Source organism: Myodes glareolus, chromosome 19, assembly GCF_982192425.1.
Source record: "Myodes glareolus chromosome 19, mMyoGla1.1, whole genome shotgun sequence".
Classification (NCBI taxonomy): domain Eukaryota; kingdom Metazoa; phylum Chordata; class Mammalia; order Rodentia; family Cricetidae; genus Myodes; species Myodes glareolus.
Window position 1 is genome coordinate 15,941,606 of NC_142044.1, and position 72,089 is coordinate 16,013,694.

The window sequence follows — 72,089 nt, forward strand, 5'->3', positions numbered from 1 at the left end:
CGTTAGTTCTTCCTTCTACCACATAGGTCTCAGAGTTCAGCTCAGGTGAGCAGGATTGGTGGCAATTCCTTTACTTACGGAGCTATCTTACCAGTCCACAGATAATGTTTCTTAACAGACAGTGAGAGTCAGTTGGGATTGTGGATCCCTGGAACACATCCTAAACTCATTAAGCCTCAGCAGAAAGTGCTTATGCATTTTATCAAGAGGTGTGAACTCTCACCAGAGGGAGAGCTTGGGTAATGTTAGAAAATAGGCATCGGGGCCACACTAGCTTCTGGAAAACTTTTCTTGCAGAGGTAATGAAGTCTTAGAGCTGTAAGTAGCCCAGATTTAAAAAATGTGTTCTAGTCCAGTCCTGTTAAAGAACTTAAGTACATCTCCCTGCTCTTGATCATCACGTTTGTGCGAGCGTGTGCCCATGAGTGATGTGTATGTGTGTGTGGACAAGCACTCCACCCTGTTAATCTCTGGATACAGGATGTGAATAACTGCACCCTCCAGCAAAGCCATGTGATTGTTCATGATAAGGCAGTGTTGCAAAAGCATGTTGAGACAAAACAAGGCACAGCGCAAGTGTTAACAAGGTTCTATTTCAGGCCAGTAAGAGCAAGTCCAAACCCCTGATGATGTGACAGACGTGCTGAAATCAGGATTGCATTAACCAAATAATACCGCAGAAAGGTGCCCCGAACAAAAGAGATTAGTGAGGGGGCAGTTACATAATACAATCATGTTTTGATTATGCACATCTGGTTTGCTTTGGAAACAGTTTCCTTCTTTACTTTTTGGAATTTTTATTCTGTTGAAATACATTTAATGTAATTTAAATAATTTTAATACCTTATTTTATGGGAGGCCTTGATTTGTGGCCAAGACTTCAGGAGTGCAGATTGTAGATGCTGACGAGAATTTATAATCTAAACCCATAAGAATTTGTTGACAGTATTTGTTGTTAGTATAACACTCAAAAGTAGAAGAGATGGGTGCTCCCGACAGGTTTCTGGACGCCCTCCCACAATGTCTGCTGTGGATCAGATGTTGATAGAGTCGTTTGGTTTCCTATCTGGATTATTTTCTTCTTAGATGACATGTTAGCTGATAAGAACATTTTGATTGGCTTGATAGTTATGTCTTTCTGCTACAATTACTTTGTGGCTTTTTTAGTTAATCCAAACAGGAAACGCGAGCCATGGCTTATTACATTGCACCATTAGCTAGTGGCTGAGAGCACATCTCTGTGCATTTGATATAGAAGCTGATCGTTGAAACATGGTCTTTCTTCGGATCCCAGGACCACGGGCAGGCTTTACCTCCGAGTTTTAAAGTTATCTCCCGGATTTGGAACATTTCTACTTGAAGAGAAAAGCTGTAGCCAAGGATATTTTCACATATTATTTTCGTTATTAAGGACCTCTTAACAGATATTTATGATTCTTCAAATATAAAATGAGACTTTGTCTTTGTAACAATGCCTAAAATTGTAAATCCAGGGGCAATGATTTTTTTAAATTAAGAGACATTGTGGTGACAAGCTTAATAGTAACAAGGTTCTGGCAGTATTATTAAGGATCAAGCTAATATATAAAATAATGCTGTCCATGATTAAAATTTTTCTTGATTCATTTTCTAAAAATGACTCTTGGTATATTTCATTTTTCTGCTAGTTTTATTATAATATTCCATGAATATAATTTAGCTAGGTAGGCTATTTCATTAATTAAGAATAAATTCTACTAACTCAGGGCAGGAAATAATAAAGCCACGTGTAAATTTTAACATATCTGGGAATAAATGGTAAAAATTAATCTAAAAAGGTGCCAATCATAAAATTAAATTACACGGGCTGAAGAAAAATGTGAATATCAAATTAAAAAGAATTCCATCTTAAATCTGAGACAAGGTGGATGAGCAGAATTGAGTTTCATACGAGGAGAGCTTTGAGGTCAAAACCATAACTAAAGTTTATTGGGGAGCCAACAAATCTTCATTTAGATTCGTCCTAGCTCTAAGCTGCAGCTAATCTGCCTGTATTTTATGACGAATACTTTCCACCATAATAGGAGGTCTGGAGAACTCGTGTAAAGCAGTGGGATGGGTCCTATGTGAACGAAAGAAGACAAGTTAGGTGGACAAGATGGTGACGGTTGCTTTTAAGCTGTACTGTAACTTATTAATAAAGGCCTGCGGATGAAATATGAGGACCTAAGACGGGGACACAGCACTAGAGAGTGGTGATGAAGAGGCAAATCACAGTAGGAGGGACTTTGAGGGAAAAGATTCTTTGGTTGCCAAAGAAATGATGTAGAAGTAAGCAAGGACCAGCCGGAGAGACGGCTCAGGGGGCAGAGTGCCCAACTGTTCCGCCTGAGGACCCGAGTTCGATCCCGGCCTGGCACTGCATGTAGTTCCGTGACCGGCGCCGCCTGGCGGCCTGCAGAACGACCCGCACACACTAGAGTAGTAGGCAAAAACAAAACAAAACAAAACAAAACCAACTCTCCCCCCCCCAAAAAAAAGAAGTAAGCAAGGATTAAGACTGTTGCAGCCTATGGTCCTAGTTCATGCTCCCACTTCAACCTTTGCCAGTTATTTAACCATTACAAAATTCATTTTTTTTCCTTTGCACTGGAATGAACATAATAGCTCTTCTTAGAGCGCTGAAGGCAAATGACCTGTAATGCTTTTGGAGAACTTAGCACAAGGCTTGGCGTATAACAGAAGTTTGGAACATGATAGCGATCTTGTTGACGAGTGGTTTGAGAAAGAATGGCGAGGTGTGGGTGGACTCTTGAATCAAGGCGATTTGGACCATGATGGCACCTCTGGGATCCAGAAGGAGAACTTGGTTGATTTAGGCTGATAAATAGTGGATTAAAGCAATCTGGTGCTAGAAATGGTAAAAATAAGATTTTAAAGGTTACTTGTTGAATGTTGAACCCCGCCCTGCCAGCCTGGGCAGAAATGAAAAGTGCTGTGTTTCTTTGAACAGCAGGGGGCTCCCAGGCGCTGGAAAGCAGCAAGCAAGGGTCTATTATTCTCTGTCTTGTGCCCTGTTAACTGTTACTGCTTGTGATAGTGAGCTAGCGCTCACAGGGTGCCATGGTTAAAGAGAAGCTGTGTATTTCTGTAATCTTAATTGTGTGAGTTTTGCCATTAGAGATGAGGTCCATTGTGTTTTATAGAGTGTTTCGCAGTCTTAACTGTCCATCTGTCCATTCCGTGACAGAGTACAGACGCATTCCTGAAGCATATACAGAATGCCGGATTAGCCCCCCATAGAAGAAGGAAGAAGCTTGCGTCAGAATGGCAGAGATGAAAGGGAATAGACTAACATCCGAAGGGGGCTGTGCTGGAATTGAGGACGGAAAGGAAGGAGCATGTCATTTAGGAATGCTCCCCTGCCTGTGGACTTCCAGTTCTCACCAGAAGTGGGCAAGGCACAAGGGTGCATTCACCTTACAGGGTCACCACGAACTATGAGTGGAGAAGCAAAATGCCCAAGAAAGGCTCCGGGTGAGACAGATGCCATTTGTAGAAAGGTTACAGTGAAGGGCAAGTGTCTTGCACAGACTCAAAGTCCAAGTGAGGAAGAAGACTGCTTTCTTCTACTTCTTGCGGCTCACCTCCCTGCAGGGCCCCGGGAGCCACAGGTCACTAACTTATTGATTCTTTAGTTGATACACCTGGTGTTTCTACCAGCCTAGTTTAATGTTATTATCCCTTTCAAAGAATCACTTCTCAGAAATCGCATTTTGCGCCCCCTCCACCCCTGCGGATTTTCGTTTGCTGTTGTCTGGGTTCTTTCTGTAGTTCTAAAGTAGAGTTCTTTGGCAGCAGAGTTTTGGTGTCTTCCCTGTAAGTAGAACGCACACTGAGATCTCATTTTCATCATCTCTCTTCACATCTACCCACTTACTTGCCCTAAGGAATGCGACCAGACCTGTAGCCAAAGAAAGTTAATCATCAGCCATGAAGCCAAACTCTAGAGCAGTCGGACTCAGTCTTCCTAATGCTGGGACCCTTTAAGGCAGTTGTGGGGACCCTAACCATAAAATTATGCCACTGCTACTTCAGAAATAATTTTACTACTGTTATGAATTATAATATAAATATCTGTTTGCTGCTGGTCTTAGTCTACACCTGTGAAAAGGTCGCTAGACCCTCCATGGAGCCATAAGCCACATGTCGAGAATGACTTGCTTTAATCCTTAGACTCATTAGACTGATTGAAAGTTGTCTTATTAATGACCTAGTTTCATATACATGTGCTAATTTCCGGGATTAGTATCTTTGAGGGCTGAGAAATTCATTGTTTTTCAACGAATATGGGTTTTAAAAGGTTGAGGGAAATGAAGACTCGTGGGGGGGAAAATCATCTGAATGCAAAAACAAACAAACAAACAAACAAAACCCCACAGTAACAAAACGTAAGTTGAAGGTGACAGGAAGCCCTGCACTTGACAGTCCAGAATAGTTCTTAATTGACCGTGTGTTGCTCTGTTCCTAACTTCCAGCTATGCGTAAGACACCAGGAGCTGCAGTGTGTGATGTTAGATGTCAAGCTATTTCTGCATTATACAGAAACCCGGCATTTTCTGAAACCCAGAGTCAAAGTGCAGCTTGTTTCTTTTTAACCCCAAGACCTGTTTAAATGCCCTGCTCTTTTTCCGTGTTAAACGCACTGTCATTTTTTTCCTATTCATTTTCAGAGGTTGTCTGGATTGCTTAATTATTTTTCTGTATAGAACGATCTCAGAAAAAACAATGCTGGTAGTTGGCTATGGTGGCACATGCCTGTAATTCTTAGGGAGGCAGTATGAATTCAAGGGCTGGGCTTGTCTCCAAAGCATGGCATGATCGATGAGGGCTATAGATAACTGAGATGCAGGATGAGTAATACAGTTCTCCTAGGGATTATGATGCTTTTCTGATAAAGTTGATGATGCAGGTCAGGTAGAAGTGGTATCCTGATGGAAGAAACAACTCTTCCAATCTTTCCCAACAGAGATCAGGAGATGGCTCAGTGCACATGTGCATTCAAGTATGAAGACCTAAGTTCAAATCCCCAGCACCCACATCAAAATTTGAGTAAATGGTGCCCCAAACCCCAGTGCTATGGGAGGGGGAGACAGGCAGATTGTCAAGCCTTGACCTGGCCAGCACACCAGTTCCAGGGTTAGTGAGGGAATATGTCTCAAGAGGTGAAGGTGGCCAGACAGTGGTGGCGCACGCCTTTAATCCTAGCACTCGGGAGGCAGAGGCAGGTTGATCTTTGTGAGTTCGAGGCTAGCCTGGTTTACAGAGTGAGTTCCAGTACAGGCTCCAAAGCTACACAGAGAAACCCTGTCTCGATTAAAAGAGAAAGAGAGAGAGAGAGAGAGAGAGAAAGAGAGAGAGAGAGAGAGAAAGAGAAAGATATTAAGATGGAGAAGATAGAACATCATACTTGACATTGTCCTCTGGCCTCTCATGCCCTTGTATACATGTGTGCATATACCACATATACATATACTTAGCCATACTCCACAAGTAAAAATATAAATTAAATCTTCCCAAACACACAAAGCCTATATATTGCTAATAAACCTTGGCTCTGTTTATTTTCCTGGACATTGCAGGTTAGCTGTAGTTAAATGTAACCAGAATTTTTCCTTATTAGAAACTTAATGCTATATTTTAAAAATTAATGTTAATTTTATTTTACGAGGAAGGAATGACATCTTTTCAGTCTATAGTCATATATTCATATATACCTTGAATTCACTTCTTCATCAAGATAGGTTCTATAATGAATATATTAAGGTATGCTTTCGCATCTATTCGGAATTTTAAGACCTCAGTTCCTGGTTTTGTCCAGCTCCTCATGAGGTAACCAGTTAAAAGCGTGTTGAAAACATCCCTGCACAGACTTGAGAGTGCAGTTGGATTTTCTATTTAAAATCAACTCACAGAAACATGGTAGTGTCAGGATTTTGTTCAAACAGCAGAACCATTCTATTTCTGTCATTAATACAAGCGAAGGCTCACACAGCTTTCCATATTTACCAAGAACCGCAAGGGATATCTGAGGTGTCTTTTCTAACAAGCCCATAGCGTTTTGGGTGAGTTTTCCAAACCAGGTGAACCTCTTCTATTGTTTGGTTTGTCCTTGCAGGAGGGACGCGGGAGTGAATGGGACGCAGCTGCGCAGCACACCCCCCTTTGCTGGGTCACACCTCTTTAAAAGATGTAACTTTGGGATCCAGTCAAGAGGCAAGAAAAGAAATGCAGGTTAATGAGTTGAGCAAACATTTATAGTTTATACATTTGTATATAATATTTATTCATGTATAATACCTAACTAAGCTACAAAAAAACTTGAGAGAAAGTTGAAATAAAATAACCAGTGCCTGTAGGTTATGTTTTAACTGGGAATACTGATGTGTTTAGGTCACTACATACCATTCTTGGCAAATTGTCCTGTGTGCCACTGAAGCAGAACACTGTCCAGAGAAGTCCCATGTAGTTTAAGTAGATGGGTTCTGGTTGATTTCACTGCTATTTATTTATTTATCCATTTATTTATTTATTATTTTTGTGGTCCTTGGACTCAAATCCAGTACTCTGTTTATGCAAGATAGGAATTTTACCCTAGAGCTATGTGACACTAGTTCCTACTTCTATCTTTTTTTTTAATTCATTTTTTTTAAAATTAAAAAGTTAAATCGCATTGTATTTATTTGTGCGTTGGCGTGTACGTATGTGGGAATGTGCACGCCGCAGCCTATATGGAGGTCAGAGAGAGGACAACTTTGGAGAGTCAGCTCTCTCCTGCCACCACACAGGTCCTGCAGAGTGAACTAAAGTTGGGAGGCTTGGCAACAATTTTCTGTAATCATCAGTGAGCCATCTTGCTGGGCCTATTTTCTTTATTTGAGTAACACAAGGAACACAGAACACATTTGGTGTTGCACAAGGACACATAATAAAGAGAGGTACAGATTACAGATAAAAGATTCCAGCCTGCCGGCGCAGTAGTGGCTGACAGTTGTGGCTGTAACCAACCACTTTTTGATTGACCGCTAGAGCTGCTCCCCAGGAGGGATTTCAGGTCTAATCCTGCAAAGCTGGTCAAAAGCTCATAACTTAGGGGATCATAGGCACTAGGGGGTGGGAAGTCTACTATTTCTGTTCTGCTAAATTGCCCTTTTGTCAGATGGCTTTTCAAAATAGTTACGTTGATACCCATGTATTTGTACTGCTCTCAACCTTGGTCAGAGACGCTTCCCTTGGCAGTGAGTATTAGTGGAGAGATCCATAACCCCTCAAAATTCTGAGAATAAGTGACTCTGAGTGCTTACAGATGGGGAATCTATACCAATCTTCTCCCATCTAAGCCTTAGGGAACAAGGGGGCAGAAAGAATACAAGAACTGAGGGTGAGGAGCAGAGATGCTATCTTTTGAACATGACATACTGATGCACATGTCAACTCACGGCAGCTGTGCTTGCCTGGAGTAAGACTTACAAAAGATCGTAATCAGTCTGCATTCCAGCACTGATGATGGAAGGTCTCCTGACGCCCCGCCTACCAGAAGAGCTATTGGTCACTGATGACTCTCCATTGTTCTAGGAATAAATTGGATGTTACTATCAGACACTAAGGAAAAAGTTTCTCCTACACTATTAGAAGTTTTATTTTTCTCATATGTTAAGAATTGAGCAATTCTAGGAAGATATAATATTTCTTTAATTCTTATCACAGATAGAGTGATTATAGTGTTCTGATGCTGTGTGTGGTACCCGTTCTCAGGGTGACATCATGGTTCCCAAGTGACTGTTGGGGAACCAGTAATTAATCTTCAATCCATGCAGGGAGAAGTGGGTAGCATATAATAAGAATCATTGGTGAGTGAAGTCAACGCCTTTAAAAAGACTTTTTAAACAGTAAGACTTTTACATGACAAAATTTCTACTTATAACTCATTAATTGTATATTAATATATAGGTATTCCTGTCTGTGAGTAATTAAGGGGAATGTGTTATCTTAGCAAATCATATGAACAGCACACTTAATAAGATTAGTCAATGGGAGAGGAGCAAGTTTTATCAAATTTATGGCTATATATTGTAATTGTTTATAATTTCACTCTACTAAATAGTGTTGTAAGAATACACACAATCATTTTTTTTTTAACTTCTGCAATCCCTGTCTTTTGGATTTTGCTTTGTACTTTGGTTGATTTTATTTGACTTCTACTACACTGTATTCTTTTGTGACAACTTCATCTATTTTCTTCTGCTCTTGGCTCAAAGCCAAGCTAATAAATATATTACTCATTTTGCTGTACCTCACTCCTTTGAACCTGGTGACAAAAACATAATAGCAGGTTATTATAACACTGAATTTTGTACATAAAAGAAAGATGAACTGAGGCTAATCAGGAAGGCTAAATCAGATTATTGTATTAAGAGGCCAGATTAGTTTGGTAATGTGAACAGGGATGCAGTGGAATTCCTGACTCCATGACTTTCAGAAGCTACATAACTACCCATTGTCTCAACTGTCTCTTAGAAAAACATTAATTTTGTTCTTTATCTGATGAGGTTTGTGTGTGACTTTAAAGGAAAGCACTGGGGACAAAAGTGTGTGTGTAGCTGAGCCTCACAGAAGAGAAAGTGGGGGGTACATGTGAACGCATTGGCGCAGGAGACCACTTCCTCAATACAACCTCAGCAGCACAGACACTGAGAGAAACAATTAATAAATGGGACTTTCTGAAACCAAGAGGCTTCTGTAAAGCAAAGGACACAGTCAACAAGACAAAACAACAGCCTACAGAATGGGAAAAGATCTTCACCACTGTCAAATGGACAGAGGGCCGATCTCCAAAATATATAAAGAATTCAAGAAACTGGTCATCAAAAGAAGAAATAACCCAATAAAAAATGGGGTACAGACCTAAACAGAGAACTCTCAAAAGAGGAATCTAAGACGCCTGAAAGATACTTAAGGAAATGCTCAACGTCCTTAGTCATCAGAGAAATGCAAATTAAAACAACCCTGAGATTCCACCTTAAACTTGTCAGAATGGCCAAGATCAAAACACTGATAACAACTTATGCTGGAGAGGATGTGGGGTAAAGGGAACACTCTTCCATTGCTGATGGGAGTGCAAACTGGTACAGCTGCTTTGGAAATCTGTATGGCAATTTCTCAGAAACTTAGGAAACAACCTATCTCAAGACCCAGCAGTACCTCTTTTTGGTATGTACACAAAGGATACTCAATCATACCACATGGCATGTGCTCAAATATGTTCATAGCAGCATTATTTACATATAGTCAGAATCTTGAAACAACCTACATGCCCCTTGACTGAAGAATGGATAAAGAAAGTGTGGTACATTTAAACAATGGAATATTACACAGCAGAAAAAAATAATGGCATCTTGCCATTTGCAGGCAAATGAATAGATCTAGAAAACATCATAACAAGTGAGGTAATCCAGACACAGAAAGACAAATACAATATGTACTCACTCATAAGTGACTTTTAGACGTAAAAGGAAATCAGCCTACAATTCACAACCCTAGAGAACTTAGACAACAAAGATGACCCTAAGAGAGACATACATGAATCTAGTCTTCATGTGAAGTAGAAAATGACAAGACCTTTAGAGTAAATTGGCAGCATGGGGACCATGGGAGAGGGATGAAGGGCAGGGGAGAGAAAGGGAGGGGAACAGAGAAAAATATATAGCTCAAAAAAAAACAATAAAAAAGTTTGTGTGTAGTAGGTGCAGAATATGTGTTGACAGTTGTTAGCTATTGTGTCAGGGAAATTAAAAAGAAGAGATCCCACGGAGTGAGAACAGGAGTATAAAGGGAGAGGGAAGGTTCCGTTTCGAGTCACGTCAAGATCAGCTTATTTGAGAGATCAGAAGAGTCCAATGAATAATGAGTTTAAGGATCATTGAGCAAGACCAGAGGAAGGTTAGAATTAAGAGTACATGCTTCTGAGGAACATGGACCCAGGGCAGTGGCAAGACAGCTTAATAATGGGGCTGAAGACAACGGGCGCAGTAGCTTTGTGTCACCATGACCACAATCCCTGACATAAACAGCCTAAGGGAGGAAACACTGATTGGCCTCAGAAGGTTCAGCCCACAGACACTTGGCCCCATACAGTTGGGCAGAATGTTGTGCTGACAGGTGTGTGTGCCTGGGAAGTTTCATTTTCTCCTGGCAAACAGGAAGACGAGAGCCAAACGGGAGGGATGGGAAGGGACAGAGAACAAGATAGCCTCAAGGACTCACTTGTAGTGACCTGTTTTCCTCAGCGAGGCCCCACCTCCCCAAGTTTCTACAAGCTTCTTAAATAACACCACCGTTTGACACAGGAGGCCTTTGGGGGACATTTTCTATTCAAACAATAACAACGAACACGTAGACTAAGTAAGTGGGGTGCCAAAAGTAACGAGGTGAAAAACATCAGAATGGGGTAAGAGAATAAAGAAGCCAGAAGAGGGAGACTATCTCAGAAAACACTTTGCAGCTCCTTTAAACACACCAGCCTGGCCACAGATAAATTCTCAGCTGTATCTCACCTGGGTAGAGCCAAGAGAAATAAATGGTAGAGATGAAGGGAAGGGAACTAGATGGAACCAACGATACCATTCAGTTTGGTTAAATAGGAATGGATGGTCACTTAGTATGTGCCGGCGAATGTGCTTTGGGTTGTTATATACAAGGTGGTGATGGTACTTATTAGTTTTAAGCTGCTTATTGTTGAGTGGCCTTGGAGGAAACAGTCTTCAACAAATCATGAAGTGGAAGTTTTCATTACTTGGTGTCACTAAGACAGACAAGAAGAGACCAATGGGCCGATAGCCCACCGACCCATAGTGATTGAGCAGGACTGACCAGTCGTGCATGCCGGTTACAAAAATGGTGGCGTATCCGAGTGTCTTCAGATGGGACTGCTGAGCTCAGGGGTGCTGGGAGTTGTCAGTACTGCTTTTTCTCTCACAGACTGTGAAACTTTTGAATGCAGGAAATGGGTCCTCATATGCCTGCATTCCACCTGCATTTGTAGCATATTTTTAGGACTGCAAGAACTAATTTTCAACTTAGCATGAAAAAAGTATTAGTTCCAATACTTAAATATACTACAACAGTCATTTCTCACTGTGTGATCCCTAAACTCAGAAGTTGAAACGATCCCTAAACTCAGAAGTTGAAATGATCCCTAAACTCAGAAGTTGAAACGATCCCTAAACTCAGAAGTTGAAACAAATCAACAGTTACTTTCTCAAAATTTCTATATTCAGAACTCTCAGCACGGCGTAGCTGAGCCCTACACCTCAAGGTCTCTCCCGAGGATGCAATCAAGTATTGGGAGTCTGCAGTATGACTTGAAGGCACCCTCGGGAGAGGAGCACTAGCTGCACTCACTTTCCTGGGTGAGGCAAGATTTCATTGCTTATGGGCGACTAGACCTGGGGCTCTAGTCCCTGTTTGGCTGCTGGCTGGGATCTCCCTTTGGTCTTTTCCACAAGGCGTTGACTCTCCATGAGAAGACTCAAGGCATGGCAACAGGTTCCCTTCCAAAGAAACGAACACGGTAAACAGAGTAAAGCTCATTATCTCAGAAACAGTCCACTGTTCTAGCCCTTTAGTCTCCCTCTATGGGGATGGAGTTACCGCATCCAGGTAGAGGCCACCGGGGGTCATTTTAAAGGTGCCGTGCTTGATGGAGGAGGGTTATCTGTCTATTGTGTTATTTTCATTGGTCAATAAAGAGACTGCCTTGGCCCTTTGATAGGACAGAAAATTAGGTAGGTGGAGTAAACAGAATAGAATGCTGGGAAGAGGGCAATGAGGCAGACGCCATGGAGCCAGCCACCAGGTCAGACATGCTGAATACTTCCCGGTAAGCCACACCTCGTGGTGCTACACAGATTATTAGAAATGGGTTAATAAAGATGTGAGAGTTAGCCAGTAACTAACTCTCTAGAGATAATGGGCCAGGCAGTGCTTAAATGAATACAGTTTGTGTGTTGTTATTTCCGGAGCTAAGCTAGCCATGCAGGAGCCGGGTGGGACAAAAAGCAGGCCTGCCCGCAGCTCCTTACTACACGTGTTACAAATACTAAAAAGGTTCTGCCAACTACCATGTTTTAAATTTTTATCTAGCCAGTGAGGTGACTCAGTGGGTAAAGGCGCTTGCGGCCAAGCCTGATGACTTGAATTTGATCTCCAAATCCAGATGGTGGAAAGAGAGATGCAACTCCCACAAGGTCTTTGAACTTCACGCGCATTCCAAATAGAAAACCAATACACATATGTAATAAACAGATGAAGCCATTTCAGCACACGAATGTTAAAAGGGCAGACTGCTTTAACAAATTTTAATCTGTGTCATCCATTGGAAATAGATTGTGTCTGTTGATGTCGTTCTCAGCTTGGGTATCTCTGAGCTGTGCATCCTGCTATGTGCAGTTCTACAAATATATGCTCATCGGTGGCAGATATGATAGTCTCTAGTTAATATTTTTGCCAGAAAACACAGACATTTCAGAATCGAGGTCTCCAAAGAAAACAGGCACTTGAGTATTTGTGTGTGTTAAGATAGAAAGAGATTCATTACAGTGGATATCAAAATTGTTATTTATTTTATTTTTCAAAGCTCTTGACTATCACTGTGCACAAAAGGCCTTTCAGAAAAATGCTCTAAGTCTTTTCATCTCCACTCTTGCAGGGCACCAGGTTTTGTTGACTCTCTGAGGGCTGGGATGGAAATGTCTTCAAGACAAAGAGAGCAGAGATGTACTAAATAATAAAACTGCATTAGAAGACACAGTCTCTTTCCATTTCATGACGAGACAGTGCTGTGATGATCTTCCCAGACTGGAAACTGGCAGTCTGACTTTATACAGCACCATATATATAAGAGGTTTTATATATTCTCATCATTCATGGTCTCTATACTTTACTATACCAGACAATTCAATCTGAAAAAAGACCAAGTGTGTTTGGATGGTAAATAGAACTTTCTTTTCCACTGTATCTTCCAAAACTAGATTTTCATTGTCTGAGGTAAATTACTTCTACATGTGTCTTCATGGTAACTTTTAGCTTAGCTCTTACTTCACTAAAAATTCAGAAAATTTTTAGTCTTCTGAATGTTTGCTTCTAGACTTTACTATTAGGGAGAGGGGATAGATTCAGAAGGAGAATCAGATATGCAAGGTTTAAAAATGCAAATCTACTACTCATTATTTTCTACTCAAACTCCACGCCCATGATAAGCCAATTTCTTCTCTGGTCTTTGATCTTTTCACCCTAGAACCTAGGAGATGTCTGGCCTGGAGAGGAGTAGATGTAGGCTGTGTGATGGCATCTCTTCTCTCTTTTTATTTGTTATTTTTGCTGGTAAATATCACGTCACCCTGTTTCTCATAGTACCTTCCCATATGCAAACTCCAGCTCCTACCGTGAAATCAGCCAAGTGGATAAAGGCAATCTTTCCACTGGGAGAAACAGACAATATTATGAAAAATAAACACAACCCATCATATATACTTAGAAGACAGAATAGAAATAATTATATGGATTCCATGTGGTCACTGGCAGTTCATGATGGTTGTATAACTCATTGGAATGGTCACCATCTGTGCTCTGTAACACTGCTGTCATTCAGACCTGACTCAGTTTCTCTTGGAATCCTAGGACTGAGAGATATCAGTGTTTCTTTTAGATACGATGTTTTGTGATGCTGTAAACACAATGTTGAGTAACTTATGCTAATGGTACAGACCTCATTCATTTATTTCTTATATACAAAAAGTGATACTATATTGGATTTTTTGGAATTGTGGAAAGGAGATAGGAACATCCCCAGTGAAGAGAAAGCCTCATCAGCAGTGATTATATAGCGTGCACTGCATGGCCCACACTGCCCTGTGGAACCACATCTCTAGGTCAGCCAGGCCAGGGAGAGCTGGTCTTTCCCAGAAGGTGGGCAATCATGCTGCCTCTGTATGACCTCAACTTGCACTTTCTTTTCTGGCCCTCAGATTCCTATAGCGATTATAGATGTTCAGAAGGAACAGAAAGATGTAGGAGAACAATTTAGAAGATAAACCACAAGATCAAACAAATGTTATCGACTGTGTGCCAGACACTTTGAGACCTCTGTGGTCTGAGGATCGTTTTTCAAAGGTTTTAAGAACTGAAAGCATGGTTGTGTTAATTTATTTCTGCACTAACTGAAGCAGATACTTATTAAGTCATTGAGACAGCCTAATGGAACATTTCTTAGAGACAATGCATTACTGGCAATATGTGATTTTACTAATATCTGAACAATTCACACCAGGCACAGAAAACAAAAGAATTGATCAAACTTCTGAACATGTACATGAAACAAACAACAATGCTCCGATCTCCAGGACAGAGTGGGGTGGCCAGTGCGATGGTGTATTTACCTTATACCTTAAAGAAAAAGAACACAGAGTCTCTGAAATTCTGATTCTGCTGGTGTATAGAAGGATTATTAGACACCAGGTTTCTCTAGCACCTGTAACGCTCGAGGATTGCTGGAGTGCTGGGTAAATTCTACTGAAGAGGCTTAAGAAAGCTCTTTGAGGCTACAACAGTTAACAGTAAACACCTTCTCTCCCGGAACACAGGAAACACAGATGCTGGAGATCTCAGAGCTGGTTCTGGGAAGGATTACTCAGGCAGGCGAGACAATCTCACTTCTCTTCTATTATCAGCCACTGTGGGTGGACATGGCAGAGGATGAGCAGTCACCTATGGTGGCAAGGTTGCTCATGACTCTCACAACCCAAGATGGGGATTTACAGACTTTCTATCTTAAGAAGTGAATGCAGACATCATGCCTAGAATGTTTCTTTCTTACAGTAAGTAAGAGGATTGAATATGGAATGTTGTCATAGTCAGGCTTGTGTTGTGTTCAAAGCTTTTTTTTTCCCACCCAAAGTCAAAATTTGAAAAAGGAAAAAAACAAAAAGCTTCAGACTTTTGGAGAACCATTTCAAACTATCACACAGTCTGCTCTTCCTTAGCCTTAAATACATAGTTGGCAAAATCTGTCCCTGTGATGAAGGTATTAGTTGCATCAGGAACAACAGAAGAAAATGGTATGTTGTAGAATATTCCTTTACACTGTGTGAAGATGTGAATGGTTTAACAAAGAACTGAATGGCCAATAGTTAGGAAAGAGGAATTGCCAGCTAGAGGCAGAGGGAACAGACATGCAGGAGGAGAGGTGAAAGCCATGAGATGTGGCACCACGTAGAGGACTAGCAATGGGTCAGTTAAGTTATAAGAGCTGGTAGGACAAACCCATGCTATAGATCAAGCTCTTATAATTAATAATAAGTCTCCCTACAGGATGGGCTGGCAGCCCTCCCCCAAATATTTACAAATGGCACCCAACATGGGGCATGTATTTCCACATAAGTCCTGAGAAAGCTTAAAATGAAAGGTTCCAAACACATGAAAATAGAGCCAAACACAGCTTCCTAGTCCCACAGTCTCTCATGTGGGCCTCGTTACAGAGCAAGCATTTCCTGGCTGCTGCCTGCAGTCTTGAGTTGTCAGTGTGCTAAAAGCTAAGCTGCATGTGGTTAAGGTTTTGCTCATGCACACATAAAAGGTTACAGATACGCAATAAAGCAGGTTCAAATGGGAACAAAACCTCTAAACAGGTTACAGTGTGTTTACCAATGTGCTTAGTCTTAAGAAAAAACAGATGGGGCTATTTCCTCATCATTTTATTTATTTTTACTTATTTATTAAAAATTTCCACCTCCTCCCCGCCTCCCTTTTCCCTCCTCCTCCCCACCTCCCCCTCCCTCTCTAGTCCTAAGAGCAGTCAGGGTTCCCTGCCCTGTGGGAAGTCCAAGGTCCTCCCCCCTCCATCGAGGTCTATAAAGGTGAGCATCCAAACAAGCCAGGCTCCCACAAAGTCAGTCCATGCAGTAGAATCAAAACCCAGTGCCATTATCCTTGGCTTCTTTGTCTAGCAGTGACAGGTTTTAATTAAATTGCTACCAATGTTATTTTAAAACTGTCTTATATTTTTCTTAACAATAAAAATTTTGATGATTCCTTTTTTATTTTTTTTTTATGTTCATTTGTGTTTTGCCTGCATGTACGGCTCCCTTGGAACTGGAGTTACAGAAAGTGACTATGTGGGTGCTGGGAATTGAGCTAAGGTCATCTGGGAGAGCAGTAAGTGCTCTTAACCTTTAAGACATATTGTGGGAGGCCTCTTGCTTGTTTCCTGGCTGTCCAGACTCCCGAAATAATCACACAGAAACTATATTATTTGCAATACTCTTTGGCCAACAGCTTGAATTCAAACCCTTAAAAGAAATTCCACACTAGCTCCGAATTTAGTAAAAAAATAAAGGCTTATTTATTTAGGGGTAGACTCGCAGATCACAATCCTCTGTTCAAATGGGGAGCAGCAACTGAATCATGCAGCTGAAAGAGAGGGCAACTGTGCACTTACACCGGCATAAATAGTATGAGGCCACGTGCAAGTGGGTGGGTAACTTGAAGGCTACTGGCTGTAGTAATTCCTATAGCAAGAGCTTATGGATATTTTTAGCTCATTCTCATCTCTTAAATTAAATTGTTTCTATTATTTTATATTTACCATGAGACTTGTGGGCTACCAGCAAGGTTCAGGCTGGTGACTTGCATCTTTTTCCTCTGGCAGCTTCATGGCTTCTCTCTGACTCTGCCTTCTTTCTCCCAGCATTCAGTTTAATTTTCCCCACCTAGCTCTACTCTACCCTATCATAGATCAAAACAAATTCTTTATTCATTAACCAATAAAAGCAACACATATACAGAAGAACTTCCCACATCATTTCCCCTTTTTCGGTTAAATAAAAGGGAAGGTTTTAACTTTAACATAGTAAATTACATATAACAAAAGAGTAATCAAGCAAAAATTGCAGTTACAATATTTATATCTACTTTTTCTCTTATCATAACTAGAAAAACTATAAATATAACTATCTATTCTTTAACTTCATCAAAGACTCCAGAAGGATATAATATTACCTAAGTAAACAGGAAGTGCATTGTAGTCAACTTTCAAAACTCTAGAATTGAAAGAGACAACTAGCTGCCTGGACAGTCACCCAAAGTTCTTCTGTACCATTGGGGCATCCATCTTTAGCCTACAAGCCCATAATATCTGGCACACTTTTTCATGAAGCAGGAAATATCAGAGACAGTTTTACCTATATTGGCAGTTTGTCAGTAACTTTTTTTGTGTGTCATGCAGAGCGTCTGGCAGACTCTTTCATGAAGCAGGAACCCTGAAGGGTGGTGGTTTCACCTTTAGGCAAGTTATGCATCTTTTCTCTGTGGGTCCTGCATGTTCAGTTCACACAGCATATCATCAAGCAGTCCAGGCAAGAGCAGTTTTCTTGCTCAAATGGCTAGCAAACTCCATGAGGAGACTCTTTGATGCCTGTCATCCTCTTGAAGTAGATTGGTGCTGCCAGGAGCAGATGTGTCTCACTGTCATGACAAGTCTTAATCAAGAGATTAAATTTGTATCAATAAACTAAGATCCATACCAATGTTAAGTATTTATCTCTATAGCATATCCCCCTTTAAATGGAAACAAAAATTTATAAACAATATTTGGGAATTTGGGTGTAGTGCTTTCTAAATTGCTCCCTGCAATCTTTATTCATTCATCAATTAAAGCAACACATGCACAGAAGTACTTCCACACCCCTTATCTTTACAGGGGCCTTTGCGAAGAATCTCCAGGTTCAAACTTCTTATGTGTTCCTTGCAACATTGATTGCATACCATAACCACTCCATGGGGCTATGGGTAACTCAGAAGCTCATCATGAGTTTAGGTTTAAAGAAGCCACAGATCTGACAATCAAGCTTGATATTGAAATGAAACACTGGAAAAATTTAATTAGGTTCAGCAAGGTGATTTGGGATCTCAGCTTACCTCTGGGAGTTACCAAAAAGAAGCTTTTGTTTCTTTGTTTGTTTTTCAAGGCAGAGTTTTCTTTGTAGCTGGAGCTCATTCTGTAGACCAGGTTGGCCTCAAACTCACAGAGATGCCCCTGCCTCTGCTTCCCAGTGTTGGTATTAAAGGCATGTGCCACCACTGCTTTAAAGCTTCCAATGGTGGGGAGTGATGTTGAAGAACTTGAAGGTAATGATTTCACATCAGCATCTCAAAGCTCTGAAATGCTTATCTCTGGTTCCCCCAGTCTCAGTGGTGGTGGGGGGATAGTTCAAGTTCAACACATGAGAAGAAGACTATGACACCACGTCCAAAAAGAACGTATCCAGCCCTTACAAGCTCTGAGCTTCAATGATGGAAATCAAGGAGGAACACAGGGAGAATGTCACGTGGATCTAACCGTCTGGCATGCAGTTGGTTCCTAATGTGTACATCTTGTTGAAGATTCTGTGCACTCTTGTATTGAAGGTTGAGAGTGAGAGCTACAAAAATGGGCTGAAGAGTCTCAATACATACTCCAGGAACACTTTGATAGGTCAGAGTTCAAGTAATTTGGTTTTGGCGATCATAAATTTTGACATAAAATATGATCTGGATTTAAAGAGGGACACATTAAAGTCTACATAAGCCAGAGCAGCCTATAGACAAGCCAGAAACCACTGAGAACACCTGGGAGATTTGAAGAATTCTCTTGGGGACTCCAGAGACCATCCAGCGTTTGAGAACACTTGGTGCTTTCGGAGAGGACCTGGACTCAATTCCCAGTACCCGAGTGGTGGCTCATTATCACTCATTAATTCCAGTTCCAGGGGCTGGAATGGTCTGTTCTGATCACAGTGGGCGCCAGATATGCCTGTGGTACATATACATACATGCAGGCAAAATAGTCATATACAAGAATAAACTTTAACTATACCCCTTCAAAAAAAAAAAAAAGAAAAGAAAAAGAAACCCAAATCTAACTTCTTATGTTTGACAATGGGAGAAAAGTAGGCGTAATAGGCTACTGACTCACTGAATATCTCTGATTATAGGCCTCTAGAAGTGTATACCTGCCATCAAGGATCTGCCTAAAATGATCATTGTTTGAACTCCGATGCTTTGAATATCTGTCACTTCCTCCAGAGGATGGCCTTGATGGGGCCACACTTCTGTGAATGATCTCTGCTGGTGGTGCTCTGATGTTGTTTTAGTCATTTCATTCATTCATTCATTCATTCATTCATTCATTCAGATAGGATCTCCTTATGTAGCTCTGGCTGTTCTGGAGCTCACTATACAGACCAGGCCAGCCTTGGACTCACAGCGATCCACTTACCCCTACCTCTCATGTGCTGGGATTAAAGGCATGTGATTCATTTTAGATACAACATACATTAATCTTTGTGGTGGGTGTTGAGTCAGCAAGGTTTTGAAAAGGTATGGAAGAGAGGGATGTGTATAAAATACACAAAATGTTGCACTGTTGTCCGCTGTTGACGTTTGACTAGTAGGAGCTTTAAGTGTGTTGCTAAAAATCTGAAACGGCTGCCCCAGGGAGGTAGAGTAGGAGAATTGAAGTTTCAGGTGAGTCTGGGCTACAGAATGAACTCAAAGCATCCTGGGCTACACAGTGAAACTCTTAAAAAACCGAGGACAGAGAAGAAAGCTCAGTGGTGGAATATTTACTAGTATGCACATGGCCCTGCACGGACAAGATAAGACAGCAACAAGCAAACACAACCATAATGGACAGCTACGGGGATTACCAGAGAGAAGCTTGTGAGCCCATTCGAGTGCTGGTGGGCTTTTGTCAGTTTTTGATGACCTTAAAGGAACAAATTATGGTTAAAGTTGAGAGAGAAGAGCAGACGACATTCCTGCTCCGTATGTGGTGGCGGCCGCTTGCATTCCTCCGGGGATCCTTTGCTTTTTCTGTAAGCCTTTTAGCATGGTAAATGTCAGAGACTTCTGCTACATGTTTCGGACAGAGTCGGAGGCCATTCGTCAAGATAACTGGCTTGTTTATCTCCTTCTGAAGTTTTTCCATAATTGCAGTGATTGCCTTGTCTTCATTTATAAGCAAAATCTATAACAATGGTGGTTTTGTGGTTTATTTAGAAATAATCCTGAAAATACTGTTTTTGGTGAAAGAAATCAGTTCTGGGTCATTTATTCACACCTAAGTAAAATGCCAAGTTTATTTTAAAGCATACTCATGGATGTTTGGAGCGCTGTTTTGTGCCTTGCTGGAGGCTTCAGTTAATCTATCCAACTGGGTAGGGAGGAGATGCTTCTTAGCCCCTTTATCTTGCTTGTAAACAAAGTAACCCAGAGCGTTAATGCAAAGTCACAAGGCCAGCAAGGGCTAGAGCTGGGAAGCCTTTGTTCCCACAATCTTGGCAACTGAAATGAAGAAGACAGTGAATGGCTTTTGGACATTCCACAGGCAAAGAGGAATGTTTGTCAGCCCTTAGTTAACCAGAGAGTGAAAGGACCATGTGCTCCACCGAGTCTTCAATGGGCCAAACTATTAAGCTGGTTCGTGAAAATATCACAAATATTTACTTTAAGGCTTTTAAGGAACATTCTCTATTCTCAGAAGCCCGAGGAAATATTGGCTTCTTTTTGCAAGCAGTGCTCAAGGACATTGTGTTTGCTGAGGAAACAATCAGAGCTTATTGCTCAAAAGAGTAATTGTCGGAGAGGACGACCAAAGTCGTGACTTTAGACTGGAGGCTCCGAGCAGTTAGAGGACACGTAAAATGACCTGGGTGACTATTTCCCAGGGAAAGGGGACCAGGCAGAAGCAGCCTGTTGTAGGTGGTGCTCTTTGAAGGATGTGGGCATGAGCTTAATCTATTTTATTCATCTATCAAGGAGGTAGATTTAGTAACCAACCCATTTCCGAGATGGAGTTAGGCTTCAGTGTAAAGAATTCTCAGCTTTGGTTTCGCCCCTGCACTGTACAAATTGGAAACACGATGCGCCATGCAAACTCCTCCTGGTGTCCAAACGGACATAGGGGAGTGGCTTATGGGCAGAAATAGGATGGCAACGAAGAGCAAGTGTATGTAGCTTGGTGTGACAGAGGAGAAATAAGATGACCCTTGGAGTCATATAGATGTGAAATCAAATCCTGATTCTGCCACTTCCTTGCCTGCTGACTGTATGATTCGAGGCATATCACAGTTCAAGAAAGTCAGTGTCAACACCTTGCACTTGGGACTGATGAGAGACTATGTGACCCACTTTGAATGAGTGCATTGAAGAAACACACTACAAGGGACAGGAGTTGCTTCTTTGTTTGTGAGATGATACTCTGTTCTTTCTCGTGTTGGAATCATTCTGGATGCTCCATGTTTGTTTCAGTGCCAGGCTGGTCTGCTCAGCTCTTCTCTCCTGATCTGCCTCCTTCTTTTCCTAGCTCATATATTGCCATTCTCTTCACGGGCAGCTCAACAGCTGGCTGATGTTTGACTACAGTGTCATGAAAGCCACAGACTGCCATTCAAGCAGTCTCCAAACTCATTCACATACAAACCGAGGAAGAATAATAAATACTGCCCCCCACCTGTGTGTGTGTGTGTGTGTGTGTGTGTGTGTGTTGTTTGTGAGTGGCTGTGGCTGTTCTGAGTTTGATGTTAGGAATGGTGCTCTGATAGTTCTTCCACCTTATGCTTGGAGGCAGAGGTTTTAAAGCAAGCTCAAAGTTTTCCTACATAGTTAGTTTCCCTAGCCAGCTTGCTCTGGGAATATAGTGTACATGCCTTTCAGGGGTGGAATTACAGGTGGGCTGCCATACCCTCTTGTCATTTGTGCGGGTTCCAGTGATGCAAACTCTTTCTCCTCTTACTACTTGGCAAGTGCTTTAACTTAGGGACCATCTCCCCAGCCGGGCCATTGCTTTCATATTTCCCTCCCTCCCCTCTCTTTCTTTCTCCTTCCTTCCTTCCTTCCTTCCTTCCTTCCTTCCTTCCTTCCTTCCTTCCTTCTTCCTTTCCTTCCGTCCGTCCCTCCCTCCCTCTCGCCCTCACTTCCTTTTTTTGTTTGTTTGTTTTTGTTTTGAGACAAGGTCTCACTATGCAGCCCCAACTATCTTCTATTTAGGCCAACCCCAAGCTCATGGAGATCCACCTGCCTCTGCTAGGTGCTGAGATTAAAGACATGCATCGCCACACTTGGCCACTTAGTGTTTTTAAGTCACTGAATTTGGGGTTAATTTATTATACCTCATCAGATAACCAACATTTTTCTTTTTCTTTTTTTCGAGACAGGGTTTTTTTACGTAGACCTGGCTGTCCTGGAACTCACTCTGTATACTGGGCTGGCCTTTAACTCAGAGATCTGCCTACCTCTGCCTCCTGAGTGCTGGGATTAGAGATATGAGTCACCACCTCCTGGTTTAATCAGTCTTTTTTTAATTCCAATGTCTGTGTATGTTATACTTACTCTTCATTCACTAACTTTCAATTCACCTTCTGAGGGTAAAAGAAAAAACCTGTCTTAAAAGCCAAAACACGCTTCAACTGAAAAAAATGCATGAAATAATTAATTTGTAATAATATATGCTTATTTTAAAATACTATCTTGTGTCTCTGGTTTACTATTGTAGCCTGAACATCATATATAATCACTGGTGCTTAATACGACATTAAATAAGCCTTGTTGAATGAATGAGTTTGTTTCCTCAGGCTCTCTGGTTCTGGAGGCAAAACCATGTCTTATCCATTTTTGTTTTGCTCTCACATGGTACAGATCTTAATACTGAATATGTACCATTCACTCTGTTGAATTAAATTGAACTTAACTGAAATTCTTGTTGAAATAAATGATCTGGAAATTCAAGTTAAAAGTCATAGTAGAACACTCATTTTAAGTATTTATATATTCATTGTTTAGGGCTGGTTTTCTTTTTTTTAATTTTTTTTAAATATTTATTCATTTATTATGCATACAATATCTGCCTACATGTGTGCCTGCAGGCCAGAGAGGGCACCAGATCTCACTACAGATGGTTGTGAGCCACCATATGGTTGCTGGGAATTGAACTCAGGACCTTTGGAAGAGCAGGCAATGCTCTTAACCACTAAGCCATCTTTCCAGTAGGGCTGGTTTTCAAACTCCATCAACAAATCACCAAAAACAAAACAAAAAGAAAACAAAAACCAAGAACAACAGCAAAAACAAAGAACCTGCTCCCTGCCCACAAAATATTAATCTTATCATTTACGACTGGTAAGGTGTAGACTCTATGGATGCCTGGCTTCTTCTCTCCTCCTCCCTGCCTCTCTCAGTGATATTTCACTTGAATTTTAATAAATAAAGTTTGACTGAAGAAAAGACTAAAACAACTCCACTGGTCAGACTTACACACCAGGCAGTGGTAACACACTTTTAATTACCGTAGCCACACTAGTTGTTATAGAAAACGTTATAGACAGTTTATGCCTTTAATCCCAGCCCTCGAGAGGATTATAGAATGGGAGGAGACAGCTCTCAGACACAGTCTCATTCTGAGATTCTTGGAGGCAGGACCGCCATTTCGGACTGAGGTCGAGGTAAGAGCCAGTGGTTGGCTGCTTTGCTTTTCTGGCCTTCAGGTTGAACCCCAATATCTGTCTCTGAGTATTAATCATGTAGCTCCCCTTATTTCTCTCTGTCTCTCTGTCTCTCTCTGTGTATTCTGTGTGCACATGAAGCCTGAGCTCTATGTGTGCTAGCTTCATTCTCGAGAAATGGTCTCAATAAGCTGGAGAGCATTGATTCAGAAAGAGCGACTGGCCAGCAAGCTCCACCAGTCTCTCCGCCTCCGCCTCCTCAGTGCTGAGATTAAAGGTACCACTGCCTGGATATTTTACCTGTGTTCTGGGGCTACAAACTTAGGTCCTCCTTTACGCATGATAAGCACTTCCACGCCAAGCCCATCTACCTAGCCCCTAGGTTTCTCTTTCTACCAATAGACTCCATCTCCACATTATCTAGTATCTCTTACCCAACCAGAAGCAATTGCTGTCCTTAAGTTATCAGCTCTCAGGGACTGACCTTGGTGATTGTCTGCAGAGACTGGGTAACCTGTGTCCCTTCTCCCTGAAGACTGAGGCCATTGCAGGAGAGCGGAACACACTGAGCTCAGAGAACCTGTGCGCTTGCTGGGTGCAGTACTCTGTCTCTCTTCGGAAGGGGCGTCTGTCTCAGGGATTTTAGTGCGCACGCACGACTTCCTCTGGATGAATTCCCAGCAGCTCACTTGGGTTTGTGACTGACTTTTTGGTGGGAATGCCTGTGAACTTTGTGCCTCACATTCCTCATTTGGAAAATATGGAAACTCTTAGTATCCATTTCACAGGGCAGAGTAAAGATTATATTGACTGGTTAATACGTGGAGGGCCTGGCATATATAAGCACTATAATAATATATAATATAAGGCATGTAATAGAGCTCTTGTTATCTTTTACACCTCCAGTTGACACTTCAGGCAATGGATATATCTTTCGCGGAGGAATCATTAGCTCACTGGGGAGAGTCCTGTGTGACTGTCTGTCACTGTTGTTTCTTCTTGCAACAGTTGCCTATGATCACAGAGTCTTTTTGAATGTTCATTCCTGTAAAGAAACGCTCAATTAGCTCCAAAAGAGGCAATAAAAAAATGCCTTATATGACAGATAATTATTATCAGTTCATGATTGCACTGGGCTGGGAATAATACCATTGTACACTTTGGATCAAAGGAGGTTTTTAGAACTTTCATTTTAACGCTTTCATATAGTGGACATGGCAAGAAGTCGCCGAGGACAAAGCAAAGCATCCAGTTTCAGAACTCCGGGCTACTGATATCATAGATGATTGGAAAGACTATTCTAACGTGCAAACGGGGTCGAACTTCTCCCCCTGGGCTGTGGGCAGTTCTTGAGGGTAAGGGATCAGAGGGGCATCTAGACTTTCTAACATACCTGGCACAGGGTTCAAAGTGTAGAAAGTCAGAAATTATTTTAAAAGTACTAAGAAATAAGGCAACTGGGAAGACTTTTTGTCAAATATCCTTTGCCGTGCAAACCTTTAGCTTGTTCCTTGGTTTCCACGTGCATGGGTTGACTGTTTCAATCCTCGCGCATTCTCAAAGACCGAGCTCTAAGGAGCTGGAAAAAAAATTTACAAACGATCCAGTCGGAACTTCTAGTCACAAGGCCTTCTTCCCTTGTTGCTATGAGGTAGAGAAGACAGAGGAGATGGACAAGGAACAGAGCAGCGCCCTGAGTGGCCGGGAAGTAACAGTGTCCAAGGCCAGGGTCCTGCCTGTTCCTCTAATTGCCCCCGCCCCCGCCCCATCTGCCTTAAAAAGCTCCAACTTGCAACCGAATCCCCAGTCAGAGCGCCACAGAAAGAACCGCGATGGGTCTAGGTGACTACAGCCAATGCAGACAGCGAATGTCCCGGGGACTCCATGGGGTCTCTGGCAGGGCTGCGCTGTGGTTTCCAGCCTTTCATTCCGTGCACCGCACGCCTTGTGGCACTTGGCGCATCGAGGCACAGGAGCAGGCCCGGGCGGCCGCTCCGGTACTGGAACACCTCCGGCGACAGTTGGAGCGCGCCTTCCAGCGGGCAGCGGCACGCGGGCGCGCCAGGCGCGCGCGGGAGGCGGTGGCGGCTGTGGCTGCGGCCGCGGCGGCCGCGCGGGAGGAGCGGACCCGGGTGCGCATGGAGTGCGCGCTGGCCCGGCTGCGCGCGGAGCTGGTGAGCGCGGGCTGCACGGCGGGATTCGAACTCCCGAGCGGAGTCCTCGGATCCGAAGCTGGGGCGTAGCCCATAGGAGGACCCGGGTGGGGGGCACAGGCTTGCGGCTGGGGTGGGAGATCTCTCCTGGGGGCCCGATTGCCCCTAGACTGGATATTGAGACCTCCTTGGGTCACAATTCCATGGATCAGGGCTTGGCTCACGGTTCAGTGCTGGCCCAGACTCCAGGAACCCTTCCCAGGCTGCCTCTCTCCTTTTCTATCCTCTAGTCTAGAAGCGTCTCCATAGCGAACTCTTAGTCTATATATGCTTAGCGTATGGAGACGGAAGTTCCAGTGAAACCGACGACCTAGAAGGAGAGAATGAGTCCATCAGAAAGTCTAAGGCATGCCACTTATTTTTATTCTATCCTTTGCTACGAATTCAGAGAACGACTGGGCGTTCAACAGGAAGGAGTGTTTGTAGAAACTTTCGATGACTTTATTTTAATTAAAAAACTTAAACTAGACAAATCGAAAAGGGCAAAAGTATAAAGAACTCAAACTTTAAAATGGTGACACGGATGAATGCTGCATAATGAAGAGACTTCGAAAGTCCCCTGCATCGAATGCGACAAATAGCCACCCCTTCAGAACAGAGTTTAGAAACTTCGGCGGGTGATCGATTTCATTTCCGATTTTGAGAAGGGCAATTTAACCATATTAGCACTCTGGATTTGATAAGGAATGCATTGTGTTCTCATCTGGAGTAGAAATGGTGAGCCCGAGAAGCTGGATGGGGAAGGAGCCTTGGTGCCTGGACCTCACTGCACACCAGGAGGTTGGTGCTGTGGGTCAGGATGCCACGCTGGAATGCCTGGACCTGGCCGAACCCTCTATGCTGCTAAGTTGGGTTATGTCACCCCCTCCCCTCATCTCTTGCTGACTCATAGCAAAGTCATGCTAGACAAGTGCTGAGGCCCCTTTAACCTTAACATCCCAACAAGTCGCTTCATTATTGGAGGCTTAGACAAGTCATGCATTATGGGTGAGAGAAGGTAGAGAGTGAACAGATTCTGCTAATATTTGCTGGCCCCACAGCTTTGAGAATGTGAACTAGTCGGCTTGAGTTTGATTATCCATCTGTAATGCAGAGATAATCTCACAAGAGGACTATCATAATTATATGAGATTACATTATAGGCATGCCTAGGCCATACACACTCTTTATTGACTGTTGTTGTTTTTATAATTATTATAGATCTTGGAAGCTGATTGTGCCTAAAGGACAAATAAGAACACACCAAGAATTGAGGATTCAGCCAAGGAGGTGGCGCTTTAGAGGCGCTTGTGGACAGGCCTGAAGACTGGATTCAATCCCCAGTCCCCACAAGGTGGCAGGAGGCAACCCACACCTTGACGGGCATGCAGGAACACTGTGGCACAAGCATGCCTACACTCACACATGCAAACACAGACAGGCACAAGTAAAGAGATGAAAAAAAATCGAAGCAGAACTTAAAATTTCTGGAAAGGAAGTGGGGAATCTTACACATAGTCAGATGCTGTTTTCCTGGAGTGTAGGGCCTGGCCCATATCTGCAGGAACTCCCTAGTCCGTGTGACTGATCATAAGAAAGAAGCAAGGGAGTGGATACTTAGTTCAATATCATCGCCACTAGAGGTAGATTTTGATCTGGGCCATTAGCTAGATCTCTATGGGAATCAGTATGCAATGCACAGGTATCATGTATTACAATGGAGTTTATGTAAGGAGCAATGATGGACAGTCAATCAGTAATGTTATGTATAATATGTTCTGTTTAGCTTACTAATGAATGACATTAATTTCTAAGTTCTTTGAATGGATATCTGGAGTTAAACCTAAAGTTTTCTATGTAGATAGTCTTTTTTTTTTTATTCCCTCAGAAGTTTTGGCGCCTTCATCAGGCTCTCAAAGGGATCTGTGATGAAAGCAGTTTAAAAACCACAAGTGTTGGAATTTCACAAATAAGTGTGAATTACACATCCTTTACTGAGATGGGCAAATCCTTATCAGTAATTTTATACCTTGATACTTGGCGTGAACGTAGAGGATGGATGTCCATCATCTCATTGATTTATTCCTTCCTTCACTCAGTCTTCTAAAGAGAACAACGAGACCCTACTCTGGATGCCAAAGCAATGCACACATAGCCGAGAATGCAGTCTTTAAGAAGTAGCCAAGGTCCGCCTTCAGCAGCAGGATCTAGTGTAGTCTGTGAGTTATCAGAGGCATGTCAACGGAATGCCTTGGAAACACGTTTAAGAGGCCATGATGCCTGACCATGGTTACAGGAGGAGTTTCAGAAAGCATTGATATTTCTTTGCATCCCGTGGGAAGAGAAGTGGGAAAGCGTGTCTTAGAACAGAGGGTGGGATGTAGGTGTGCCTCAGCATGCGCATGTCCCTGGAGACTGGCGGGGTGTCTGGCCCCCTGTGAAAGGAGCTGGCCTGGGGATGCTGCTAGGAAGTGAAGCGAGGAAAACAGAGCAGGATTCTAGAGCCTGAGAAATACATCAGACAACAGTCTGGTGGTCGTTGATGGGGCTTTTTATGGCGGTGGCTGTGTAGTCTGCTTCTGTGTGTTTGCTGGGTGCCTTGGGTGTCTGTCTCCTTTAACATCTCTAATTCTTGCTTCCGGAGAAGTGGTTCCAAGTGCAAAGAATAAAAAATAAACATCTGAGGAAAATAGAGAGATACCGCTGCCCAACATTTTCTTTTGCAAATTGAGAAAAACTCGCCAATGCAGTGTTGTAGTTTACTGTTACAGTGCCCCGGTTTATCCCGAGGGCACCTGATGACGAGCCAGTAGAAGATGATGGTACATGGAAAACATTATTATACAAACTGCATCAAGCGTGACTTCAATTGATGAAATATGCAAGTAGTTGATCTTCAGCTTTAGGTTATAATACAGCTGGACCAACCTTGGCTGGTAGACTGCCTCCTAAGGTAACCTGTCCTTGGAGATGTAATTTTTAAAATTTTATTGAAACACACGGGGGCCTCATAAACTCCCATTGGAGGAGGTCATGAATCAGCCTTACTACAGAACAGGCTTTGTTCTAGAGTGGAGAGTGTTAGATTATATAAGGACATATAACCCTACATGTGCCTCCGAGGTGTCGTTATATGTTTTTACTCAGCGGGGAGGCCATTTAAAATCCTGAAAACTTGAAATGACAAGTAATCAAGCCAATGAGCCCGGACCCTGAGCACTCAGGTGGCCCCAGGCTGTTATCCTGCGGTTCCGAAAGCTCATAAAGATAAATGATGTCAGTGGGATCTCACGCCATTGCTTGAAAACAGCCTTCGGTGCGTAGATATTTTTCACATGGACAGCTTTGTGCGTCAGCTCTTTTTGTTTTCATTTCAAGGCCATTTCCAAAGCTATTTATTTATCTGGGTTTTACCTTGTTCTTGACAAAGCTGCTTTACCAGCCAGAGCCAACAGTCAGAAAGGGAGAGCGAGAGGAGAAATACATCTTTCTCTCTGTCTTATTTGCCTTTCCTCCCAACTCATTTCTCCAGCGCAGCCGGAGAGCAGTTTCATTTAATCTATATCTCAAACTAATAAAATCCCTTATTATTATTTTTTTTCTTTTTAGCTGGAATTGCGTTTCCAGAACCATCAGCTGGCCCGAACTTTACTGGATTTAAACGTGAAGATGCAGCAGCTGAAGAAGCAGCAGGACCTGGAGCGTGCCTCCAAATCCCAGAGCCCAGAAGATGACACCATGAACCCCGAGTGTGGAAATGCATAGTGGATGGCCCACGCCCACAACTCCGAAGCAGTCCCGACCCTCACCATAACATAGGCAACTCTGCAACCATTCTAGCATTAACACTAGCGATGCCGTGTGTGCATTCTGAGGGACATCCTGTCCAGCGAAAATTTAGTTGTAAGGAGGAAGTGGGGAAAGAAAGAATCTAAGAAAGGGGAGAGAGATATTTTTTTGAAGTAAAAAAATAAATCATCCATTGGTTTGACTGGTTAATATCTTAGTAGGAGAAAGGGAAGAAGGAGAGAAATAGGAGGGAGAAGAAAAAAACCAAAGCATTCCAGTCTGCCTTATTGCCAGTTTACAGTGCTGCCCGTTGCCTTACCGCCTTTCTTTCTGTAGTTTTGTGTGGACTGGCAGAATTTGTGCTTGTTTTTACTGTGTTGAATTTTGCTCGACCTAGTAGTCAATCCAGTACTCTTCTGACTCGGGAAACTGAGAATTATCAGTGCCTGGGTTCCAGCCATGCCCTCGATGTGGCCACTGTTAAGGGTGTCTCAACTTCTTGCTGCATTTAGACAAGCACTCCAGGCCTTGCTGTCATTGAAACACAAAGTGGGTAATGATTCTCCTAAAATCTCTTGCCTCAGTTGGTTCAAGTGTGAGTTTCATGATGTATACCCCTCAATGCCTAACTAATGTAGTTCTTTTGTTCAAGTAACTTAGGAATTAAAATTGTTCTTATTGTTGAATTAAAAGATCTATTGTACCCTAAAAGTGCTTTTTCAATGCAAAAGTAAAAACAATAAAAAAGTTGCAAACCTAATTGGTGTTCCTAATTGTTATTATCTATAAAATGATGCCAATGTGTGTAACGTTAGCTAAAATTAAAATTAGTTTTTAAGACAAAAGAGAACACAAAGGAGTTAGGCTTTTTCTTAAAAACATTTGCTAGGATTCTCAACATAGCTTAGCCTGTATGAATCCCTCAGTTCAAGCCCCAGCACCGAAAAAATAATTTAAAAAGAAGAAAGAAAAAAAAAAACCCAACTTGTGCATAAGGATTGAGGGACTGTCTGGATCAAGTTTAGTTTGTTTTTAACTCTTTTTGCCAATAACTTAACTATTGTAACACCTTCATAATTAATCTCTTGTCCCTGTAAGACTGGGATTCACTTTGCGGCTGATGCCGATTGAGTAGTATGCAGCGCCCTGACCTCTGGACTCCTTGAAGCTCTCTGAAAGAAGCTCTTGACTTTATGTGTGTTGGGATGCATGACGTGTGGCTGCTGCCTGTTTGTCGTTCATGTGTGTGGGTGCAGAGGGTAACCTTCAGGGCCTTTCCCCTTGTTTGAGACAGGGTTCATTTAGGCTTTAGGATGTTCTCCTGCCTCTGGCTCCCATCTCCCCACAGAGCCTCAGAGAGATGGTAGACTCATGGGCTGCTCCATCCAGCTTTGGGTGTGTCTTGGTGTGTGTGTATTCACGTCAGGCTTGTGCCCCAAGAGTGCCTTTACACACTCAGCTGTCTTCTCAGCCCAATCTTATTCGGATTTTGAGGAAAGAGTTGGTGATATTACCAGTGATCTCCTTTAATTTCCTTTTAAAACTGCAACTTAAGTGCAGGAGCAGTCATTCCCGAGTACATTGTTAAGGTTAACCTTAATAAATCATTGGAATAGTCTTTGTATGAGCTTTAGTCCTTACAGAGCACAAACTGCTGACATTGGTCAGTCCTCACTCAGTTGTAGAATTTGGTTCTGCTGGTAGCGTATACTGACATAAAAGGAAAGAAAATCTGAAAGAGAGTTTTGAAAGTCATCAAATTGGCACTTACAGTGTCAGACAAAAAGGGTAAAGTATTTATTATTTTATTGTAAAGTTTTGTCACAAACTATTTCCCCCTCTGTCTTCAGGGACAACCAATGGACCACCAAGCCTTTTTAGGGGCCAGGGGTGCAGAAGCAGAATAAACTCTTTGTCTCAATGGTGTCTTATTGATGGCCGTCTTAAGCAGTTGAGTTAGCCTTGGATTTTGACAATGCAACATGAAAATGCAATAGGAGCTGGACTCACGGGACACGCTCATCACGTGTTTCCGCTCTGGTTATCACCCAGCTTGGTGTTTTACTAGCAGCAGAAGGCACACGATTGCTTTCTTGTCTTTCCTTTGCAAGGGTGTGCAGCTGTGTGTTGTTGGCTGGCTGTGCCGTCGTTGCACAGTGGGGACTCGCGGGAAGCCATCAGGAAAGCTTCTCTAAGAGGTGTGAGGATGGGCCATCTTTCTGGGGTTTAAAAATAAGCCAGAGCAACAAACGTGTGACATTCTGAAGAGATCCACGATGGGAGCAACCAAGGCCGGTGCCAGCTGGAGGGGAAAATGAGAAAATCATTATGCTCTAAATTAGGCAGCAGGGAAGAAGCAGCCGAAAGAGCCCAAGGAAGGAAGAGGTTTACAAGCAGAGTGGATAAAAGGGCCAACAGAAGCGATACTAAACATGAGTTCGTGGGTGAAAATATGGTGCTTGGGTTTTTTCAAATGACCGAGTTTCTCACAGTGTTAGATGATGGCGTAGGGGATAGGACCACATTAGCAGGCCCCGCTATCCCCCATCAGTGAGAGGCGCCAAGTGAATTAAGCAATTAGGAGCTTTGCACAGGTTGTTAGGTATCAGATTCCTTTACAGGTGGCCTGCATGAATCACTTTTTTTTTTTTTTTTTTGGCTCGCCAAACCACTTCTGCTGGAACAGGTGCTGCTGTAGGACCCAGCCTGGGGACAGACGAGGCTGCTGTGGAGAATCTCATGAGAACTGAGCCTGCACTAGCGCAATTGCAAGATTCCTCTTTCTCCATCCCTTCCTGGCAGGGTCCAGTGCCCAGTGCAGGCATCAACTTTATTTACCACTGTAATCATGGCCGACTGCCCCTGGGTTCGGGGCCTGGCACAGGACTCTCCAGTCTCAGCTGCTTTCTGTCTTGTTTTTGTGGTTGCCTTCACTGCCAAGGCCTCTTTGCCCATGCTTTTAAAGAAGGTTAGGGTATGAGAAATAATGTGCTTAGGTTTAGGGTTCAAGCTGGCTTACTGCACCTACGTCAGCATCTGGATCTACCAGAACAAAGTTGGGGTGGGGTCAAAGAACTTCAGGATTGGTGAACCCTCAGTACAGACCATTCAAATTCTTCTTTGTGTGCTGCTGAATGTGGAGGGTTAGAGGCTCCACTTCCTTAGGAGTCCGAGTGCCACCGTTTCTCTCTGCCGGGCAGAAGATGGCAATGATTTCAGCCCCTGCTTGTGGACTAGCCTTTGTGCCAAGGACTGCATCTGTTTTTATCTTGTTTAATATGTATAGTGATTTATAGGACGTTTGCAGAGCTATCTAACCCTAATGGTTCGCCTTAGCACTGCTATTGCCAGCCACACACTTCAAGTTTAATATATATATATATATATATATATATATATATATATATATATATATATAAAACGACAATACTTTGCTTAAATTTTGAGGAGACGATCAGCTTTATTCTGTTGTGATAAACCAACCCAACAAAAAAGCAATTGCGGGAAGAACAGGCTTACTTTAGCTTGCAGTTCTGGGTTGTCCATCGTAGCAGGGAAGTCAAGGCTGTAAGGATTTGTGGCAGCCAATCGCATTGTAGCCATATTGAAGAGTAGAGACACAGGAATGTGATCATGCGAGCCTCTTCCAGTCTTGTACAGTCTGGGCCCCAAATTCAGGCAATGGCGCTGCCCACAGGGCGCTGGGTCTTTTCACATCAGTTAACAGAATCAAGACAATCCACCAGTGTCGTCCCCACAGGTTCCAACCTGATCTAGAAAATCCCTCATTGGATTCCCTTTGAGGGTGATGCTAGATTGTGCAATTTACAATTAAAACTAGCTATCTCAGCGTAGAGCTTGGAGTGTATGCATGTGTGTGTGTCTGTGAGTGTGTGTCTGTATATTCACGTGGGTGTTGGAGGTCAAAGTTGGGTGTACTCCCCTATTGTTTCCTGTCTCAATTTTAAAGACAGGATCTCTCACTGAATCCCAAGTTTAGTAATTTGACTAGGCTGAGTGACCAGCAAGTCCCAGAGCTCCATCTGTACCGGCGAATCAATCCCACACCAGTTATGTTTTAAGGGGTTATTTATTTTGGGGGGTAAAACTTACATACACCATAAACCGTCAGGAAGGGAGCCTAGTCGCTGGAGCAGGAACCTGGAGTAGGAGCCGGGATCAAGCGCCAGGAACCAAGAGGCCCGAGCCGAGCTCTGTGGCTCTTTTTAAAAGAAAAATATACCACGCCCCAATGGGCTGGTATTTCAGCAGCTATTGGCTAACGGAGTGGAAGGTGCTCCCACAGCACCGTGGGCTCGTACTTCAGTGACTATTGGCTGAAGCAGCGGAAGATACTTCCGCAGCACATCTGTTTCTGAACAAGACCTGTCCCTACTCAGGTTACAAACATTCGGTGCTCTTACATGATTTTCTGATGGAGGAGCTTTCTCCCATCCTTCTAGTTCTGCAGAATCTTACTGCCATTTTGGACTTGGACCTTTCCTGTGCCTCTGTCACCTTTCCCCGTTACATCTTAAATGCTCTGTTGGCAGTCTTCTCTGTTGACTAATAAGCCAGTTCCCCAAACACAGGAATAAAGAGTAGGGGTATAAAATCAACAAAACCTGCCCCTCTCCAATCCCTGGATGTGCCTGGCCCACAGTGCCAGGTTTTTTTATCAACTGACCTGTCCTAATAACCCTGTTCAGTGGGGACAATTGCTTTTCCTATTTCAGAGAGAAAGAGAGGAAGTATCTGAGAAGGGATAAAACTGGCTTCTGATCTCTCAGCTAGCAAGTGGGAGTTTTTGGGAATCACATACCATGACTGGGAAGAGGAAACTAAGTATGAACAAATAAACTCAGTATTATAACAACAAATTATAAGAGAAGCATGTTTATAGTTCTAAGGCAGTCTTCAATGAAGGCTTGCCTCTCAAGAACTGTGTTCTCCTGAATTAAAAACCTTCAATTGTGTCTTACAACCTATATAAGTTAGTTGGGAGATTTTGGACAGATCACTATGTATCTGTCTAATTTTTTATCTTTTGAAGATGTGAGGGAGGGTAGAAATGATCCAAAAACTTTCCTTTGATTTAGAAACAACTAATTCTCCCTGCTGTGGCTGGACTCAATGGACACCCGTGGTAGCTACTATCTGTGCATCCCCACATCTGGCCAGGAAATGGACTCTCCCAGGTACCTCTCTTGTTCTGGCCACTGGCCCAGCTGTTGCAGTCTTGCTGATGACAGGAAACATTTCTGATCACGTTCGGTTATCCCTCGGCTCTCCTCACGTAGCTACATCTGAGGCAAACCGGTGTCTCATTTGCACTTCAGAGAGAGACAAGAAGCACTGAGAACTCTTACATGTTGTGATTTCAGAGTCAGCGTCTGAAGTGGACACTACCGGGTGACTGTACCGCATCGTGCTGTGTAGCGCTGCTGTCAGACGGCGTGACTGAAACCCTGGCTCCTTCACCGTGTCACTCTCTCATGTACCTTTGTGGTTCGTTTTGCTTCTCTGTTAAATGATAATTGCCACACCTACCTATGGGTGGTTGGGAAGACCTCATGGATTAATGTCTGTGAAGTGTTTAAAACACTCTCAAGATCATTACTGTAAGAGTTTAGCCTACAGGCACCTCACTCCTCATTCTTGACTAGTAGAAGTGCCTGCCTCTAAGGCAGAGGCTGAGAATGACAAGGTTGGTTTTCCATCTCCTCTCTCAGAGCATGAAAGATGAGGAATCTGGTTCTGCCCAATAATATATAAAGGGAAAGTTACTGGAAATGGTATTTGGGGAAGGTTCTGGAAATAATCTTTCCTTATGAAGTAGAGACAGGAAATCAACATTCTCTACTCTCCACTTTGTATTTCCTGTCTTGCAAACATTGTCACATGACATCAAAAAGCGTTCACCTGCTGCAGCTATTCTGTGACCATGATGGGAGCCATGTAGACCTGTCAAGGATGAGAGGACAGTAACATGCAAAGAAAGCAGTGACTTGACCCTGTCAAACATTGAGCTGCAGACTCCATCCTGTAGCAGCCTACTGCAGCTCACCTTACTCTGTGGCAATCATAACAGCAATAAAACGTATTTGTTTAGATCACATTTATTTGGGTCTTCAGTTTCTTGCATCTTTGAGCACCTTGATTGACACAGTTCAAGCCTAATAACTCTGTGGTCCAGAGACTCCTGCGTGGTGCAGCATCATCTGATGGTATTTGTAGGTATGCACGGTGGTGCATATTGTTCAGTTAGTGACAGTCTATTTTGGGCAATAGAAATCAACTAAAATGCATCAGAGGGGGACTTCTCTGGAATCTTGCAGAAAATGTTGGCTGCAGGATGTTTCTCAGTGCTTATTGCTGGTTAAGGAATGTCCTACATGTTTCCAGAACTACGTATCTGACTCTACCAGAGAAGCCATTTTACTTAAAGGCAGCTAAAAGAAGTAGGGTTAAAATATTTTCCTAAAATGTTTCGAACTCAGTCGCAGGAAACCCCAGTAAAATGCGGATCAGCTCTTATTTTTTTCTGCGAGAGAAGCTTTGCAAGTCATTGTGAAACAGTGAGAATGGAGATCCCATAAGAAGACTTTCTAAGTTGGTAGCGAGGGTTGCTGTTGCTCTAAATTTCCAGAGGAATCCTGTTAGGAACTGCCAAACAATGACATATTTTGAGGTTTCCAGGTAAGAAAAACAGGTCCAGTGTCCTTCAAGACTGACTACCACCTGTACTGGATGGCATGGTTCACAGTGCCCTTGAAAATAGAGTTTACCAAGTTCTCTGTGGTACAAAATTTACCAGGAGCTGCCGTAAGGGATAGCTTTTTCAATTTATCTCAGCCCTCTAAAGGAAGTGCAGCTTGATGTGATTTTATAGAGTTCATTGTAATTTTTAAAATTAACATACATAATAGTAGGTTTCGTTCCATCATTTTCAAGCAAAATTTGTTCTTGTTCATCCTCCTTTGTTTCCATTCCAGCTCTCCTCTTGGACCCTTCCAGTCATTTCCTATACCCTCAATTATTTTTCCGTGTCTCATATGGACTTTTTCCCTCCCCCACTTCCTCAACACCGCTTTCTCTTCTTTTGTGGCCTTCCTTCTAGTTTATAGTCTATACCCTTATTTGTCCCCACTCACATCCATTTATATAGGCATTATAAGCTGAGGTTAGCATATGCGAGACCATGAAGTTTAAGGGAAGTCAGTAAAGCTTGCCTGTGCCTCTAGAAATGTCGCCGTCATCTTACTTTTTCCAGTTGTCCATTTTCTCCCAGTAAGCAAAGTTACTTCCTGTGAAGAGTATCCTGTTAGGGGCGAAAGGGGCTGCTTCAGGTATGAGCTGAACCAGCTGTGGTATCTGATGAGTTACTGGTGTCTCTGGGCTTTAACTGCCTGATTTGTAGATCTAGGGAATTAACTTAAAATCGTCTTTACATTTATTTTTGTTAATTACTCCCAACTGCGGGAAGTGCTTCCCGCTCCAGGATTTCCTTTTCTTTTTTATCTTCTCCCTCTCTCTCTTTTCAGTGGGAATAGATTCTTCTCTCATTCAATATATCCTGATTGCAGTTTTATCTTCCTTCGCTCCTCCCAATTCTCTCCCACCTCCCCTCTCCCCCAGATCTACCCCTCCATTTTCCTTCAGAAAAAAAAAATCAGGCCTCCAGGAGACAAAAACCAAAAACAACAAAACAAGGTACACCAAGACAAGGCAAAAGCCCACACATCGAGGCTAGACAAGTCAACCCAATAGAAGGAAAAGAGTTTCACGGTAGGCAAGAGTCAGAGACACACCTGCTCCCACTTTTAGGAGTTGTATGAAAACACCAAGTTGACAATCATAACATGTACACCGAGGACCTGGTGTAGGCCCTGTGCTTGCCTCTTTAGTCTCTACAAGCCCATGTGAGCCCTGCTTAGTTGATTCTGTGGACTGTGATCACCTGGTATCCTCCATCACCTCTGAGCCCTACAATCTTTTCTCCCCTTCTTTTGAGGGCTTCCCTGAGCTCCAAGGGAAGGGACACAATAGAGATCTTCCATTTAGACTTCCCCTCTGCCTAATGTCTGGCTGGGCACCCACTCCCATCTGCCGCTAGAGGAAGCCCCTCTGATGACGACTAGATAAGACACCGATTTATGAGTCAAACAGAATATCCTTAGCAATCAATTCATTAATTTTTTTTTTACTAGTTTTGTTTGGTTCAGCCCTATATCTCTGGGGTATCCAGGCTCTGGTCCCTTGCTAACCAGGCAGTGTAGGGCGTGGGCTCCCTCTTGATGTGTGGTCCTCAAATGAATCCAGGAATTGATTGGTCACTTCCACAAGTTCCGTGCCATCATTGTTGCAGCGCATCTTGCAGACAGGACAGATTGTAGATCGAGGGTTTTGTGGCTGGGCTGGTGTCCAGGTTTCTCTTTCGTAGCCTGCAGAGTAACTTCTCATATCAAAGAGACTAGAATGTAGGGGTGAAGGCTCCATGAAGGCACTAGCTCTACATTCTGTGAGTTGTGTGGTTCTTGCCATGGCAATGGGGTTCCATTATTAATTTTTGGAGACTGAACCCTCTGTTCTAGCATCCACTTGGGTTGTTTAGGGATCGCACTAGGACCCCCTTGGTCAACAACTCAACTAAATACAGCCTAGTCCCACCACTGGAAGCCTTGCCTGGCTACAAAAGATGGCCAGTTCAGACTTTGTATCCCCCATTACTAGCAGTCCTCAGTAGGGTCATCCTTATAGATCCCAGGAAGTTTCCACCGCACGAGATTTCCATGCCACCCCCAAAGTGCCCCCCAATTCCAGCTGTCTCTCCCCAAACTCTCTCTTTTTCTGCACCCCTCCACCACACTCCTGATTCCCACTGCTCCAAACCCCACTTGCCCCCAGTCCACCTGCAAATTCTAGTGGTTCCTCAGAAAATTAGGACTTGATATACTTCAAGATCCAGCTATACCACTCTCAGCATATACTCAAAGGACGCTCCATCCTACCACGAGGATATTTCCTCAGTTGTCTTCATTGTCACTTTATTCATACTAGCCAGAAACTGGAAGCAACCTAAATGTCCCACAACTGAAGCATGGATAAGTGAGATGTGGTACATTTACACAATGGAGGGAATGTGTTATTGTGGAGGAGTCTTTAAGGACTATTAGCTATGCTCAGGATACCTCCCGGTGTCTCAGTCCCTTCTTCTTGCCTTTGGATCAGTTCCAGCACCATGTCTGCCTCTGTGATGCTTTGCTTCCCACAATGACGACAATGGACTAAACCTCTGAACTGTAAGCGATTCGCCCCAATTAAATGTTTTCCTTTATAAGAGATGCTCTCTTCACAGCAATAGAAACCCTAACTAAGACACTTTCCTGTTGGGAGCAGTGAACCTGCAGGTCCTGAATTTCTTGTGAACAACTTGTTTTCCTCTGCTCTGAGACAGCCTGCAGCTGCTTTAAGCACAAGACACTCAGGAGTTCCTGATGGCAGGAGAGTGGTTTCTGGTGGGTTTGGGTGGGGCATGGCCATCAGTTAAGGATCCCTATAAAAGCGACTCAGGTACACAATAGAGGGGCATTCTTGGGGCATTCCTGTTTCAAGGATGACCCATGTCTCTGTCTGTATGTCTTTGTGTGTTTCAGTCTCCAGTCCCTTGCCTGGTTCATGAACTGTATGGTGGCTCATAGAGCTCAGACGGGCGTGATGTGCCACACTTTCCCCCGTCCCTTTTTTTCCCTTCTTTCTGCTTCATTCATTCATTCATTCATTCATTCGTATATATTGGATGCCAGACACTGTTTTAGGTACGTATAGGGTGTTGAATTTGAAGTAAACATCTTGGCGTTTGCTGTTTGAGACAACCAATAGGTAAAATGGGGTCAAAGCTTTCACGAATCTTGTATCTTTGTAAATAGTAGGAGTGAAGGAACAGCTCAGGAAGGAACAATTGTGATAGTGATGTGGTGAGGGGAGGCCTGAGTGCTGAGGGAATTTGTAGCAAGCACACTTAGCCTGGACAAAAGGAATATAATTAAATCCATCAGCCATGGCAAGTCTTGAAAGCCGTGATTTCTGGGTCCGATGATAGCCGAACACCTAGTGCAGATATTTGAAAACTACCTTAAAAATGGGACTTTTGTTGTAGCCAGACTCTCTTGCAACACACTACAATAAAATCATTCTAAAGCAAAGTATCTTTTGGTCCTCTGATGGGACGTTCCCTCCCCCCAAATATAGGAAGCTGTTTCTGTTTCCTGGTCTTGTAAATGCTTTTATATTTTGCTGACGGTAGAGCTTATGCATCCCAGTCATGACACAGGGAGTCGGGTATTTTAGTTTTCTTATACTTACTCTTTCAGACACCTTCAGTCTTCTTAATAGGGTAACCTTCCCCCTTATATTCGCTTTCACAAGTGTTATTATTATTACCTGCTGAGTCAAGTAGCAGACTGTGATTACATACTGCCTTCCTGCGTAAGTTCTTCTTTTCTAATGATGTGATTTTGCTTTGTGTTCTCGGGAACCACTCACCTCATTCCTCCTGAAGTCTGAGGCAGTACCAGCTGCTGAAAGGTGTGCGGAACTGCCAACTGTCTTCATGCCTCAGCTCATCCCTTTGCTGGTCTTGAAGGCTGTAGAGACACCGCCCCCACTGCATACCAGACACTCAAGACATAAGGCTCGGCAGGCACTCCAGATCTTAATTACAACAATTATATTTGTAATGCTTGTTGTAAAGCACTTCTCTGTAAATTCTCAAATATTCGCCCTGGATTGGGTTCAATTGATTAATATTTCTTCTCATAATGAATAATTTTTCTACTTATTAGTATACTTGGAATATTTAATTATGCTAGACAGCATAATTTTCACATTATTATCTGCCAGACTTTCTCCCACTCCTCTCCTTCTCTTTCTCTGTGTGCTTCTATGGAAATAATTGAATTATCCCCCAAGATACAGTAGCATTGGTTGGAAGCCATTTGATCATTTTATATCTTGTATTTAAGGTTTATTGGATGAGACAAAAATGGCGTCAAGTGTAGGGAGAATTATTCCAAACTACTGAGGACCTTCCTGAGTACTCTTTCCAATGTCTTATGAGCAATGAAGTTTTCTGGTATGGTTATTGAGGAAAGTGTTATTTTTATAGTCCTCTGTAAACATTGGCATTAATCCTTTTGGATGACCCTATGCCTATGGGCAATTTTGTTACATGTATCTACTGATAAGTCTTCTGGAAAAATACTAAGAAGGAAGTTCTGAAAATATAGTTTTTTCTATATATTTCCCACTATATATATTGTCCATTGATCTCCAGCATAGGTCTCATCACATTGTCAATTCTATCAGCTCTACCAGGATCCTCCCACGTGTGAAAAGGTTTGGAAATGACGCAAGGTGTGATTTGAGTCTATTGTAAGAATGGCCATGCCTACTTTTACATTCCAGAGAACAATGACTTTAGTTGAAGCTCAGTTTAGGAGGAACTGGGAATTCCTTTGTACAGAAATTCCTAGACTGATGTTTACTCAGAGAATAACAGTAATAGAGAAGACCTCAAGTCAGGCAGGCATGCAGTTATTTTGAGAACAGCTCTATAAACTCCTTCAAATAACAAACTAAGCACGTTTGAGAAGAATATATGAAAATGTGTGTATTCACAATTTCTGTGTATTTATTTTAGGAGCACTCAGTATAATCAAGAGTAATTGCACGGATTGAAGCATCCACTTGTGAGAAACAGAAGGAAATACAGGCATTCACATCTGTAATGAGGAGTTAGTGCTGCAAAAGTCTACTTTCTGATATTTGGCTTAAAGAATGTGGACCTTATATTAACTATAATATCAATATAAGTATATTAATACTTGTATGCTTTCATTTTATACTTTTACCTGATGTAGAGTAGTTCCCAAAAAAATCTTCCTACGGGTCAAAGAAGGATTCAAGGAACACACGAGAACCTGCAAGGAGCTGAGTCTGGTGAAGACACAAGCAAGAGGAGTCAGAAAACAGTGACATGATATGCCATCCATAGCACTGGGGAGAGATCTGCAAGCAGCTGAGCTGCCCTAGACCTAGAAGAGTTCAGAGTAGGTGTGATCTACACAGGGGATTGTCAGTCCTGGGAAGAAAACAGAAAAGGAGCCAAGATGAGATTTATTCATGCATCTGGAACCTATGGTCCAAAAGGAAGCAAGAGGGTGCTTAAAATTTCTTCCTTTGGTTTTAGGGGGTTGTAGATGAACCTTACAGAGCATCAGAGTCTGTGCCCTAACACATGAATTGCCATTAATATTTCTTATCATTGAGGAGACATCACTATTATTTCAGGACGTATTTACAACCTTCAGATGAAGTCAAGCTTCTGTCATGCACACCTCATTGTCCCTTCCCCTCGTATCTTGACAACCACCAATCTACTTTTCTATTTCTCAGCAATGTCAAATCTGGATATTTCATATAGGTGGAACTATAAGTATTGTTTCATGGTTTTTTTCTATTAGCATATTATTAAATTTCATTTATGCTACATCAAAACTTCATTTTTGAGCTTTGCACGGATGTATCACATTTTGTTTATCCACTCACTCATCCTGGAATTTGGGTTGTTTTCACTTTTTGGCTGTTGTGCGGAGTGTTTCCATGATAAGTCACTGCGCATAAGTTTTTATTTAAACACCTGATTTCAGTTTTGGAGTACAAACAATGGTGTACTTACTGACTCAGGTGGTAATTTCACTTTTAACTTATAAAGGAACTGTCAAACAGCGTCTTACTGCAGCTACGCCACTTTACTGAACTTACATTTAATGAGAAAGTATTTATTTTAAGGATGCTGTGTGCCTCGGTAATTTATTTCTCCCACCAACTTCCAAGGATTGCTCTGAGGATTAATAACCTTTGTGAAACTATTAAGGGTTTTCTCCAAGCAACTCTCATATAAATTAAAGATACTATGTGCTCCAGCAATTCTAGGGTAGTTTGCAAGAAGTTTGATAGTTCAATAAATTTGCACAAAATTTAATTTGGAAAGGTATGGACTTTTATAGTCTGAGAAGACCTGAAGCTAAAAAGAGACAAATTGAGTTGAATTAGTTTGTGTTGATTTGATCTGTTTTTTCCTAATGAGATGTTGGAAGAGAGGGGGAAAAAAGCCTTTTATCTTTTTGAGGTATAAGCACACTGATTCTAGTTGCTAGCACAATCAATTAATTTATCTCTATCCAGAACTTTCTGGTGAACTAAAACCGAAGATTGCTGCTGTGAAAACAGAAGCCAAAGAGCCCCGAAACAATGAAATTTGGTGTATTTTAACAGACTCCCATGATAGTTTCTGTCAGGTAGGAAAAGGAAAAACAAATTTCAACTCTTCATGGCTTTAGACCACATCTAAAAATCTCCTGGTAAGGGATAGACAGCCTTCATTACCTGTGAAGCACACTGAGCGTTTCCAAGGTAACTTGGGAGGAATAGAGCACCCTGAGGTTCTGAATGCAAGGCTGCTTCAGAACAATCCATTTGGACTTGAATTAATCCGTTGTTTTCAGAGTAATACTAGCAACTCATGCAGCAGGCCCAGGAACCAGAGCAAGATGTCAAGAACACTCTATTTTTCTCTGGAATTGATGTTTTCACAAGTGTCTGATACACTTATTGTCACTCTAGAACATACTCAAGCCCCACGTCACTTTGCTAGTACCTTGGATACCTTAACCAAAATGAAAGTCAAATCAGAACAAAAAAATAACTCATCCATGTATGAATGACTTTTTACACAATTTAGCATTTTATTTATTTTTTAAATTGCTTTTATTGAGCTATATGTTTTTCTTCGCTCTCCTCTTTTCCTCTCCTCTCCCCTTCTACTCTCTCCCATGATCCCCATGCTCCCAATTTACTCAGGAGATCTCTTTTTCTACTTCCCATGTAGATTAGATCCATGCATGTTTCTCTTAGGGTCCTCTTTGTTCTCTAGGTTCTCTGGGATTGTAAATTGTAGGCTGTTTTTTCTTTGCTTTATGTCTAAAAGCCACTTATGAGTTAGTACATATTATATTTGTCTTTCTGGATCTGAGTTACCTCATTCAGTATGATATTTTCTAGATCCATCCATTTGCCCACACTTTTCAAGATGTACAATTAAGCATTTTAGTACCTACTATGTCTTGCACATTTTACATGTGTTATTTTAGATTTCTATGGCAATGGTATGAAGTTATAGTTTATATTCACGTGAAATTGGGTGGCTGAAAGACAAGCATTGACAAAGCCGAACTTGAAACTATAGAATCGATGACTCTGAAGTCTGTGATCTACCCAGGGTGTGGAGGCACACATTTGTGTGCCCAGCACGTGGGAGATGATGAAGGAGGATTGGAATGAATTGAAGGCTACCCTGAGTTACATAGAGAATACCAGGTCAGCTAGGGCTATCTAGTGAGACCGTGACTCAAAAAATTAAAAATCACAAAAGTAAAACAGAAAGTTTGAGGTCATATCCATAGGCCAATTATCTTCTCAAATGGCATAGGCATAAGAAAAATGAAAAAAAAAATAGCATCCACTGTTAATTTTTTAAAATATTCTTCACAGCCTGACTGAATATCAGAGTGACTTAAAAGCATCGAACGTTATTTGTCCACCACTTAGACGTCACCTGAAATCATTTTGTTCTTAAGAATCTAACAAAATTCACCATCACTCCCAACCTCCCTGTGCTGGAGTGTTCTATATTTCATTGACTCTAGTGCTAAGCTGTAGCTTCCACTAGATTAGTTCGACGACATAAAGCATTGTTTTTTTTTTCTTTCCCCTAGAGTTGGAATAGAGAAACATCTCAGGCTGCAGGTGCAGCTCAGTTGGTAGAGTGCTTGTCTACCACCCGCTAAGCCCTGGGTTTGACACTCAGCACCACATAGGTGTGGTGGCTTACGCTTATAATCCTAATAGTTTGGAGGTGGAGAAAAGAGGGCCATGAGGTCAAGATCACCTTAGATAAGACTCTGTTAAAAAAAAAAAAAAGGGACAGAGAAGATAGCTCCGTTGGTACACAAAGTACTTGCTGTGAAAGTTTGCTTCCCAGAATGCATGTAATCCCCATGAGGAGTGGCACACACTTGGAATCGCAGTGCCCGGGAGGCAGCGATAGGGGGGGTCGCTGTCGCTGAGGGTTACTGTCTGGCCAGTCAAGTCTACTTGGGGTTGTAGACAAGTGAGAGAACCTGGGTCAAGAAAAAAAGTGGACCACTCAAGGAATGACATCTGAGGGGGCTGTCTTCTCTCCTCCACATGTACACACACACACACACACACACACACACACACACACACACACACACACGTGCAATGCAACAACCCTCCCCATTCTCATTTCATATTCTTATACTTGTTGACTCTAGTCAATTTCCTTCCTTCCTTCCTTCCTTTTCTTTGCTCCCTCCCTCCCTCCCTCACTCACTCCTTTCTCTCTCTCTTTCTTTCTTTCCTTCCTTCCTTCCTTCCTTCCTTCCTTCCTTCCTTCCTTCCTTCCTTTCTTTCTTTCTTTCTTTCTTTCTTTCTTTCTTTCTTTCCTTTCTTCTTCTTGTAATTCTTAGTATTGAACTCCTGCTAGCCAAATACTCTTCCACTGAGCTGTATCCTTAGTCCTTCTTCTTCTTTTCTTTTTCTTCTTCTTCTTTTTTTTCTTCTTTTTTTTTATGTCAATCTTGTGGAGAAAAATCCCTGAACACTTCTTTTCATGGACTGGCCTTTTTAATACTATGAAATTTCCTTACCAGAATTATTCTCTGAACATAATTTTATTTTTAATGAGGCAGAGAGTTAAAGGCACAGCAGTACCCCACCCCCATTTCCTACCCACTTCTCGTGCTCCTCATAGGAGCTGATGTCAACTCTGCATGAGATTTGGGTAAGAGTTGTGTTTATTTGAATGGTCAGGAACAGAACAATTTTGGACCCTATGAAGATATGGAAAAGGTGTGAAGGAGTTTTTTCCTTTAATGACTTTTGAAAAAGTATTTTGAATTGGCAAATGACGTCATAAATTACATGTTTATGGGTACAATGAGCTATTTTGTGTATTTATATTGTGGAATTATTTAATCATGATAGTTAATGAGTCATTGCCTTGTCTTTTTTGTGTTGAAAACACTTCGAATCAACTATTTTTAGCAACCTTGAAACATGTACTGTGTTAGTATTTTTGTAGCTACCAGTTTTGTGTAATATACCACTAAAGATATTCTCCTAACCTGTTGCGACCACCTCGACCAACAAGGAAGAAGCAACACCAGAGCTCTTCTTGCAAGCAGTTTACTCAGGACCTTGTTACAATAGTTTCTCTCCCCGGGGAAGTTCCTCCCAGCCCTTAAGTAGCCCTGGGCAGCCAATCCTGTATTGCCACGTGGGCACTGTCCATAGGTCCACTTATACACAAGCTGCTTACGATCATCACGTGATCCTGGCCTTAGCCAAATAAGTTGTTGTTTACCACTGAGAGCACTCGCTTTTGGGATCGCGGAAGACGGAAGCTGGCACCATCTTTTAGGTGTGGCTCCACGCAGCTCTCTACACTAACCAAAATCTTATAGTCTGTAATCAGCATCTTCCCTTTCCTCATGAACTTTCCCTGCTAAGTCTCCAGTAACTACCATTCTCCTAGATGTTTCTATATTGCACATATAAACAAGATTATGCACAGGTTTTCTTTCTGTGCCTGGAACAGTTCATTTAGCATAGTGTCTTCCAGATTTGTTCATGAAGTTATGAGGTGATATCTATGCTCCATTATTCATAATACTCAAGATAAGAAAGCAATTTGGTGCCCCAGGAAATATTACTCAGCCTTTGCCGCTGTAGTGGAGAGCACAGTGGATCAGAATGGACTCTGGTTTGTCCAGTTCAGTGGCTAAAACTGTAGCCATTACTCTGACCTTCCCTTTCTGGTTGCATGCGTTCCTCAGCGTAGATCAGTTTCAAGAATTTGGTATCTCAGTGGAGTAAGACAGAGGTAGAAAACAAAGCCACCATCTGAGAAAAGTGCTATGCTTTATGGAAAATCCCTTGACTGTAACGTCTCTGAATCACTTCAGAGACTGTCTTCCCATTTCCTTCATCTCTGGTTTCACAATCACTAGTGGGTTCTCAAACTGTCACGCTTTAGGTTGTATGGGATGGAGAAATTATAAAAAAGGTAGACTCTATAATGAATTTGGCCACAGATAACCCAGGTTAGAAAGCAGGAAAGAGAAACCCAATATTCTTAGGATGACATCTGGTTCTTGTAAAATATTTACTCAATTATAGAAGAAAATTACCAGGGAAATAAGGGAAGAGGGCGCCGTTACTCAGGTACAAAGCAAGAGCAATAAAAAGGCTGTCAGTGGCACAAAGGCAACCGAGCTGAGTCCCAGACAGCACTTTATTGCTAACTTGGTATCCTGTAAAGGTGCATCTAAATACAAGGACCACAGGTTTGAATGAAATGAATCTACAACTCACTTGGTAAAGGAAGGTTCAGGACAATTTGCAGTAATCTGTTCTCATTCCCTAAACATTTTTTTTTTTTGGCTATATAGCTCAGTTGCTTCTTTTAAACTTTGAAAAGTAATAAAAACTATATCTTATTGTGAGAAAAGTAATGGGGGGAACTCTATAAACAAACATGCCAATATTACAACTCAAATCACAGTCCTGTAGTTGAAGGAATGGGCTTTTAGAGATGCAGAGCCAAGTGAATTTTAAAGAGTTGCCCATCTTAAATACCAACCTAAATTTAGAGACATAGACACAATTCACAAAGCCTAATTTAGCTGGTATGAAAAAGAACGTAGTGGAGAGGAGATAATGGCAGTTAGAGACAGCAAAGAACAACTGTCTTTTCCATATGCATTGCAATTTGCCTGGGGAGTTAATTTCAGCCAAGCTAGTATATATCTACTCCTTGGTGCAGACTGCCCTAACACATATTTCATTCCTTGCTACTATGGAGACTGTTCACTCTGGAAAGCAATTAACTAGCAAGAATGTGATGCTTTCTCTTTGCTGTGCTGGTCAATCTGAATCTGACCTCTGCAACTTAACCTTCAGCCTGAACAAGAGGTTTAAATCCTCAAAATGTCATACTCTTTTAGAATTTAGAGAGGTAACAAGCCTGTGCTTGAATAAACCAAGCCCACAAATGAAAACCAGGGATACTGGTGACATAGGTCAACTTTTGCTTATGGTAGTCCACCATGGCTGTAAAGTGTAGCCCTACAAGCTTCAGTCGGAAGAACTGGCGCTCCTTAACTATCTCAGCTGCTAAGAGAGTAAAGGAGACGCTGCTGTGATATATCCAGCCTTTAGGGCACTGCTAACTGTGTTAGCTGGCTGGTTGGAGATTGCAGATAATAATTTCAAAAAAATCTGATGTCACAGATTTTTCTATAGGGCATTTATGCCTCTGGGGGCTCTTGCTACTTCTGAGAAACACAAAATGCCCTTTCTGTCTGTCTTCTAACTCTCTGTCTGTCTGTTTGTCTGCCTCTCTCTCTCTCTCCCTCCTTCCCCGCCCCTTTTTTTTTTTGTAAACAGCGAAAAGGAAGTATCAGACTTTGAGGTTTCAAGAGTTTGTTTCAATTCACGTTACCGCACCGGCAACAGATGACAATTATAGTGATCAGCTATAGCAACAAATAGCATCCAGGTTTTAGCAGAAGACTGTTGAAACGTTTATTACCCCTGTTACACATGGGCAGATTTGGACCAGATGAAGTTGCTTCTATTTGGTGTGGTGGTTTGAATAGGTTTGGGCCCCATAGATCACATGCTTGAATGCTTAGCCTACAGGGAGTGGCTCTGTTAAGAGACATGGCCTTATTGGAGTGGGTATAACCTTGATGGAGGAAGTATATCACTGTGGAGGCAGGCTCTGAGGTCTCATATATTCTTAAGCTACACTCAGTGTGACACACGGTTTACTTCCTGTTGCCTGTGGATTAAGATGAAGAACTCTCTGCTTCCTCTCCAGCACCATAACTGCCTGCATGCTGCCTTGCTTCCTGCCATGACAATAATGAACTAAAACTCTGTACTGTAAGCCAGGCCCAGTGAAATGGTATCCTCTATAAGAATTGCTACGGTCGTGGTATCTTTTTACAGCCATAGAACCCCTAACTAAGATATATAAGAACTGTTTTTGCTTTTTTTGTTTTGTTTTTTGAGACGGGGTTTCTCTGTAGCTTTGGAGGTTGTCCTGGAACTAGCTCTTGTAGACCAGGTTGGCCACAAACTCACAGAGATCCACCTGCCTCCGCCGAGAGAGAGAGAGAGAGAGAGAGAGAGAGAGAGAGAGAGAGAGAGAGAAAGAGAGAGAGAGAGAGAGACTATAGAAAGCAGGAAGGCCTTAGTAGACTAATATTTTATTGGTTAATTCGCACAGCCAACCATGTCAATAACAGATATATTAGTGGAGGCAATGGGAGTCTCATGTGTGAAAGATCAAATCCCAAATGATTCTCTTCCCTGTGCTTACTTCTTTACAGGTGAGCATTTTTCTACTATTATTTTAGCATTCAATTTGAGGACTAATAAAGCAGGCAACTTCCCAAATAACACTCTAGCTGTGATAATACAAACACTCTTAGGGTTATAATGACGATTTCTCATAAAGTGAATTGTGCATAGCTTACTTCCTCTGAGTCGCAGATTCCACTTCAAAATTTAGGGTTAATTTCCTTTGCACTGTACCTTCGAAATTTATTAGGTAAGAAAAAGTAGCCATAAACCAAGACACACAAATGTTTAGGAGTACTTTAAGCTTTCCTGTCATAAGGAAGCAACCTAGGGAAGAATCAACTCAGTTCCAGCATTGCTCATTTCAAAACCTACAGAAGCCTAGCCAGTGATGAAAGAACTTGTTACTTGTGTTCAAATCCACCTACTTTCTTCACAAATCATGTCCAGCTATATGGCTATACCTCATTTCTACTCATCAGACATAGTGTCCATTAGTACCCTGTACATTTTCACACTTGTCTCAGGTGTTTGGAGAACAATTTATAAAGTTCTTGGGAAGATTGTTTGAATATCTGCATCGAACCAAATATCCAGTAGTGGATTTCTATGGAACTTTCTGCTAAAATAAACCAGGTGGGACTGTTTTCTTGTTGCATTCAAGGTGAGGAAGGAAGGCAACAGACATGCGACTCAACTATAGAGGAACAGATGTCTTCTGTGGGATAGCTGGGTGAAGACAGACGAGGCAGGAAGAGAAATGGAAAGGGAACAAACCCTTTGCTTGTTTCTCAACCAGGTTTCTGGCTCGGAGACCTGACCTCATGAGAAGCGAAAGCTTTAGGTGTCCGTAGACGTTTGAGTTTTGATTATTATACCAGTTCGGAATTATGTTTTACTTAACTGAGAGCCATTTGAGGGTCTACAATAAGTAGTAGACATGTTACTACTTGAGAGACTAAAACAATTAAATCCAGTATTAGATTTCTCACTGTGTTCAGACAAGAACTCTTTTTTAGAGCTGGTCTCCAGGGCCTGGTGGGTGGTCCATGATGCTTTCTTTGTGTTTTGCTCGTGGAAACACTACCAGATCCTTTCAATTCTTGCTGCACACATTTTCCTTATTAGTAATAATCTCTCTGATGTTTAGCTGGGCATGTGAATTTCTACCACTGGGCACATTGTACCCCTTAGTCACCCACATTCTGAATGTTTTCGTTCTCCTGGATCCATGTGTTGAAACCTAACTCCCAACATGTTAGTACAAAGCAGGGCTTTGGGGTGGTGATGATACCACAATGGTGGAGCCCTTGTGAATGGATTGTGTCATTACAAAAGAAGTTCTCCCGTCAAGCGAAGACAAGAAAAAGGTGTCGTTTATGAACTAGAGAGTTGGCAATCAATGAACACAACATTTTCTGGCACCTTGGTTTTGGAATTCCCAAATTTAAGAACTACAAGAAATGAATTTGTTTTGCTTCTAGACACTTGGCTTATGTGATTCTACTATGGTGGCTCAAACAGATTCGAGGAAGGTTTCCTGTGAGTGAAGTTAATTATAGCCAGAAGAGATGGAGGGGCTAATATCTAATTGCTAAGCATATTTTTTTAAAAAAATAAGTTGTCTAATGGAGCAACTAGGGCTACAAGTTGAAAATATCAAGGCTACACCACCAGTTTTCAACTGTTTAAAATAGTCTGCAAAGAATAAATTATATTAATTTAGAACATTTTATTTTAGAATCTTTATTGCAATATCTAATTTAGAAATCACTATTTGAAACTATGCTTTTACTGTCATGAAATCTAAAATATGTGGCCTGTCTTAGTCATCAGTTTGAATCCAACCAGGAAACGTATTAAGGGTAGAAAGCTGAAAAGCTTAGGACTATTTTTGCCAAGTCTTGCCAATGCAATAGGTAAAACTGTTACTACAATGACTGGGGCGGGCAGGACACTTAGCTAGTAAAGAAGTTAGAATACAGGTAGAGCGTCACGTGTGTTGGCTATTTCTTGCTACATTTAACAGGATTTGAGAGGAAAGAACTGAAATCAAATGAGAATTGGCCAATTTGAAGCAGAGAGGGAAGAAAATAGCACTGTAAAGAGAGACTGTGTCTTTGCCTTTGATCCGTTGCTTGGGCTGAAGGGCTACGGACTCAAGGCTGGAAAAAGCAACTCTCTCTGTTCCTGAAACAGCAGGAGTTAAATAAGACTCATTCATAGTGTCCCTCAAAAGTGCCTATGAAGACTGCCCACCTAGTGGGAGGTGACCTTTAGACAACAAGCATATGAAACTTACGTTCCTTTGACTCAAGCTTCCGATAGCACTTGTCAAAATAGGGGAGAAGAATGGACCATAATAGATGTCATTAAAAAAGGGAGATCCATCAGGCTGGGATGACTGTCTAAAAGAGATGTAGGGTATGCTTGCTTTTGGGTACAGCACTGGTGAATATTTCATACCAAAGTTAGTTGGCTGTTCAGGAAAATGCCTTGATTTTTAGTGTATTCTGACTTCCATGTTCTAAATATAAATCAACAAGCACATTACTCACATAAGCTCACAAACCAGATCAAGAGCACCTCCATGATGAATTAACTTCAAAAAAACAGACAATCCACTGAATTTTGGAACTGCATTTCCCAAGAAATGGCAAGCCCACATGAAAGAGACGTGGGTGTTTTCTTATCCTGATAGTATCCATCAGATTTTTTTTTATATACGCAAGAGCAGGAAATAAGTTGTTTAGCAGATTCTACTCTCTGTATTTAGATGAAGCCACAGGACAATGAAGATGCTGCCAGAGAGCAAATCCGTGGTCCAAGGGGGGAAATTTTCAGGAGAATTTCTCACAGAGATGGGTTCTGTACTCCCCCATAAAGCAGAACATCCTCACATGAGCCTCATTTAACAGGATACTATTGCTGGTATTTCCCAGCAAGGATTTATTGTTTCTGTTCTTTTGTTTGTTAAAGGAAAGTTCTTACTTGTAGATAGGCTGTTCCTACTCCACCATTTTCTGCTGTGTGTGTGCTGAGGGGGTGGGATGGGGTGGAGGTTGGTGTGGCTAGAAAGGAGGAAGATTCAAATCACACGTTGATCAGGAGCTAGCTATCCTTCAACGAAATCTATTGAGTACCACGAACCTTTCATGGAAATAGAGCTCGGTGTTGTAACTGATTGGATGACATTTGTGGTTATTATCTCAAAGTAGCAGATAAAGGAGTGAGCAACATAGCACGTCATAGGAATCAATAGTTAGTCCTCAGCACCACTTCTCTTTGCTTTCATTTAGACATAGAATAATCTGGTGTTTATTAATAGTTGAACATATGGACTCTCAAGTCATAGGCAACCTTTTCCATCTTCTCTTAGGGATAATATGACTTAAGATCTGTGTAACGCTCTGTCAATGTATGGGTATTACACTAAGTCATTAGGAGTTATTTTAATACTATTTCCAAATACTACTTCCATTTGGGAGGGTAATAGTATTACGTTCTCCCACGAGTTCTTGGGTCTGTTGACAGTGCTATGGATGGATTCCATTTCATGGAGTGGGCTTTAGATCCAATCAAAAATGGTTGACAACCACCATTAATCATCACAAGTCCCCACACTTCCCTGATGAACTATTGGTTGATGGATTATAGGGGTGGTCAGTCTTTGTCTTCAGTTGTATACCAACCAGAGCACACATCATTCTCCAGTGGATAATTCCAAACCCATCATCACACAGATGGCCCCCATTCAAATCAAGAGGTCGCAAAACAAGACAAAAAGACATGAATGTGGGAAAAGGATTTGTAAGAATGAAGGCAAAGAGGCAGTGGTGGGAATTAGGTAGGAGAGGGCTGTGGGCGAAAGTAATCAGAATGTACTGTGTACACATATCAAATTGTCAAAGAACAAATGTAATTAATAAAAAATGATGTCATCAGCATTTTGGTGAGGACTAATTGCATTGAGTCTGCAGATCAATTGGTAATGTGGCAATGTTAATTTTATGAATCCATCAATATGAGAGGTCTTTTAATCTTTTAGTGTCTTCTTCAATTTCTTTATTCATCATTTTTAAGTTCTTATTATGGATGCAACTTTTTCTTATTGGTTACATTTCTCCTTAGGGTTTCTTTTTGAGGTAATTTTGAATAGAATTATTTTTATTATTTCTTCGTATGTTTTTTAAACTGATGAGTAAAGAAGTTCCTGGTTATTTATTTTTTTTGGATGTTGATTTTGTGTCTTACCACTTTGCTAAAATATTTATTAGATTTAAGTGTTTGATGGTGGAGATATTAGGGTCCTTATAGTATGTGATCAGATAATCTGTCAAAAAATAACTTGCCTTCTTTATGTCATTTTTAAAGATCGTTTTTATTTCTTTCTGCTTTCGTAGTCTTCTGGCTAGACAGTCAAGCTCTATATTGGCTAACAGTGGGCAAAGAAGACTATTTTCCCATCCCTAATTTTTGAGGAATGTTTTCAGTTTTTCCCAGTCCAGTATAATGCTGACTTTCGGTTGGAGAGTTGTGGCTTTTCTTATGATAAAGGATTATCTTATGATAAAGGATTATCTTATGATAAAGGATTACCGTTCACATGAAGAAGTAGCGAATTCTGTCCTGGGCTTTCTGTGATCATGTTTTTCCCCCCTATTGATTTTATTTATGCATTGAATTACATTTTTGTATTTGTATATATTAAACCTTTCTGCTACCCTGTCTGGAATGATTAGGGTCCATGATCTTTGAGATGTTTTATTGAGTTGGGCATTTTGTATCTGTGTTTTTATCAGAGTTGTTTGGATCAGAACCTGGGCTCTGACAGTTGTAAAAAAAAATACAGGTTTGGCTTTTGATCCTCAGTAGGCAAATTAAACAAATAAATAGTGGAAAAATACAGAAAAATGATACATATTCAATGTAGTCATATTTGGAAGAAAAACAGAAAGGTCATCTTCAGGGTCTTGACATGACAGGAGGGTCATGATTGGGAAAACCATAGAGACAGCTGACCCGATCTCGTGGGAGCTCACAGACTCTGGACTGACAGCTGAGGAACCTGCATGGGACTGAACCCTCTGAATGTGGGTGACAGCTATGTGACTTGATCTGTTGGGAGGGTGGGCCCTAGCAGTGGGACCAGGACTTATCTGGGTGCATGAACTGACCTTTTGGAGTCTATTCCCTATGGTGGGACACCTTGCTTAGCCTTACCCAGGGCAGAAGGACTTGGTCCTGCCTCAACCTGATCTGCCACAATCTGTTGACTCCCCAAGGGAGGCCTTAAGCCCTCTGAAGAATGGATGGGGGTGGGATGGGGGAAGTACAGGGCAGGAGAAGGGGAGGGAGGGGAAACTTGGGGCTGGTATGTAGAAATAAAAAAAAAATTAGATTAAAAAAATAAATAGAGGGTCAGAAGTAGGCGTAACTAAGCAGTCCTGATTATCACCGTTGTCTCAGCTCTAGTCAATCCTGTAAGGTGTAAAAACTTTGGACACATTTTTTTTTTTCAGGCCAGAATCAGTCTCCAGATTTTTTCTTTCTCTTGCATCCTGGAGATTTTACCTTTTTGTTTTCCACTATTCCAGTAGTCTGATGACCAAAGGGAGAGGGAACAAGTGTCTCTTAAGAATGTCTTTGTTCCTGTCAGAATAGATACATGGCCATCAAGGACAGCTCTGAACAGATTTATTTTCTTCAATGTCGTACTATTTGTTCAATTGCGTCTTGTGTCCTCATCCAGCTTTGGTTATCACATTAATGCTGCTTTATAAAAAGAATTTGGAGCATTACTTGAATTTCTTATTTAAAGGTCTGTAGCATTCAATGGTGAATTTGTTCAGGCCTTGGGTTTTCTTTGTTGAGAGTTTTTTGTCTGTTTGTTTGTTTGTTTTATTTTTCGAGACAGAGTTTCTCTGTAGCTTTGGAGCCTGTCCTGGAACTAGCTCTTGTAGCCCAGGCTGGCTTTGAACTCACAGAGATCCATCTGCCTCTGCCTCCAAGTGCTGGGATTAAAGGCGTGCACCACCACTGCCTGGCTTGTTGAGAGATTTTTCTTTCTGCTTTAATCTCATGGCTTGTGGCAACTTGTTTAGACTGTTTATATCATCTTGGTCTTATTTTGACAGATTATGTGTATCTAGAAAAAAAATTCTGTTTGCGTACATATTCCACTTTATTGGAGTACTTTTCCAAAATATCCCCTAAGGAGCTTTTGGAAGTTACTGACAGATGTGAATCCCCAGACATGGATGATCACAACTGAACTCTGAGCCTCTGCAATAGCAGCAAGCACTTTTAATTGCTGAGCCATCTAATCGTCCCCTAGAAGAAGTTTATTTAATTATCTGTCCTTAAGAGCACCATTCATCCATCTTAAAAAAAAATGTCCTTCAAGAAGAAATCTTTATAGAAGAAATTATGTTTTATGATATAATTAACAACTGAACTCTCCAGCTTAGACAGTACTCATCCTATTTCCAATTTTAAAATTTTATTTTTCTCTACGTCCATGTTCTGTGGCTGGTGAGACTGACGTCATGTCTTTTACTTAAAGGAATACTTTGATATATGAAGACCGATCCAGAAATAGGCCTGTGGAAGACTGTGACAAACGGGCGAGGTGGCTTTAGTGCTCAGGAGACTGAAGCAGCAGGAGGTGGCAGAGTCCTGCTCCAGGACAGCCTGAGATACGGAGTGAGACCCTGTCTCAAAGAAAATGTGATGTTTCGGACTCATTTATTGTCTCTTCTTCTAGAAATAAAAGGTGATCAAGCAAGAAAAATGTAGGTACACAATGCAGAAAAGCTTTTTTGTCATTTAGATTTTTTTCTCTATTAAAGTCACCTTCAAAAGAAATTTATTTACTTATTGATTGATTGATTGATTGCTTTTACAGTCCAACTGCATTTTCCCCTCTCTCCTCCCTTCTTAGTCCCTCCCCTCATTTAAAGCTCATTTTTTTAAAACTAGATATAATTTATTCACAAGGCTCATCTGTAGCATTTGCAGCAAATTCTCTCAATCCACCTGTCTGCTTCAGGTGCCTGCTCTGCCCTCCTCTGTCTTGCCCTAGGGCAACTAAAGCCTGAGGAAGATGCCAGAGGTATTAACTACCTGACTCCTTGACTCGAGTGTAACCACCAATTCTCTTAGGGCACCATCCAAGAGGAGCTGTTGATTTTGTTTGTTCTCAAGTCTAACTTCTGTCTTGGTGATTGATTCTCATCGAATCATCAACTGAAGGCATGCGTTTGACTCTAACACTTAATTAAATTTTAATTAACTTTTCATCCAGCTGACAAAATGCCCCAGTAGGCAAAGTTTTCCCTGTTGTCCTCTTGCCTGCAACTCGGCAAGGGACTTGAGCCTCTTTACCTCTGATGCCACCAAACACCCTGACCAAGAACCCAGAGAAGCTCATAGTATATCACAATGAGGACATGCTGACTCTGTTCTCTCCCCGCCCCCATGCCAGCCTTAAACAAAGAATACCTTCTTATATCCTTAGTGGCCAGGCCACTGCTGCGATGATAAGAAATAGCTTTTACACAAGCAAATAGGTATATTTGTATATAAAGAGTAGATGGTAAACTATATAAGAAGAAAAGAATTTGCCATGCACCCCTTAGTTTTCAGAGCCTTCTGTTAGCCCCTGCGAGATAACTCAGCAGACAAACAGAGCTCCGGATAGGTGGTGTTTTCTGCTCAAACTCCTCCCCTCATTCCACATTCTACACCCTCCCCACCAGAAGTGAAAGTTTCTCATAGGCTTCTAGTGAACTTTATTCCTTCTAGAGCTCTTGTGCGCATGTGTGTCTTTCTTCCATTTCTGCACGTATACTCCCTTAAACACATCCTACTCTGCTGACTTAGTGGCCATCGATTACTTTAGTTTCTACTTAGCAAAAAAATCTATTTCTCCTATGATTTTAAAGGATAAATTCTGCTGTGTGTAGTAATTTGGTTGGCATTCAATCCCCCATCTCTCCCCCCACACTACCCATTTCTGTCCTGCCGCGCATCGCAGCCCCTGTCCGTGCTCTACGCGCTAGACCCCAGTTCGCGAGCTTCGGGCAAGGGGCTGGAGGTTGAGAATACTCACGCAGAGACAGACCGACCCACAGACCTTCAATCACTGGTACCAAAAGCCCTCTTTTAATAGCACCTTGGAGGCTTAAATACACTGCAGTCAATGGCCAACAGGTGAAAATTCCATCCTCTGATCCTCTAGGCAAAGAACAGCTTTTAGTAACTTCCATTAGAAGGCTCTATTAGGGAAGAGCAGCTGAAGGCCAGGAACCCAATTGGTCCCAACGCTGTCCCCCACTTTCAGTAGCTATCCTTTGTGCCTTGAATGACATTAGGTCACGTTCTCCAGTCCTTTACAGTTTCTGATGAAAAATCTGTTATTATTTGGTAGGTTTGCCTTTGCATGCAATATTGTGCTTCTCTCTTTCAACTTTGAGCATTACTTCTTCTTATATTATTCAGTTTTTAATTATAATATAAGGCAGATAGTGTCTTTATAGACATACTTATTTGGGGTTTTACATGCTTCTTGTTCTTTTATTTATTTATTTATAAAATTTCCACTTCCTCCCCTCCTCCCAATACCCTCCCACTCCCCCCAACTCCCTTTCCTCCTCTCTCTCCAGTCCTAAGAGCAGTCAGGGTTTCCTGCCCTGTGGGAAGTTCAAGTTCCTCCCCCCTCCCTGCAGGACTAGGAAGGTGAGCATCCAAATAGACTAGGATCCCAAAAAGTCAGTACATGCAGATGAAACAAGACCCAGTGCCATTATCAATGGCTTCTCAGACAGCCCCCATGTCAGCCACATTCAGAGAATCCGGTTTGATCACATGCTCGTTCAGTCCCAGTCCAGCAGGCCTTGGTGAGCTCTCATTAGATCAATCCCTTTGTATCAGTGGGTGAATGCTCCCCTCGCGGTCCTGACTTCCTTGTTCATGTTCTCCCTCCTTCTGCTCCTCATTTGGACCTTGGGTGCTCAGTCCGGTGCTCCAATGTTGGTCTCTGTCTCTATCTCCATCCATCGTTGGATGAAGGTTCCCTCTGATCCTGATTTCCTTGCTCACGTTCTCCCTCCTTCTGCTTCTCATTTGGACCTAAAGAGTTAAGTCCAGTGTTCCAATGTGGGTCTCTGTCTCTATCTCCATCCATCGCCATATGAAGGTTCTATGGTGATATGCAAAATATTCATCAGTATGGTTATGGACCAAGGCCAGTTCAGGCACCCTCTCCTCTGCTGCCCAGGGAACAATCTGGGGATCTCTCCTTGGACCTGGGAACCTCTCTAGAATCAAGTCTCATGCAAACCCTAAAGTGGTTCCCTTAGTTGAGGTATATACTTCCCTGCTCCCATATCCATCCTTCCTCCCTCCCCCTATCCCATTCCCCCAAGCTATCCCCAATCCTCCCCTTCTCCCTTCTCTCTAACCATCTCCCCTCACTTCCACCCCTCCACCCCCCGTGCACCCAAGTTTGTCTGGCAATCTTGTCTACTTCCAATATCCAGGAGGATAACTATATGATTTTCTTCAGGTTCACCTTCTTATTTATCTTCTCTAGGATCACTAATTATAGGCTCAAAGACCTTTAACTATGGCTAGAATCCACTTATGTGTGAGTACATACCATATTCCTCTTTTTAGGTCTGGGTTACCTCACTCAGTAAAGCATTTTCTATTTCCATTCATTTGCATGCAAAATTCAAGATGTCATTGTTTTTTACCTCTGAGTAAAACCCTAATGTGTATATATTCCACACCTTCTTTAACCATTCTTCTATTGAGGGGCACCTAGGTTGTTTCCAGGTTCTGGCTATTACAAATAGTGCTGCTATGAACATAGTTGAACAAATGCTTTTGTAGTATGATAGGGCATCTCTTGGGTATATTCCCAAGAGTGGAATTGCTGGGTCCTGAGGGAGGTTGACTCCCAGTTTCCTGAGAAACCACCACAATGATTTCCACAGTGGCTGCACAAGTTTGCATTCCCACTAACAATGGATGAGTGTTCCCCTCACTCCACATCCTCTCCAGCATAGGCTATCATTGGTGTTTTTGAGTTTAGCTATTCTGACAGGTGTAAGATGGTATCTCAAAGTTGTTTTGATTTGCATTTCCCTGATTGCTAAGGAGGTTGAGCATGACCTCAAGTGCCTTTTGGTCATTCGAAGTTCTTCTGCTGAGAATTCTCTGTTCAGTTCAGTACCCCATTTTTTAATTGGGTTAATTAGAGTTTTAGTGTCTAGTTTCTTGAGTTCTTTATATATTTTGGAGATCAGACCTTTGTCTGATGAGGGGTTGGTGAAGATCTTCTCCCAGTCAGAAGGTAGCCTTTTTGTCTTACTGACAGTTCTTGACTGTACAAATCTTGTCAAAGATTTGGGGAAAATTACTGCTTTAAATTTTAAAATTAAAAATTTAAAGTTCTGATTTAAAAATTAAGTCTTGCATTATTTTAAACACATGCTCTTTTACTCAGTAGATTTTATAGAAGAAAAGTTGCAATTGCTAGTTTTAACAATGAAAAAATTTAGAAAGGTAAAGTTTGAAGAAATTTCATAATTATTTACTTCCTGAGGTAGCCACTATTACAAACTTTTTGTATAACTTTCTCAAGAAAACTATATGACTTTCTGTATGCAACTATATGCATCTTCTTCTCTATGCATCTATAAATGTATAAATGTGTATTAATACATACATATTCTAAATCCAATCCCATTCTAATCTTATGCAGGTATATGCACGTTATGGCATTACACACACACACACACACACAGAGAGAGAGAGAGAGAGAGAGAGAGAGAGAGAGAGGGAGGGAGGGAGGGAGGGAGAGAGAGAGAAATATTTTTAAAAAGAAACATTGTCTAGGCTACACTGTGAAATTGTTTTTGGCACTTATTTGGTTAAGTAAGTTTCAGTATTACTGTCAAGTCTTGAACCCCAGTATGAGGTTCCACCAGCTTTTAAAACAATCTCTGATCCAGGCATGTAACCACCATCTGCCAAAGAGATTGCTAAACATATTCACAGCCTGTCACCCAGGTGAAGTCCTCCCTTAACACCTTTATTTTGTTTTTATTATGTATTGTTCCTTTTCTTCTCACCTGTTTACTAATGCATGTATGTATGTATGGGTGGATGGATGGATGGATGTATGGATGTATGTATCTATCTATCTATCTCCCTACCTGGAACTTCTGTAGTAGGAGATAGGGTCTATGTTTTAGATATTGCAAGGCAGAGAACATCCTTAATGACCCATACTAGCAAGTGCTCAGGTTTAGGATTACATGTATTCCACAATGAACAGAGAGCATCTTTAAATTTTGTACTGTTCAGCACAAATTGAATTTGATGAGTTATTAAAACTAAAGACATGAATGTGGGGGTAGAGAGATAGAAGTGGATCTGGGAAAAGTTGGGGAGTGGGGGTGTGAATATGATCAAAATAATTGTTTGAAAATTTCATAGATTATTAAAAATCATTTTAAAATCTGTACAGTATACTTGGGCTAGTTGAGTGACTCAAAGGCTCATAGCTTACAGCTGTGGGTGGAGGTACCTAGGATGTTCTTCTCTTCTACCATCTCGCTCATCATGGGGCTGTTGTGACCTCACCCAGAAGGTAATAACGTATGTAGTAATTAAAACACTGGAACAAATGTAGATAAATTAGGATGCAGTATCATCAGATGTATGTGTTATTTGTGTGTCAGAGATGGTAACACACAGACTTTCCAGTCGTCATTAGGAAGTTGGCGTATACGGAAAAAGCAAGTAGGAAATTTGCTGTGGGGAAGAGCTTCCTCCTGGATCCTGTTTTCAGTCTTCCATACCCATGTGTCAGGAATGGCAAATAGTTTTCAATTTGTGAGTCAGTGATTATAACCGGCTGATAATATAAAAGAATGATGAAAGTTTTGCATTATCGTAGTATTGCTCGGTTGATTAGTGATGTCTGCCCCAAAGGTCAAAGGAACTAGCACGCTTATGTATTTACCATTTCAGGTCTATGCCATCTACAAACATCCAATTAAGAAAGATCTTTTTCTGCTATGGTTATTTTATTAGTTCTCTGAGAGTTTCGAGTCTCATACCATGTGTTTTGATTATATTCACGATGCCAACTCTTTCTCCAGCCACCCTGTTACATACCTATCTATTTTTGTGTCCTTGAAAATAAAAAGCCTCCTAAAACCAGTTTGTGGTGCCAAAAATATCCTTGGATGTGTGGTCTTACACTGGAGCATAGCCAACTTACTAGGGGCTGTATGACACTTCCTTTCCCAGCAACGAGCTGTTGCCAACGGATCCAAGACTAGGGATGGGATTGGGTGCGGAAATCCCCTCTCCATATTCGCGTTTGGTCTGCCTCAGGCTTGCGCTGGCTTTGTTCATCCCATTGAGCTGGCCTGCTGTATCTAAGAAAATGTTCCCTTGCTGTCATCCACACCGCCTTCGGATCCTACGCTCCGTCTTCCCCTTCTTTCACAGTAACCTCTGAACTTTGGTGGAGGTGCAGTATACATATTCTTTTAGGACTGGGCCACCTTCAGGGCCAGCTCTACTGTGTTGCTCAGGCAAGTGGTAGGGCTAGTCTCCTTGCTGGTGAGGGGCAGGGACGGCTCTCCTATTCTGATGATCTCAGCGCCAGTTCTCCCTCCTGCTTCAGGTGTCGAGGGTGGATGTGGGGGGAGCTTACTGGGGTTTTTAATTGTTAAGTCTTTCGTGTCCACTATGGTCATTGTTTCAGGGTAGCTCCATTTTGACTATTTATGTACATACATGCATACATATACAGTGAGACGGTCTGGCAGTAGTAGATTTCCATGTATCTTTTTCAAAATATCTTTAATGTTGTTGATCCCTCCCCATATTCTTTCCTCTACACTAACTACTCCCTACTCCCTGGCCCCAGATTAACCCTTCTTGTTCTGTTATTTCCTTTTAACCATTTATACTAGTGCATTGTATATTTCTTTTTTGGGGGAAGTACCTCTGCATAGTTCCTCTATAAGTATTCTTTTTTTTTTTTTGGTTTTGTTTTTTTTCGAGACAAGGTTTCTCTGTAGCTTTGGAGCCTGTCCTGGAACTAGCTCTTGTAGATCAGGCTGGCCTCGAACTCACAGAGATCCACCTGCCTCTGCCTCCCGAGTGCTGGGATTAAAGGCGTGCACCACCACTGCCACCCCCGACCCTCTATAAGTATTCTAATTAAGCACATATGTCTGAAGATTCAAGGCAAAATCCACAGACGGGAGAAAAGATGTGACGTTTGCCTTCATAGTCTCAGTTATCTCGCTCAGAATGTTTTCAGCTCCGTCTATTTACTTGCAAATTCCATAATTCCATTTTTCTTAAGAGGTGAATAGTACTCCGTCACGTAAATACACCACATTTTTATTATTCACTCATCACTTGATGGGCATTTAGACTGTTTCTATCTTTGACTAATGTTAGTAGGAAAGTGATGAACACGGATGAGCAAGTGTCTCTAGAGTGGGGTGGGATACAGACGCAAGATTAGTGTATTGTGAGCCTATGGTGACTCTGGTTTTAGCTTTTGTGACTTATGTTATTTTGGGGACTACAGACCCTCAGACCCTGAATTTTCTATGACTCCTTGCCTGCCGGTGTAAACAACTTGTTGTCCTGTGCTTGCAGCTGCTCTGGGGCACGAGACCCTCATGAGTTCCTGATAACAAGGGAGTGGTTTCTGGTGGGCTTGCAGCTGAAAAATCCTGAGAGCTGGGGTGTGGCCATTGGTCAGGGAGAGTCCTATATAAGATGTCCTGGAACACGATAAAATTGGCATTCTTGTTTCAAGGATGACCCGTGTCTCTGTCTCTTTCTCTGTGTATGTGTGTTTCAATCTCCAGCCCGTTGCTTGACTTGTGAACTGTCCCTTGGTGCAGACGTCCACAGTGTCACAGCTGAGACATGAGTTTGCATTCCCACCAGCAGCAAGAGTTCTGTCTTCACATCCATACCAGCAACTGCTGTGGTTTGTGCTTTGATCTGAGTTATTCTGACATGGGTAAGGTGAATTCTCAAAGTAGATTTAATTTGCATTTTCTTGACGGCTAAAGATGGTGAAGATTTTTTTCCTAAGCTATTTGTATTTTGAGCACTCTCTGCTTAGTGCTATGCCCAGTTTTTAGACTTTTTTTCCCTTGATGTTTGTATTTTTTTTGAGGTCTTTATATGTTCTAGGTATGCACCCTCTGTCAGATGAATAGCTGGGAAAGATTTTTCTCCATTACGTATGCCACCTCTTTACTCGAGTTGTGTGTCTTTTGCTGTACAGAACATATTGTAGATTATGAAATACCACTTATCAAATGTTAGTCTTAATGCCTGTGCTATCAGGACCCTGTTGAGAAAGTCCTGTTTTTATCCCAATGGGTTCAAACATATTCCTTACTCTCTATCAGATTCAGAGTATCGGGTCTATATTGAGATGCTTGATCAGACAGTGAAAAACATTCTTAAATTTTATGTGGAAATGCGAAGGAACCAGGATAATCAAAACATCCCAAATACCACCAACACAACCAGCATCAGCATCACCAGCACCAGCACCGGCCTAACCAGCACCAGCATCACCAGTATCACCACCAGTATCACCATCACCACCTGCTACTACTGGCGATATCACCATGAAAAATTTTACGTTTTATTAGAGAGTTTTAGTAAAGAAAACAACATGAAAATGGCATCAGATGGACACATGGATCAATGTAACAGAATTGATGTACCACACATAAGCCTTTACTCCCAGACAGCTGGATTTTGACAAAGAAAACACACATCAAAGAGAAGACAATATCTTCACTAAATGGTGCTGGTCAAACTGGATAACTACATGGAGAAGAATGAAATTCGAGCCTCCTCTTCTCACTCTATGTAGCGTTGCTAGGCATTTTGGTTATCACTTGTGGCATCAGTTGAAAAATTTAATAATTAAACAAAAATTTAATTATTTTAAGAAGAGGTTGGGCGTGTGTGAGTGCATGTTCTTGTGCTCATGTGTGCATGTGCATGTGTGTGTGTTTGTGTGTGAATGTATGTGAATGAATGTGTTTAGCGATGTATATGTGAATGTATTTGGGAGAGTCTGTATGAGTATGTTAAAGTGTGTGTATGCATGTTTGTGAGTGTGTGTATACGAGTGCTCTTGAGTGCAAGCCTTTGAGTGTGTATTCACATTTGAGTGTGTTAATAAGGGTGTGTGTTCAGGTTTGACGTGTGAGTGTGTAACCTGTCTTTCATTACTGTTTTCCCTGATGATGCTACTGTCACATTTTAACAATATATTTTTAACCTATTTTCTGAAGACACAACTATTCTTCTTCTGTCTGCATCCTGAGTATTGTGCAAGGGGTAGCTGTTCGTGTGCAAAGGGAGAACACAAAACCACACAACACAAGGCTTATCCAGGGCCATTTGGTTCTGTAGGATCCTGTGGCCTTGGAGATCAGCCATGCATGATAGGTCTAAAGCCTGGAATAACATTCTGCTCCCCAACAGTTATAAAATTACCTTAGAATTTATGATTCTGGCAAGAGTGTCTGGGCTTTTATGTGTTCCATCTTAACTTGGAATATCTCACCAGGGAGATTTATTTGACTAAAACGCACTGAAATTATTTGCATCAGTGAACTATAAGTGAAACATGATATAAATTATGTAGGAAGGGATTAAAAAAAATAACAGAGCGACAAAGTGTAGAAAAACCAGTCACACCTTCTCTTCCCTTGATTGGATTTTGGTCTATTTTAACTTTCAGGCTGGAACTGGAAAGTTGATGTAGAACGGAAGGGAGGAATTTTTACAGCAATAGAGTAAATATCAGACTAGCGCTTCTGCCAAGAGCAACATGACAGTGGAGCTCAAATCAAAGCAAGCATTGTTTGAAGGCATTAGAAGTAGACAAAGGGGACTAGAAATATGGAAACAAAACAGATAATAAGGAACACCCATAGCGTGCTCTCATTTGCCGTAGCTTATCCGCCATGAAGAGTTCTCTGTACTGGTGAAAAGACTCAGTAAGAAAACAAATAAAATTTGTCCCTGACTGTAAAGACTTCACTTTTGCGAGGTGTCAGCTTTCCAGTTCCATTCAGTCTCTCCCTCTCGTTTCATCGTTTGTATCTGTGTGTCTGTCTGTCACTAAACATCAAGCCCATGGCAGCCATGCTAATGTGTCTCTGCACATGAATATGATATCGACAGAGTATAAACTTTTGAAAGCACCAGTGAACAATGCAGAAAAGTCATTTGAATGACATGTGGGTTTCAGACTCGTATGGCTCTGTAACCCAATAAACCATCCCTACGAGGCCCTAAGGCCAAGTTCTCACCATGTGGAGTCACTTGAGAACGGATCTCCATGGGCAGGAAAACGGCTCCAGGATTCGTCTCCGGTGGTCCAAGGCAGAAACATAGCTACAGACCCGGAAAGTTCTGGATCATTCCTGGTTAGGGAACTTGAATCTGGAGGTGCAGCCCACGGGATGTGTCTCGTTAGTCTCGGACTAACAGTGGTTGAACTAGTCATCCTGGATAACATATTATGGGACTAAGTTCTGAAGATAGGGTAGTGTAGTAGAACCTTGGTGTGTTAGGCACGGTAGGAATGGTGTCAACAACAGACCATATCTGAGGTTCCAATTTACAAAAGAGAACACCTTTAAGTGTGTTGTCATCATTTTTAGTTTTAAATTAAAAAATGTAAGGAACAGGCGAGAGAGATGGATCATCAGTTAAGAACACTAGTTGATCTTCCAGAGGACCCCAGTTTGATTCCCAGCCCCCACATGGCAACTCATACCCATATAGTAACTCCAGTCTCAGGATGTCTCACATCATCTGGCCTCTGTGGATACTTTAAACACAGACATACAAGCAGGCGAAACATATACACACATAAAATAATAAAATAAAAACTAAAAAAAGTAAGGAAAAAAAAGAAAAAGATACCTTATGAAATCATAAAAAGTTAATTCAAATGAAATAGTAAATGTTATCTTTCCAAGTTTTGTTTTAGGTGAGAAACTGAGGCACAGACCTAGCTGGGTAAGAAATTTTTGCCTGGACTTTCAGACCTTGATTCTTCACCAGTACACTTTGCTTTTGGTTTATAATTTTAATTATTTTAATTGAAAACTAGGAATTATACATCTTCATGGTATATAATGTGGTGTTTTAAAATATACATCACAGAATGGCTATGTCAGGCTAATTAGCATATGTATTGTTATATTTATTTCTTATTTACTTTTCAGTGGTGAAAGCACCTAAAGTCTGCTGTCTCAACATTTCAAACATACAATAATTGCTATTAACAATGGTCACCTGGTGTGGGAGAATTATCTGTATTCTGTCAATTATATTTTAATAAAACGCTGATTGGCCAGCAGGCAGTATAGGCGGGAAAGCCAGACAGGAAGTAGGGGTGGAGCAAAGAGACTGGGAGTATTCTGGAAGCAGAAGCTCTCTCTCAGCCACTCCTGTACAGACCACCGAAGAGACAGCATGTAACCTGCCCAGCTGAAAAAGGTATGGAGCCATTATGGCTAACATAGATCAGAATAATGGGTTAATATAAGTTATAAGAGTTAACAAGAAGCCTGACCCTATGGGCCAATCAGTTTATAACCTGATGTAGACTCTGTGTTATTTTCTTTGTTGCTTGCCGGCTGTTGGGGTACTGGGTGGGACAGAAACCCCAACAAGCCGGCCTTCGTGTTACATATGGCGCCCAGACGTGGATAACTGAATCCACAGAAAGCTTGAGAAAGCTTGGAAAAGAATAGAGTAAAGCATGGCTTCTTGGTGGCAGCAATTTCTCAGGTCTACTTTGCTTGCTAGAGGCAAGCAAGCGCTCTCATCTGAGAGAGGCTTCCTGACTCAGCTTTAGCTGCAAAACCTTGCAGCTCTTTAAAGAGGTCCTGCCACAAAACACTTAAATGTTGTTGATGACAAGCTGAACGCATTCTTTTCAGTTTTCAGCTGTAGCAGGAGAAAAGCTGTGCTGTTTTAAAATGCCGGCTATGTGGGCTGTCCTGCCAGAGCAAACTCTGACTCTTTCAGGCAGGCAGTCCGACTGAGTGTGGTCTGTGAGCAGAATGCTGCAGCTTGCTTGCTGGCAAGGACCTTGAAACGCCATAGAGTTGTGGCAATGAACATAGCTCTGGCTGGTATCTCAGCCATGAGACTGGAGAGCTGGGGAGTGGGTTGGATCTAGCCGTCAAAGCCACTGCTCTCCATATTGCTTAGTAAATTAAAGGCTCATGTGGTCAGAAAAGGGAGATAAACAGTAAAGAGAGATTCAAAGATGAAGAAAACCTCTAAATGGTTTATAGTGTGTTACAAATAAATTCAGGATAAAAGTTAAAGTTCTTAAAGTAAAAAGAGAGTAGTTAGGTGTGGTGGTACACACCTTTAATCCCAATGCCCTGGGAGGTAGAGGCATATTGACCTCTGTGACTTCAAGGGACAGAGGTAGAGATTGACCTCTGTGACTTCAAGGTGTGGTAGTGCACACCTTTAATCCCAATGCCTGGGAGGCAGGGACAGACAGATCTCTGTGAGTTCAAGGTGTGGTAGCATACACCTTTAATCCCAGCACTGGGGAGGCAGAGACAGGAGGATCTCTGTGAGTTCAAGGACAGCCTGGTCTACAGAGTTATTCCAGGACAAAGATATATACAGAGAACCTGTCTCAAAAGCAAAAAGTAAAAGTAAAAATAAAAGAAATAGAGGTTAAAATAAAGCCACATAAAGATGGAAAATGCACAGAGAATCTTCATACTGTATGCTATTATGCTCTCTTTAAATTGTTTGATTGTTGAGGAAGGAGCAACAACTGCTAAAAGACTTTTGTTTATAAATGCTGCTGAACTAACCCAAGATAGAAATTTTGAAAATACCTTGGCTTCAAAACTGAAGTCAAAAGGTATGTTACTTTGGAGAAGAGATTTTGCTTTTGTTTCCACAGAAAACGAGAGTCTCTGGATTTATTCAGAGTTAAGAATAATCACCTTTGACCAAGGGAGGCCACCTGAAAAATCTCCGATAGGAACAGATGGCCCAGATGACAGAGGTCTACATCCAGAACTGATCCAAGACTGCTGCCTGAGATGATCGAGACTCACAGGATACTCCAGTCATGACTTGATTATAACTCTAAATTTTCTTTAGGCCTCCTTAAGACTATCAGCGCCCCCAACCAGCAGGAAGTAGCTTGAAATACTACGCCCATGTTCCCAACAATTGGATTATGGGTATTTTCCTTTGTTTAAAAAAAAAAAAAAAGAGAGGGAAATGGTGTGGGAGAATTATCTGTATTCTGTCAATTATATTTTAATAAAACGCTGATTGGCCAGCAGGCAGTATAGGCGGGAAAGCCAGACAGGAAGTAGGGGTGGAGCAAAGAGACTGGGAGTATTCTGGAAGCAGAAGCTCTCTCTCAGCCACTCCTGTACAGACCACCGAAGAGACAGCATGTAACCTGCCCAGCTGAAAAAGGTATGGAGCCATTATGGCTAACATAGATCAGAATAATGGGTTAATATAAGTTATAAGAGTTAACAAGAAGCCTGACCCTATGGGCCAATCAGTTTATAACCTGATGTAGACTCTGTGTTATTTTCTTTGTTGCTTGCCGGCTGTTGGGGTACTGGGTGGGACAGAAACCCCAACAAGCCGGCCTTCGTGTTACAGTCACCACATTGCTTAGCAGAACTGTTAAATTCTTGTCTAACTTTTCCTTATCCAGCGATTGCTCTCCACCTAACTGCAACTTGAGATGCTGTGGTTTCTACAAACTTCTAATGCTCCTCCTCACAGCATTGTCTCTTCCTGTCTCTCTCTTGCTTTTTTGTATGCCTCTATCTGTTTAATTTTTTTCTCCATACTTGATCAGCTGGTGCAGTTGTGGTCAGAACTGAGATGCAACTTCTGTCCCCTTCAGGTCCCAGGCCACCACGTGGTCACTCTACACAACCCACATGTTACACAGTGACACGTGAGCTTCGGGGGCATGTTGTTTTCTGTGTGTTATTTGGTAGACATGACACCTTGAGAGTCTGATGCTATGCTATACTTGTATCTGTGGCTCCATCTCAGTAGCTCTCAGCATTCAGTTTGGTAATGTGTACAGAATATTTATTTTAATCAGAATAAGAATGCAAAAAGAAATAGAAGCACAGCACAAGTCACAAGCCCCCATGTTTGGAGGGGTAATTCCTAAGTCAAAAAGGCTGAAATATACAAACTTGGAATGCTTCGCTGTGGAGCTGTTCTTAAGCGCAGCTTTGTGTAACATGGATTCAGGATGCATTTCAACCAAGAGCGTAGACGCAGGGTTTGTGTCTCCAAACAGCAGTTGATCACATTGAAACTTCAGCACTACTTATAGAAATGTGTTTACACGTTTGCACAGACAGTGTGACATAGGCTTAATTTTTTTTCCTTTTGATTAAGGCTGGGGTAATGGTTCAGCAGTAGGGTGCTCGCCAAGTTCACAAGAGTCCCATGGTTCCATTCTCAGTATCACAGAAACAACTCAAAAATTCAAACAAAAATTAAATAGAATTTAAAGCATTTCATATAGCTACGAATCATACATTCCTCCATGCATAACCCACTCCACCCTTTTCTTGCCTCCACTCACATTAGTTTTTCCCCCAGACAATTTCGCTTCTACCTCTGTGTCATATGATTTTAGGTATCTGTCTAATCTCTTGTAAGCAGGAATGAGAGAAAATATACAGCATTATCATTTCTAGATCAGCTTAATTTGGTTATCTCTAGGTGCAGCCACGTTATTGTAAATGAAATAACTTTACTCTTCTTTTTGATTGAAAAGGATTTTTTATTATATGTATGTCACACTTTATCTTTTTCTCTGTTGTTGGACACCTAGTTGGTCCTGTAACAGCTATTGTAAATAGTTCTATGGTTAACAATGTCGCCCAAGTATCTCTGTGACGTGATGATTGGAATCCTTTTGGTAAATACCCAGGAGGGGCATATGGTAGATCTACTGGTAGGGCTTCAAGACATTCCCATACTGATTTCCATGAAGGCAACGCCACTTTGCAGTTCCCACCAACACAGTCCTTATCCACAGGGTTAGGCTTTGCAACCCCACTGCGTCCGTGCCACCTGCCCCCAGAAGCATGGCCATCAAGAGGCCAATGGATTACAGAAAAAGGAAGTGAGCAGTTCGCCTGTTATTCTGCTGTTAGTCTTCTGGAGATGAAAGCCCAGAGTCTGCTTTAAGAACGTAATCTATAATTCACGGCAGATGAGCCATAAAATGCAAAAGCATTAATTTTTACAACTTTCATTATTTATGACACTTCCCCTGCCTTCTATTAAAAATTATTCTTTGTTAGATATATAGAATGTTCACAGCTGCTAGATTATTTACAAGGGGGTTGATAAACAGTCATAACAATTTAGCCTTTGGAAAATAAGAGTACTCATGAAAAAGTAACTTGTTTCCGAGATGTTTTTGCATGAAATTAAGATTACAACAGGAGAATAAAATTGATTCACCAAAGCCTAATTGCCAACTAAAATGAATCTAAATATAGGACTTTGGAATTTTATTTTAGTCATGGTCCATCATAAAACGCCCCGGATAGTATGCTGCAAATGAGAAAAAAAAAAAACTTGTTAGAAGAGTTTCTTTGGCTTGAGGAGGGAGAAATAAAATTCAATACAACTCAAAATTACGTAATCGGTGAAGTCTCTCTGCTGGTTCGTTCCCCTTGGTCAGCGTGGAACGTGGCTACTCTTGCCACACAGCGTCTCTGGTGCTGGGAATGAGGACGGTAGTACCACGGTTCCGCTTGCCTGGCTTCCAGGGTAGAGGAGAGAGGGGACGGTGGGAAGGAGGCTGTTACTTGGCCAGTGCTGCAAAGGGCCTCTGCACAGCACAGCCCAGACTCATCTCTGATGGAGACATCTGAGAACACTGGCTAGAATTGAGAATCTTGGCGCTAAGAAGAACTGGAAAACGAAGGATGTGTATTTGGTTGGATGTACATAACATGCTCACAAGAAACCCAAATCGTCCGTCGTCAAGGTGACGTAGTAAACTGATGTTTCGTTGTACCTAAACATGGAGAAATGACAAAAAACAGCTGAAGAACTCTGATGGAACACAGTTTAGAGGGAAGATAGGGGTGAGGGCGTTGGCTACTCTCAACTGGCAGTAATGCTAGAAAGGTGGAGTGCCCCCTATAGGATGTAGGTAAAACTTCCTCCCACATCAGAAAGACAATGCAAGGATAATTCTGTAGCTATATGTATAAATTAAAGTACCCAGATAAAGACCTTGCAACCAAATGAATGAAACCATTCTGTTTGCTCGGATACTGCTTGTGTTTCCAGTATCATTGTGGAGTCTACCTGTAGACAGAACAGGTTCTTTTCAAAATTCACGGTAAGCTGGAGTCTCAGAGGAGACACTCGGAAATGAGGTCATGGGAGGAACAGTTAGCCTCAAGATAAACCCAATGGCTGAGGTGTCCTTTAAAAAAGAGAACAAATGGAGACAGGAATGAGAGGAGGATGGGTGGTCAGAGACGCGGCAGTGAGGCAGCCTCCACCAGAGGCTGGAAGAAGAAAGCAAGGGGTTTTCCTTCCGTAGAGCTCGTAGCAGGACTTAATCCCGCTGATACCGTGACTGTGACTTTGGGCTTTGCCTTCAGAACTGTGAAAGATTAAATGGTTGTTGTAATCATTTATATAGTGGTTCTCAGAAATTAACGTTGCTCCAAATCTTCTTAAAATGAGCTGGTTCTGGTCTGGAATCTGGGTTGGAGAGCATGAAAGGAATATAGCATGTGGTGTAACACACACATGAGATGTGTGTGTGTGTGTGTGTGTGTGTGTGTGTGTGTAAGAGAGAGAGAGAGAGAGAGAGAGAGAGAGAGAGAGAGAGAGAGAGAGAGAAGAGAACCAAATC

At 41.9% G+C, this 72,089-nt stretch overlaps 1 protein-coding gene and 1 long non-coding RNA gene across 2 annotated transcripts; one reads left to right on the forward strand and one right to left on the reverse strand.

Moving 5' to 3' along the window:
- Positions 1-24,350: 24,350 nt before the first annotated feature.
- On the reverse strand, positions 24,351-25,410 carry LOC125415238 (uncharacterized). Its single transcript, XR_014998059.2, has 2 exons — positions 25,068-25,410; positions 24,351-24,615 (listed from the first exon to the last, which is right to left on the reverse strand). It is a non-coding gene; the product is annotated as an uncharacterized LOC125415238 (long non-coding RNA).
- Positions 25,351-30,311, forward strand: Aard (alanine and arginine rich domain containing protein). Its single transcript, XM_085678979.2, has 2 exons — positions 25,351-25,744; positions 29,372-30,311. The coding sequence occupies exons 1-2, from the start codon at positions 25,403-25,405 to the stop codon at positions 29,525-29,527; spliced, it is 498 nt and encodes a 165-aa protein (XP_085535105.2). The 5' UTR covers positions 25,351-25,402; the 3' UTR covers positions 29,528-30,311.
- The last annotated feature ends 41,778 nt before the right edge of the window (positions 30,312-72,089 follow it).

Coding starts and splice junctions, on each gene's coding strand:
- Aard (XM_085678979.2), top strand. CDS start 25,403: ATGGGTCTAGGTGACTACAGCCAATGCAGACAGCGAATGTCCCGGGGA. Junction 25,745..29,371: donor CCCGGCTGCGCGCGGAGCTG/GTGAGCGCGGGC, acceptor TTTTCTTTTTAG/CTGGAATTGCGTTTCCAGAA.